Source organism: Pinus tabuliformis, chromosome 4_2 (genome assembly GCF_031772625.1).
Source record: "Pinus tabuliformis cultivar Carrire ecotype Pingquan chromosome 4_2, CPIR1, whole genome shotgun sequence".
NCBI classification, from domain to species: Eukaryota; Viridiplantae; Streptophyta; class Pinopsida; order Pinales; family Pinaceae; genus Pinus; species Pinus tabuliformis.
In genome coordinates, this window is record NC_142304.1 from 1,003,228,271 (window position 1) to 1,003,300,359 (window position 72,089).

At 40.2% G+C, this 72,089-nt stretch overlaps 1 pseudogene; it reads right to left on the reverse strand.

The window, feature by feature from the left end:
* Positions 1-26,238: 26,238 nt before the first annotated feature.
* Positions 26,239-58,970, reverse strand: LOC149173024 (auxin response factor 19 pseudogene; annotated as a pseudogene).
* Positions 58,971-72,089: the final 13,119 nt, after the last annotated feature.

A 72,089-nucleotide genomic window follows, 5' to 3' on the forward strand; every position in this document is an offset into this window, starting at 1 on the left:
CCAAAGATTATAATCTTTCAAACCATGTTTATAACGAATAAAGATGCACCTTTTAGATTTACTATCGAACTTAATTATCATCCAACACTAATGAGGATGATTTATTTTACAAGGTAACATGCAATATCCACCACGTCTGCCTAGAATTCTTATCCTAACTTGACAACACTAAGCATGCTCCTTTATTTTCCCATCAACGTATTTTTCATCCTTTGTGAAACTTCATTCTTTTGACGTTTGTATGGAGTATTATTCTGCCATGATATACCACACTTCTTATAAAACTCTTCAAATTCTTCTCACAAAATTATCCACCATTATCTGTCCTCGACACCTTTATTTTCTTCTCTAATTGATTTTCCACTACAACCTTAAAATCCTTAAATATTTCAAAGACTTCAGATTTACTCCTGGGAAAATATATCCATTTATTCCTTGAGAAGTCATTTATAATGAGACATAGTAGATATATTTACCCATTTATGGGATCAACATATTTAAACACATAATTATGCACTAGGTGTGGTATTACCTCTACTCTTTAAGAAGTAGAGGAGAATCTCACTTGATTTTACTTCACTTATAAACAATATTCACTAAAATAAAAATCTACAGAGAGCTTTGACATATCTTCTACCATACCATTACCATGTAATACTTGAAGGCCATTCTCTGTATTATGTGCTAGTATTTGATGCAGACAACATAGTATTTTCCATAGAGACTATTAGAATTTTTCCTTCTTCTGATGCACTCTTAGGAATAATGAAACTATTGCACCCATCAATAACAATAATTCCTAGCATCTTGTACAAAATTTCAATCTGAATTCCCCTTAGCAATACCATTTCCCCTCAAACCATCCTATAAATATCATTTTCAAACATTGTTTTTACACCTGCACCTACTGAAATAAAAATTTTGGCCAATCCTGAGATGTGTAAAACACCAAGTAGTGTTCTAATCCTTCCACACATGAGCTTCAACTTGAATTTGCCTCTTCCTATGATTCTAGTTGTCTATTCATCTCCTAAGAAAAAATTATCACCATTATATCTTTCATTCTCAGAAAACCACTCCCTATGGGGAGTCATATGAAAGGATGAACTTGATTCAACGATCCATGCCTCATGATATACATATGTACTTGAAGAAGCCAAGTACACATCCCCTCCATCCAAGGAGGTTTTTTCTTTCACGGAAGGAGTATCATCATATCCCTTCCCTTTCTCAATGGTTTTGGATTGATAGTCTTTCTTGCAATGTCCTTATTTTCCACATTTTGAACATACCTTTACAATTTTCCTATAGATTTATATCTCCTACTTAAGGACTTATTTATATTTATATTTTGGGAGCATCCTCTTATAGAAAAGGAGCCTCCAATTTGACTTTACATGTTTTTCTATCTCATTTCCTATGAAATCAAGGATGAGACTATAATATCAAACCTTAAGGTTTATGCATTACTACCTATGGAAACAACTAGATTATCCCATGAATTTGGTATAGAACACAATAAATTGATGCACTTATCTTCATTTGAAATATTAATATTAATAGATAATATATAAATTAACACTATATTGAAGACGTTTAAATACTTATTCATCGATCCTCGATTCTTTATCCATAGATTATACAACTTCTTTTGTTGGAACAATTTTTTCATTAGGGACATAGACTAATACAAAGTCCCAAACTTGTCCCACAACGCCTTTGTTGTAACTTGTCCTGAAACATTCAATAATACTAAATTTGAGAGACACAATCATATTGTACTCTTTTCCTTCTAGTCCATCTTGGTCCAATCTTCTATCCACATTTTCATTGGTTTAGTACCCAAATCCACTGTGATCAACTGATCTTTTTCTACCAACAAATATTCCATCTTGAGATTCCACATCTCAATTTTTTTTCCATTGAATATCTTAATCTCCATATTTGCATTAATCACCATTTCCTTTCACCATAAGAATATTTCACAAATCTCCCACTATAACAGGATCTACCACAGGCCCAAGAAAAACCTGTTAGCCAGAAGGGCATCCCCTTGAAGCCAAAACTACTCTGATACCAAATTTAGGTTTTAACCCTACACAGATAATTTCTACGAATATATTCTCAATATAAAACATTAAATATTCAATAGAACACACACACACATATAAACACACAATTTCCATATAAAGTTTAACTTGGAAACCCAAATCCAAAAAAACTAGACTAATTTTTCTATATCTCTCAATTATTACTTAGTTGTTATACAATATCCTCTTAAAAGAGGGTTTCCTTCTAGGGAAAAAAATCCGAACATAACTTCTACCATGAGATCTATGACGTAATGATGAACGGTCCAAATTTACTATGAAATTACATTATTTTACAAGGAAAATTTTAAAAGTTTCACTTCGAAGGTGTTTCCCTCAAAACCCTCTACCGGGGGGGGGGGGTTCATAAAAGAGTTTCCATCCCCTTATACCCCCCACATTGATAGCTATACGATGGGGTAAGCCCCCTCATTAGGAAATGGGGTCCAGACATGGATAATCATGTAAAAAAGATAACACATACCCAACAATATGTTCTTGTAAAGAGGAAAATTGTGGAAGAGATACTCTGGTGTCATCTACTAACATGCTTAGTAAACAAATATTTTTGTGTCACGTTATGTCCATCGACTGGAATGTGCCATACTAGTGTGCCAAAGGAATTTATTTTGATTTCTACTAGGCTTTTGGTATTCATATAAGGCTACTTTAGATTGGATCTTAGTCATAGCCTTGTGCTGGCCATGTGACTAAGGGCTAAGTCCAAGGCCTCCAAACCTAGGATTTCTATAGAATTCCATGCTAGTGGACTTCATTCCAATTTTTTTTTAGCGTCAAACAAAAGGATCACACCCCAAATTCCATCTTAAGTAAGGTTGGATTGTAGAGAGAATCCTTAGCCTATATCAAAAGCTAAAGAGGGATTATTGAAAAGTTTTGAGGTCTCCCTACCCCTCATTTCATACTAGGGAGAACCTTCTAATTGGTCAACAGTCTACACTAGTGTTCATTATGGTTAATTTAAACCTTCATCCAGCTTCCAACAACTCCAATGTTCCTTTAGTGAACTCTTTCATCTCTTTGATTATATGTTCTAAAAAAGACTCTTCCCCTTCAGTCTCCCTTTCTGAATCAAGGCTTCTATCCATGCCTATACAGATCAATTACAAGACCCTTTGACTACTTTAGCTAGTTTGAAGCTTCTCCAGTTTATGTGATGATAAACTATGAATGCTACCCATGATTAGGACTAGAAACCTTTTAGTCCCATGCTTAATGTGTCATTTACTTCCTATCCATAACATGAAAGGCATGACACATGAATATATTAAAGATTGAATAAGGGGCACATGAGTATTATACAACCATTTGAGTGAGATCTATTGTGTCACGTCATAAATAAACATCATATAGGCTATATTTCCCATTAAGTCGATAAGAACATAATCACAATACATTTAAGCGTTGATCATTTTTTTCGTTAACATAGTTTACATTACATGGATGAAGTCGACAAGGGTGCTTATCTAATCAAGATACTATGTTTTCTACAACTAATGAAGGGTGAGTAATGTTAAAACCCACCATAGGATTAGCTACACTACAATATTTATTTTTGTTGGCCACCCCTCAGCCAAACCAAGAAGCGACGAGGGAAATGTTTCTTGACAATGTAGTATAGAGTCATGAAAGCCATTCTCCTTCATCAAGTTAACTCATCAATTCTTTTAAGTGCACACTAGGCCTAAAGTTCTTAATAGTTGGTATAGGTGGTTTCTCAGCTTCTTTACACAACAAACACCCCAGAAGAAACATCCCCTAGGCTACTAGTGGTGTAAGGATAAAGACAACTCTCCTTCATCCACTCAAAGCTCTATATAGTGTCTTTCAACCTATAGAGCCAAGGTCTATTCTCATTCACAAGGTGTCCACTATGGAGCCTGCACAACACAAGGAAAACCCTTCACTTAGCCAAGAGTTCCTTGACACCTCTATTTGTTTCCTTAGTGCATAACATCAATAATTCCTTAGCAATTCATTTGACCCTTTGGCTTAGGAAAAGGACACACATAATAATTTAACTCACAAATATCCCATGGTCATGATTCATGCACAAGGTTTTCTTCCTGTTTCATACAGGAGCCTCCTCTCATCTCTCTTCTTCTTTCCTTAAAGAATTTCCTTTTCTTCTTTGTTCTTCCTTTCTACTTTTATACTCGCTCTCATTTCATTCTCCATAAGTGTTAGGGATATTGTTTCTCTATTCCCTAGTGCTATGCTCTTCTCTATATCCTCCACAAATGTTTCCTCTCATGTAAGGAAACTTTAGTCTCTCCTTCCTTTTCTTTCATGGGTCGATTTTTCTCAAGCTTCTTCTTTGGTAGGTTTTTTGCCAAGTCTAGTCATGCTGGTCAATGGTATGCTACACATGCCCTTGAGAAGTTTTGGAATCGTTTCTCACTCCTCTCATAATTGCATGTATTTATAACCACACCTTCCCTCCAAACATTTTCTTGGGAAAGGTTGACAATCTTGATCCTTGTGAACATTTGGATTAGCTAATAATCCATTCACAACTATTTGCCTCCAAGCTCCACTTGTTTTCTTCCCTCCTCCTCGTGGCTTTACATGGTTTGTATTATATCAAGGCTTCATTGTTTCATCAACTAGTATTTTCAATTATAATTACATTTTTGTTTTAGTATTTTCCCATTTATATTTATATGCCCATAGAAGGATCAATAACATAGTTAATTACAATTACAATATAACAAATATTATAAAAAAATATTATAAAACAACTTATATTAATTTTTGAATTTTTGTTGCATTTATTATCAAAGAAATATAAATATACTTCTCATATATCCTAGCACATTTTTATTAATATAAATAAACCCATTATTATAAATATTAAAAAAGATCAATTAAAATAGAGTTAATACCCTACATAGAGTCATGAAACATATATTGAAAAAGATACTTTGGGTATAAAAATTTTATAAAATCAGCTTTTACCAAACATTCTTTTGACAAAACCAGACATCACATTTACCATAGAAACATTAATTTTTTTGTCACAGTGAATAATATTTCAAAAAACCAATCAATTATTTTAATTAAAATTGAAAGGTAATCAACTCTACAACTGCGCTACAACATCTTGAGCCCTATCATGTTGCTATTGTTGGTGTCTTCCTCGTTGATTTCCTATGTCTCTGGGCTCGGGAGGGGCCCCTTCCCTTGGCAATGAGGAGACCACCTTCGGTGCTTTGATTTTGATGCTAAAAAACAAACCTAGGTGAAAGGAGAAACAAACGAAATTTTTTAAAAAGGTTGAGAATATTCTATTGGTGTTTCTCTCTCCAAGCTTTTGGAAGACCTCTCTCACTTTCTTTGACATAGTCGTGGTTGGGAAATTCACGGGCATGTGACCCTTGCTTAAGTCCATTAAGCAGTGGTATGATAAGGCCTATAAATCCATGATGAAAGGAAACCTTAGTGTAGTTTTAGTTGGTAACAATTTTTTTGTCTCTCTTTGAGTGCAAGGAGGACAAATATATCGTGTTCGAGAATGGGCCAATTTTTTTTGGCTCAAGGCGAATGTATTTGTATGATTGGTCCTTAGATTTCAATATAGACGAGGATATCCATACTGTTGTGCCTATCTGGTTCAAGCTAAAATATAAACCTAGGCCAAAGGAGCAAAAAAAAAATTTGTTAGAAAGGCCGAGAATATTCTATTGGTTTTTCTCTCTCCAAGATTTTGGAAGACCTCTTTGACGTTCTTTGACAGAGTCGTGGTTGGGAAATTCATGGGGATGTGGCCCTTGCCAAAGTCCATTAAGAAGTGGTCTAATAAGGCCTAGAAATCCATGATGAAAGGAAACCTTAGTGTAGTTTCAGTTGGTAACAATTTTTTTCTCTCTTTGGGTGCAAGGAGGATAGATAAACTGTGTTCGAGAATAGGCCAAATGTTTTTGGCTCAAAGGGAATGCATTTGTATCCCTAGTCCATATATTTCAATCTAGATGAGGATATCCATACTTTTGTGCCTATCTGGTTCAAGCTTCCTCGATTGCCTCTTTCTTGTTGGAGCGGCGAGTTCTAAAAGGCTATTGGAAATGGTGTAGGAATGTATCTAGATCACACAAAATTGGAAGACCAATTGTTTGTGTGTGCCAAAATATTCATAGAAGTGGACCTTGAGAAAGGTCTCTGATCCACATTTAAACAGGGACACAACAAATTATAGATATAACCATAAATACAGAGATGTAATAGAAATAACACTTCATTTCATTAATATAAAAGTACTTAAGTATGCTTACAAAGGGAATGCAAATAAAACTAGATACTGAAGTATGCTTACAAACAGAATGGAAATAAGACTAGCTCCGACGATGGTAGCTTATCTATGAGAAGAGATGTGGTGGCTACATGCCTCTGAACTGAGTTACACTGAGGCTCAAAGGCCTTTTTATTATTGAACAATAAGAGAAAATACTAAACAATCAAAACCCTAACTTGAGGAGATGTAACACCAAGAGTTTATGGGCCCCATTGGGGTTACTTGGGCAGCCAACTTCCCAGGGTCGTAACTTGGTCATATTATCTTTGTTTGATGCATACAATACATCATTGGAAAGATCTCTTCAAGGAATACAATTGTCGACATGATTTCAATTGTAATTATCATTTTTCCCCAAAAAATGTAGTTTAGGGCCTCAAAAAGGTTCCAGAAGTTCAAGACCTAAAAAACTGCCAAAAATAGTAAAATGTGCCACAATTAAGGAAACAAATGAAACTGACTAGGGGGTCTATGTAGAATAGGTGGGTGGATACCAATATCCACCTGGATCATTCCTCCCCCCTTAGGAAGTAATGGTCCCCATTGTGTGTAGAGCCTCCATGAGGTGAGGAAATTTCTATTGAACCTAGTCCCTGGTGAGATGTTCTGCAATCTTTGATGTGTCCAGTAATGGTGGCAAGTATGGTTGAGGGAGGTCCACATTGAACACTCATTGCAAACCAAGGAATGGAGGAATGTTGTGCTCTAAAGCATTGTTTCGCACAACCTTGGTAATGGTGTAAGGACCATATCAAAGTGGTATGAGTTTTCGATGGGCTCTTGTAAGGCGTTCTTTCTGTAAATGCAACCAGACTTTGTTGCCCACCTGAAACTTATGTGGCACCCGATGTTGATCACATTGCTGCTTGTACCTGGCATTTTCCACAATGGAGTGACGATATATCGGCCCGTTGGGTAGAGGTGCTCTGTGAGTAAGATCGAGCGAATGCTTGACTTAGCAGTGCAACAGTACCCCTGTGGGTGAGGAGAAGATGTCCCTGTATTCTTTCATGACCCTATCCACCTGCTTCTGCTACCTTCCCGGGGGCCATGGATGTGGCTACGATCTTTCCCTTACTTTGAGAGTGAACCAAGAAAAAAATAAATTTCCTTGTTTGGAAGATGATCTTACTACATTTCTTGGTAGAGATCATAGAGGTGGCGGTAGGTGGGGCTACCTTTGGTATCATGTATAATGTATTACCCAAATAAATAATCACAAAGTGAGGTCTAGACTCATATACAACATGTTCATCCACAAGGATGGTTGTCCTAATAATACATCACAAACATCGAGAGGAGCAGCATCACACAATACCTCATCTGTGACGGGCTTGATGCTGTAGGGAAGGCGACATTGTTGACCGACTCAAAGATCTCATCCTTTGTGAATCCACCCAATGTTGTATGGTTGTGGGTGTGGTATGGTCAGTAGGCCTAGCCTCCTCACTACCTCTGCTGAAATGAGGTTCTTTTGGCTACCATTGTCAAAAATGAATTGCAGCGGAAAACCCTTCACCCACATTTGTGAGTGGAAAAGATGCTCCCCCTCCTCTAGATCTTCAGGCTCATTCTCTTGGATCTTGGTGCTGGCAACAGTTGCATTAGGCTCTTCATCAATAATCTCCTTCCCTTTATCAATCCTCTTGTCAAGTTCTGACTCAGGGTCGAAACATGCATATGATTCTAAAGCCTTCAACTCAGCCACCTGCAACTGCTTGGTCTAACACTCACTTGTGTTGTGAGTGGGGCTCTTATGGAACTCACAACACTTCCTTGTGTCCTTCTTTGACTTTGTGCTAGTGTTCTTTTCTTGCAGCCTCGACGGGTTTTCTTCGGTAACCCTGCCTTAGCTTTGTCCTTTGTTCTTCGGATTCACAGATCCAAAGTCTCTCTTCTTTTGTTTAAAATTTTGCACGCTCTTGATAGCATATCGATACACCATGAAAAGCGAGGGGATGTCCAAGGACTCCATCTCATCCTGGATGTACTTGTGTAGGCAACCATGGTATTTGAGTACCAAATTCTGCTCTGAATCCTTGATACCCAACTTTGTGTGAAGTGTATGAAAAATTGGTAAACTCCAGCACGCCTTGGTCCTTTCCCTACCGCAGTGTGGTCGACTTTAAGTATTTATCCTCATAGCTTCTAACAGGGTAGTTGTTAATTCTAGGTATGTTCTATGTTAGAGCAATTTATTTAGTTTTCATAGTTAGCAATCACATCAGCATTAAACTAAACTGCAGATAGAACATATACATAAATCGCAAAAGACAAACCAATACAAGAGGACAAAGATGTGGCGCCAGCTAGGGAAAAACCCCAATGTGGGGAAACCCTTGATCAATTCTTCTTTTATGTTCTTCAATAGTTCAGTAGAGACAAAGAGAGAGATAGTACATTTACAACAAAAGTCAACACTTTGAATTTCTATATCTATATGAGATACTTTGAAGACATGTTGCTTCAACTGATTCTCCAAGGTGACTCCTTCACCTATCATAGTGTTGCATCTTGTCCACTTTCTCCACCTCTACCTACTGCACCACGCTGCACTAATCATGACCATGCTATGCACCTCATGTTGCTGCTCCTATCACTGAGCTGCTCCAATCATTGAGTTGTTCTTTATCATGGATCTGTACCCAGTGTTGTATTCACTGCTGATCTGCACTCAATGTCTACTATGTTTGCATTTTATTATGGTTGCGCCTGTCACTTGTTGTTACATCATGTAGTAATAAGTATATCAGCCTTAGCTGCTTGCTATGGCTTGTAGCCTAGCAAAGCAGCTAGGCTATAGTTCCTGATTCCTTCCAGCAGACCTTTGAGCCATTGCTGCCACATGTTATTGTTGTTGTCCCATTGTACCATAGCTTCCACATGTTATTGCAGGTGTCCCATTACTAGCACATTGTAGCTCCTATGTGACAGTGTATAGAATATCCTTATCAATGAAGAGACCTATCCAATCAAACAAATCAAAGCACAAGTTACCATACTTTGAACTTCTATTTATGGGCAGTGTTTTGGTCACTGGTTAGGGATCTCACTGTAGCCTACAAAAATCCAAGTCATGCCCAAAACACACCTTTAATTTGTGCAACCTCCTCTTCTTTTCAAGTTATGTGACCTCATTGTTTGAGGAGGCACCTACAACTCTTTGTTTGATCCTCAAAACAACACCTATAGGTCTGCGGCCTAGTCACAACAGAATAGTCCCTTACTCTGCTTGTTTTAGGAGGAATCCCTGCATTTACTAACCCAGAATAGTCCCTTACTATTGCGACCCTCCAACATGGTGCTTCGGCCCTCCTTCCAACACTTGGTTACCTGAAAACGCCCCTTCAAACTCGCTAGCCTGTTTTCCTAATTGTGGTTAGGGCACCATTCTTAGGACTGTGGCTAGCTTTTGTCTCCTTTTCTTTGTCCCAAGCACAATCTCCTTTACATCAACTGTAGACCAAATGTGAGCCTTCTTCTTGTTGCGTATAGACTTCTCCATGACAGCTTCTAGGGATTCTTCCATAGTTGCGTTTAGATCTAGGGCATCATTCTTACATAGGCCAACGTATACTCTAAGTGTCTCTCCTTCACCAAAACCCAAAGACGTGGAGAGGAGGAGATCACATGAAGAGTATATGAGTGTGTCAAATGACTTCAAGTCCTCTTCTATTTATACTAAAATGTAGAGGTTGAATAGACGTGACTGTTGGGCTTCTAAGCCTACATAAGTTGCTGGTTGACTTGAGAATTTGTCCATAATCAAAACAAATTCATATCTTAATAAATACTTATCGGAATCGGATGATCTTTAGATCAATACTACACCTCTCAATGAGAGGGATCCAAGAAAAATATCAGCTTCCATAAATAAGATGACCGACATGGAGTTTGGCCCTGGTTGCCAATTTTAACACTCCCTCTCAACTAGGGAGAACTCCATCCGTTGATCCATATGTCCAACCGTACTATCTTTGCCATTTGCATTGCTCTGCTCTGCTTTGCTCGGGTCTGCTAAGCTCTACTAAGCTCTGCTCAGCTTTGCTTAGCTCTGCTCAGCTCTACTCAGCTCTGCTCTGTTCTGCTGAACCATGAAGAAGAAGAATAAATTGAGAATGTCTCATACCATCCTCCACTGACCTGAAGTCAGTCTGGAGTGTGTACCACTTTCACTGGTCCCAGACCAGTCCTCTACTGACCCAAAGTAAGTTTCAGAGGGTGTACCACTCTCACTAGTCTCAGACCAGTATCGTTGATCCCAGATCAATGTAGGTCATCCTAGCATAGGGAGTACGATAGATACAATGATGTGTCCATCGGTGCTACTATGGTCCTTATCCTAATTTCTCTACTCATTATTCAGATGAGAGGTACTTCCCATGAGTCCCAGACTGCATGGGTAGGATGCCTCGACAGGAGAACTATTCATACTGTCCGCAGGAGAATGAATCATCCTATCCAGTGGATGCCACAGAGAACTAATGATCCTGGTCTACAGGAGAACGAATCATTCTATTCCACAATCGCCACAGAGAATGAATCATCCTATTCCAAAATTTCCACGGAGAACAAATCATCCTAGCCCACAAGAGAACGAATCATCTTGTTCCATAGTTTCCACGGAGAACGAATCATCTTGGCCCACAGGAGAACTAATCATCCTGTTCATAGCGCACCACCAGGGGAGGGTGAGTCACCCTGTGGTCGTATGTTGCTTTAGTACATACCCCAAGCCCCCATAGCTCCTAGAGCTCAATGTATGCAACATGTAGGACCCTTTTACAAGGGTCTCTCGATGACTCCAAGTCATTCGGGAAAATCACAGATTTGATATTTCCCCCGGGGCTTTGACAAAGTGTAGCGACCTGTACATCATCCCACAATGATGGAGCTTCCTTGATCATTGACTTACGATATCACAGATAAGGTAGTATCTGATGTCTATCTGTTGGAGCAATCATTGAATACAGGATTCCTCAATAATCGAATCTAACCTCTGGTTGTCACAGAGAATCACAGTGGTATTCATCATGTGTACAAACAACTCACTAAAGAGCTTCCTCAACCAAGCAGCTTCATACAAGATCATACTTGTAGTTATGTATTCAGTCTCAGTGGTGCTTATAACAATTGACTTTTGCTTCCTGCTCATCCATGATATCAAAGCAGAATCCAAAGAGAATCAGCACTAAGAAGTGCTCTAGTGTTCCTCCACATTGCCTACCCAGTCAACATTCGAATAATCATGCAGTTTCATATTTCCAGGAGTGTATCTCAATCCATGAGAGATTGTGCCCTGAAGATATCTCAGAAGGTTCTTAGGACCAATCCAATGAGGTTCAACCAAATATGAGCTCACCATGCTAACTACAAAACATATGTCCAGATGGAAGTTCACCAAGAAGATCAACGCGAATGAGTTTATGAAACTCTTAGGCATTTCCCAAATCTAGTCCGACATAATCACCATATAACTTCTGAAATTTAAGATCCTTGAGGTAGTCACAGGCTTGCAGTTCACCATTCCACATTCGGAATCCAACTCCATCTTACTTTTGCAAGTGAGAGGTTCTACAACTGATTGAAATAGGTCATCCTCATAAGGTGCTACTATGAGAGGTCTATCATCCACAACCTTTGGGTAATGGTTTGGATCGGTTTCACTCCTAGTGAATCTCAGCTTCATCTGATAGCTATCAATCCTCTCATACTATGCCCAAGGAGTTTTGCTTCAAGCCATAGAGGGCTTTCTTCCACCTGTATACACGAGATTCCCGATCATGAATCTCAAACTCCTCGGGTTGTTCCAAACCTGTGGACCTACTACATGAGTGGAATGGTCCCCTTGTAATATTTTCCTTTGGTACATCTTAGACATGTACTTTCATGCTCTTTTTGAATTTAGGCATCCCTGTCACCATCTGACTCACATACCTTTAGTGCTATGTGTCAATGGACATGGTCCCTAATGGACTTCCTACAACTTGATACAACCCTAAACTAAAAATCATCTTTGAAAATTCTATTTTCAAACAAGTATCTTTCCATTAATGAGTGCCACCCTGAAACCTTTGATTTCCATTGCTGAAATGGACACCGGGTTCCTCTTGCAATCAGGTACATAAAAAATATTCTGTAAATGAATTGAGTTACCCTCATTCAATTGAGGGATTACATTCCCTACACCCTTTCTGGGATAGGTGGCATCGTCTCCAAGTATAATCCCACGATTATTTCCATCTCTACCAAATTAGAGAGTGCACCCATCTATTCGATGAAGTGCCTTGAAGCACTACAATCAATAAGCAAAATTCCCAAAGAATCTGAAAGAGAGAGCCAATACAAGATAATGCTTCTTTATCTTATCATAAACAACATTTGATTCTTCATACCTGGGGTTCCTTGATGACCTGCATTACCTATCATTCCTTTGATCATTGAAGATGTCCCTGGAATGATTACTATCTTCATCAAGAGATGTGTCTTTTCCATTCAGAAACTCCTTCGCATAATGGCCGAACTTATTGCAACTAAGGCATCCACCTTTCCTTCCACCCTTAGATCCGAACTTCCCAACAAAGTGATCTTTAGTTAGGCCATCAGAAACTTCCATTGTGCCATTCTGATAATATTCTTTGCTTCAACTTCACCCTCGGTGAATTTGAAGAGGGATGAGGAATCCACTGATCCTTTTGTCCTTTCCCAACTGTGGTTGGTGATTGTTCTTTCACTCTTGCTTGGGAATTATCTTCACCTCAGCTCTGATACCATGTTAATTTTAGGTATGTTCTATGCTAGAGCAATTTATTTTATTTTCATAGTTAGTAATCACATCAACATTAAAGTAAACTGCAGATAGAACATAAACGTAAATTGCAGAAGACAAGCCAAGACAAGAGGACACAAGATGTGGCACCAGCCAAGGACAAACCCCAATGTGGGGGAGTCCTTGATCAATTCTTCTTTTATGTTTTTCAATAGTTCAATATAGAAAGAGAGAGAGATAGTACATTTACAACAGAAGTCAACACTTTGACTTTCTATATCTATATGAGATCAGTTGAAGACATGTTGCTTCAACTGATTCTCTAAGGTGACTCATTCACCTATCATAGTGTTGCATCTTGTCCACTTGATCCACCTCTACGTACTGCACCATGTTGCACTAATCATGACCATGCTATGCACTTCATGTTGCTACTCCTGTCATTGATCTGCTCTAATCATTGAGCTATTCTTTATCACAGATATGTACCCAGTGTTGGTACTCATTGCTAGTCTACACTCAATGTCTACTATGTTTGCATTTTGTTATGATTGCACCTGTCACTTGTTGTTACATCATGCAGCAATAAGTATATCAGCCTTAGCTGCTTGCTATGGCTTGCAGCCTAGCAAAGAAGCTAGGTTATAGTTTTTGATTCCTTCCAGCAGACCTTTGAGCCATGGCTGCTGCATGTTATTTCTGTTGTCCCATTGTACCTTAGCTACCACATGTTATTGTAGCTATCCCATTACTAGCACATTGCAGCTCCTATGTGATAGTGTATAGAATCTCCTTATCAATGAAGAGACCTCTCCAATCAAACAAGTCAAAGCACAAGTTACCATACTTTGAACTTCTATTTATGGGCAGTGTTTTGGTCACTAGTTAGGGCTCTCACTATAACCTATAGCAATCCAAGTCATGCCCAAAACACACCTCTAATTTGTGCGACCTCCTCTTCTTTTCAAGTTATGTGACCTCGTTATTTGAGGAGGCACCTACAGCTCTTTGTTTGATCCTCAAAACAACACCTACAGGTCTACGGCCTAGTCACAATAGAACAGTCCCTTACTCAGCTTGTTTTAGGAGGAATCCTTGCATTTACTAACCCAGAATAGTCCCTTACTATTGCAGCCCTCCAACATGGTGCTTCGGCCCCCCTTCCAGCACTTGGTTACCTGAAAACGTCTCTTCAAACTCACTGGCCTATTTTCCTAACTGTGGATAGGGCACCCTTCTTAGGATTGAGGCTAGATTTTGTCTCCTTTTCATTGTCCCAAGCATAGTCTCATTCGCATCAATTGTAGACCGAATGTGAGACTTCTTCTTGCTATGTATAGAATTCTCCATGACAACTTCTAGGGCTTCTTCCATAACTGTGTTTAGATCTAGGGAATCATTCTTACATAGGCCAACATATACTCTTAGTGTCTCTCCTTCACCAAAACCCAAAGACGTGGAGAGGAGGAGATCACATGAAGAGTCCATGAGTGTGTCAAATGACTTCAAGTCCTCTTCTATTTAAAGTAAAACATAGGGTTGAATAGACGTGATTGTTGGGCTTCTGTGCCTAAATAAGTTGCTGGTCGACTTGACAATTTGTCCATAATCAAAATAAATTCATATCTTCATAAATACTTATCAGAATTGGATGATATTTAGATCAGTACTACACCTCTTGATGAGAGGGATCCAGGAAAAATATCAGCTGCCATAAATAAGATGACCCACAGGGAGTTTGGCCCTAGTTGCCAATTTTAATAGTAGTACTGCTCCTTGATGGCATCCCACAATGAATTCCAAGTGGATGCAGCTGAAAATTGTGAGGCTGTAGTTTCATCCTCCTACTTGCAGTAGGTTTCCCACTAGTCCTCAATGTGGGAGATAGCTTTGAGAAGTGCACAAGTGATCTTTTCCCTACTAGAAAAATCATGAAAAGAAAAATATCCTTCTAACAGATTTAACCATTCATCTATGGCATCTGCATCTATTTGGCCCTCAATTATGGCAATGTCAAAGTTTACTTGTACCTTAAAAGGAGTGGAGCCTCCAGAGTGGTTGTTGGATGTGGATGCATCTCCGGTGGGAAACCATTGAAGGATCTAGGAAAAGTTATCCATCATCGTGTTCCTTTATTTCTCGAGTGCCTCCTTGAGCAACATTTTGATAGGATATCCTTCTCCCTCGTCTTTCTTTTCTCCTGCATGGGTGCTCATCAGGGTTTACGAGGCTAATCTTGCAACGGTTCAACTAGATCGAGCCCTAAATCCTTATATCCCAACCTCGTTGGGGACATGAAAAGAAAAATAGAGAAAGAGAAAACCCCTCTGATACCACTAATCCAGATTTAAACATGAACGCAAAAAATTACAGATATAACCATAAATGCAGAGAGGTAGTAGAAATAACACTTCATTTCATTAATAGAAAAATACTGAAGTATGCTTACAAAGAGAATGGAAATAAGACTAACTCTAGGGATGGTAGCTTATCTCTAGGCTATATGCCTCTAAGCTAAGTTAAAATGAGGTTCAAGGGCCTTTCTATTATTGAACAATAAGACAAAATCCTAAACAACCAAAACCCTAACCTGATGAGATGTAACATCAAGAGTTTATGGATCCTATTGGGGTTAATTGGGTAGCCAACTTCCCGAGGTCGTAACTTGGTCATATTATCTCCATTTGATGCGTATGATACCTCGTTGGAAACATCTCTCTGAGGAATAAAGCTATTGACATGATTGCAATTGTAATCATTGTTTTTCCCCAAAAAATGTTGTTTAGTGCCTCAAAACAGCTTCAAAAGTTTAGGACCTGAAAATTTGCCAAAATTAGTAACTGTGCTACAATTGAAAAACATATGAAACTGACTAGGGGGTCTAGTTGGAATAGGTGGGTGGCTATCAATATCGACCTAGATCAGTCTCCCCTCTGAGATTGTTTTGACTGAAGGAGAATGGAAACACATCCAACCTCTTGACTACAAGCAACTTTCGTTTAAGTGTAATAGTTTCCATGAATATGTACACTTTTCCCATGACTGTAAAAAATCTTAGGTTGGAACTGGAGAAGGAACAACCTCTACCCAAGAAAACCAATGGCACACTCAGAAAAGGGGGTAAAATCAAGGGAAAAGAAGAGTCAATAACTCTAAAACTTTAGCTCAGTATGGTGCCTCTTCTTCGACTAACCCATTTAAAAGTCTATCCCTAGAATATAAAAAACAGGAGGAGCCAAATGGTGATATTGAAACACTGAGACATGAGGAAAATATGATTGAAGGAGATGAAAATATGGGGAAAATTGTAGCAAGAAAAGGCTTCATTTGACTTGTGCCTTAGTTAAATGGAGAAAGTCGAATTTCCACTTTAGCAGGATGAGTTATGAGGTAGTTAGCAGGAATGACATGGCTAAATCACTCAATTAAGTCAGTCAATTCGAGTTTGTAGGATATAAATAGAGTTGTGTGCAAGCTGGTGGCCAAGATATGGCTATCTAGAGGTGTTATATTTAGTTAAAGTCGGTTACCTAAGCTCTAGTCTAGAATAGAGTCACTATGAGTTTAATTGAGTAGTTGTAACTGTTGTAAACTCAACTAACTCTCAATTAACTAGTCAATTTACTAAAAATAGCCCTAGTCAAGCATGAAATTCGAATTGCCTGATGAAGTTGGAGGAAAAAGGCATATTATATTCATTATTGTATACTAGTGAGTGTACAGAGTTTACATTGAGCATGTGAGCTAATTATCTTGGGAATTGTGTAGACAAATAGGAGCTTCCCTATTATTTTGGAGCAAGAATTACCCAAGGAAGTAGGAGGAAGCAGGAGGCCTATTTTTCCTAAGTATTTGGAAGAGTAGACTCAAGAGGAGGAGATTAGTATAACAGTGCAGATTGAGCTTCAAAGATTTGAAGTTGTCACTGTAATAGATCATTGTTCTCATCTGATATAATACAAACAAAGGATGGTTTTTTCCTAGTTGGGCTCCTCAGTAAAAAAAATGTGTTCATTGTGATTGAATGATTTCATGTGTTTCTATTGTCAATTTTCCCTCTGTAGAATTTAGAAGAAGAAATGTGTGTCTATTGATTTTAGTATGATTTCATTAGAAGCTGCAAATTTCGAGTTATTTTCGTATGGTATCAAAGTTATTGAAAACTAGATAGAAACTAGGTTCCTGATCATCTACAAAGAAATTCCGAATAGCATATTTTTGGTGCAAATATTTCTCTAGTCTAGGAACAATGTATTTCAATGGATTGAGGCTTGAGTATGCATTGGAGGGAACTTCAAATTTTTGTGCTTGGAAAGATATAATGGAAGTTGTTTTGGATGACAATGGAGTATTGGCATACACACAAATAGATATTCCAAAACCAACAACATTAGATGCACAACTGTGAAAATTCCTTGAAACACATCAACTTGAATTATTTATCCTAATTGATTAACAATTTATTATTTTTCGCATTAATATCGAATTAATCACATTACAATTTATTTACCAAAAATAAATATTGCGGAAGCAAAATAGGAACTAAGAAATTCTAGGACACACACACAAAAATTAACATAGTTATGTTTGGACAAACGTCCCTGGGAAAGCCAAACTTAGGAAAACCAATGTAGCAACTGAGGGTTTATTTTATATGCAATAGTGGATTATGAGTACAATATTTGGAAACTTAACTGGCTATCCAAATGGTAAGATCTGACAAAAAATACTTAGAGAGAATAATTCCCTCCATCCATAAGCAAACCTGCGGCCTTTGAAATCCGGTCGTCAACCTCTGCGTAGTCTGAATTTGCTTCTGACAATCCATGTGGTTGTGCTGGGAATTCTCGCTCAATTTGTGCATATATTATGGGAAACCCCACGCAGAACTAATATGTGACATCAAAAAAAATGCATGACCCTTGCAACTGAGTTGGGCTAGTTGTGACATGGAATACTTCGGTCACTTGTCTTTTGTCTCTCCGAATATAGAAATCTTCCTTTGGATCACTGTCTCTGCCCGTATGACAATTTTCTACTCAATCTCTGGCTTGATCACTCCTACTGACATTCACTAGAGGATCAATCTATCTAGATCACTGAGTATCAATAGTTCATCACACTCTCAAGTGCTCCTCACCTTCAAGTGTTCTCCAAAGTATATTCTCCTCGTGCCCATTGACTTATTCTTATAATCCTCTATTGGAGCACCAACGACCAAGATTAAAACTTAATCAAGGGCTAGGATCATCTTGAATTCAATCCATGTGAGTTTCTAGACTATTCTCACCTTGAATTAATTAATTATGATTAATTAACCAATTTTCCTAAGTTTAGACTTAGGAAACATTAAGAAATAAGTTAATAATCTAATCAAGTCATCTCTAGTTGGAATTTACAGAAACTATTTCTGGGTTTTGGAGGTCTCATGCATTCTATCCTCTCCACCAAATTCATGTATAAAACACATTTGATGCTACAAAAACTAGCACTCCCTCTTAGCAAGGACTATGTTCTAGTGCTACAAACCCTACTACAACACTTTGTCTTTGTATCATCCTTTGTCATGATGCTGATGTCTAGCCATACTTCCCACCAACTACTATGTGACTCCAATGCTACATTTATGCTATTGATGACGTTGCCATATTGTTGCTAACTCTGCATTTGCACTATGACTCCCTCTCATATGTTGTTGTTGCAACCACAACTGAGAAGCATCCAAAATACTAAATCATCTGGGTTCAATATGATGTATATATCTCTTGAGTCCTTATTTCTATTAGCCTTTGCACTATCACTGAAGAATCTGCATTGCCACTAACTGTACATTGAGCCATCTTCTCTACTGTCAACACTGCACTGCACTCAGCATCCAACGACTACTAGTCTTCAACTGTCACTTTCGTACACACTACATTAACTGCCATTGATCCATCCTGTTACTAAATATTGTTTTCCCCCATAGCCAATTAATGATCCATGAGGTAGAGTCCTCAAGGACTCTTCCCACTCTATGTAGCTCTCTGGGGCTAGAACACCAAATCGCCCCACCTCATTCTTGGAGGTATATATGCGAATATAGAAAACTCTTCCTCTAGCCTATAGGAAATATTGTATATTTCCATGGATATTTCCTGCTGGTCCTACTTGACCTTCTTCCTGAGCGGACATTGAGTACTATAGTGGCCAAACTCGCCAAACCTCAAGCAATTCACTGTTGACAGTTCCTTCTTTTTATTCTTATACTCCCCCTATCCCTGAATGGGACCCTTCAATGCTAGGGTCACAATCTCCTCCTCCTTCACACCCTTCGATCTGCTACTACTATTGCCACTGATAGAGATCTTAGGAAAATCTCGCCTCATTTCCTCTTGGTGCAATTTGGCCAGCATCCTGTCCCATATAGGTAGTGTATCTGTGCCAAATATAGTTTGGAAAAAGACTTTTCAATACTTCAAGACATTGTTTAATGCCAACTGTACTAGCTCTGATGGTTGAGGAACTGCCACAACAACTCCAAGATCAACTCAGACCTCCTGAATCCTTGTGAGGAAGGGATTTATGCCTTCCCCATTTTGCATCCTTATCCACCTCATCTCTTCTTCTAGGAACATCTTCCTATGCTCGGAAGTACCCTGATATAGTGTAGAGAGAGCAACCCACATCTCTCTAGATGTACCTTTGTCTTCCACATGTGATACTGTATGATCTCATACTCCATCCAAGATTAACCGCTTCTCCCTCACCATCTCCTTCTTGTACTTTTTGATCCGCATCGTGGGCAACTGGCACCACATTATCTATGCAATCTTGCAGGCCATATTATCTAAAAGGAAGGACATCCTAGACTTCTAGATGAAATAGTTGGAAGCTCCATCCAACCTATCATGTTCTCTAAGCCTTTTTGTGGCCATATATGGATTTGATTTGGAAACTCCCTCTTTCTCCACTTGGCTACTGCTCTGTTACTCACACTCCCTCATGGAATTCTCATATCTACTAGCTTCTACTACCAATCCTTAACTGGGAAAATCATGTTTCTTTGCTAGAAACCCTCTGAGAGAAATCTCCCTCTATATGTGTAATTTCTCTTCCACTCAACGTTGATTCTATTGTTGCAAATCCCTATATTTCCAACCAACGAATCTGTTCAGTAAAAAATATGAGTTGTTGCTTCTCCCTCTGACTATTGGAACCACTATCTCGAGCAACTCGACTTTTTTCAATCCTGTAACTAAAAATCAAATTCCTATCCTAGCAATTTAGCCTCCTTATCTGAGCATTGCACTACCTCTAAGAATTTCATCTTGCATCTCCCTCTGAGTAGTGAAATTATTTATTCCACTTCTAAGCTTCCCAATTTATGACTCACGCTCTGATGCCATGTGAAAATTCCTTGAAACGAAACAACTATAATTAATTTTCCTAACTGATTAACAATTTATTAATTTTCAGATTAATATCAAATGAATCACAGTGCAATTTATTCACCAAAAATAAATATTGCGGAAGGAAAATATTAACTGAGAAATGTTAGCACAGACACACACACACAAAAAATTAACACAATTAGTTTTGGACAAAATTCCCTGTAAAAACCCAACTTTGGAAAATGTAGAAATTTTGAATAATTTAACACATATTCAATAGAGATTATCCTGATCATGTACTATTCCGGAATACATACACAATACATAAGCTCCTCTACGTTGATCATCAATATAGCATCATCAATAACAATAAAACATCAAGAGCATTCACACATTAGCACAGTATGTAACCCGGGGAAAGCATCTCACTAAAAACCCAAACTATCTGTATATTAATGGTTGAGACCATGTAACATTTCAAAGTACAATGCTTATCACAAGCAATCCAATACCAACTCCACCTGTTACACACAATACAGCTAAGATCTGATCTCCAAATCTATTCCACTGCTTGCCTGCCTCCACTGCTCAATACCTTCTCAAGAATGAATGAGAATGGTTTACCAAACTTGTATTTCACCTCCAAAGAATCACGCACACTGTGTTAGACGTGAGCAGAGGCTATAATAATGGGAAAATACATGAGAAAACTCATTGGCATACTCAATCCCTTGATTGTGCAACATCTGATGCACAACTATAGTCACAACTAATAGCAATCTGATTCTCTAACACATGTCCCTGTTGAACTGAAAATGCACTGACATGCAAATGAGTTAACTGATGTATTCTATAGTTGTATTATGAGTTAATAATTAGTTTAACAACTCATAATCAGTCTATTTGAAGTTAGACTAACCACAACTAGTTTAACCAAGTCAAACTGAACACAACTCCATCAACTCCACAATCAACTCCACCAAACTCAACTGATTGATTTCTAACTGAAGTCATGCATGCAACAACTCAACTGACTCATAAGAAAAGCGTACTTCCTTCTGACAGTTGCATGGGCCACATCTGTAGCTCAAACTGAAGTGCTCCAAGAGAATAAGATCAAGTTTATAGTCCAAATATTATTATGAGACAATAATATTTGACTTTTCTATTTTGGACAGCCAGTCTAAAAATAGACTTTGATCACTCCTGCTGTGATCACTCCTGCTGTGGTCACTCATACTGTGATCACTCCTGATGTGGTCACTCCTGCTGTGATCATCCCTGTTGTGGTCACTCCTACTGTGATCATCCATGCTAGGATCCAAAAATAGAACTTGCGCCATAATTTCCTTGCGGGCCCACTTAGTGAAGGCGACTATTTTCACTAAGATCCATCATCTTGTTGCAATCTCAACACTCCCTCTCGATAAGATATGGATTATCATCAACCCCTATCCTGCCTCGGTGGTACTCGAATTTTCTCCTGGTGAGATCCTTCGTCAGAATATCAGCATCCTGATCCTCCGTTGGAATGTATGAAAGCAACATGATCCTCCATTGCACACAATCTCTGATATGATGGTACCTGATGTCCTTGGTGCCATATACTCGGCCTCTTGAGCTCCCTGCCCAATCTGCATCCTCCTGTCTATACCAAGATCCATGTCCCGATGTGCCTCTCAAGTAGCGCAATACATGCTTGCCCGCCTTCCAGAATAGGTTGGTAGGCTTAACCATAGCTTGTGAAAGCTGGTTAACTGCATAGCATATATCGGGTCATGTATTGACCAAATACATCAGCAACCCCACCAACTGTCGATAAACAGTGGCATCCACTTCTTCTCCCAAAGTGGCATCCTCCTTCCTCCAACCTCCAAGAAGAGGAGTATCAACAGGCTTGCAACCATGCATGTTGAACTTCTCCAGTATCTCTCGAGCATACTTGCCCTGAGAAACAAACAGTCCACCACTACACTGCCATATTTCCAATCCTAGGAAATAGTGAAGGAGGCCTAAATCCTTCATCTCAAACTCTGTAGCAAGATCCTTCTTGCATGACAGTATCAACAGCTCATCACCTGTTAGAATCAAATCATCAACATACAGTACAATGATAAGCAACTTACCCTCCACCACAATCTGGTATAGGTTAGGATCCGCCTCACTCTTGGAGAATCCAAGTCCTGTGAAATAGCTGTCTATCCGTGTGTACCAAGAACGTGGTGCTTTCTTCAACCCATACAACGCTCTCTTGAGCCTGCACACATGCGACTCGCTGCTGAATACCTCAAAGCCTTCGAGTTGCTCAATGTACACCTCCTCCTCACTGACTCCATTGAGGAACGCAGTCTTCACATCCATATGATGAATGTGCCATCCCATCTGCGCTGAGAGAACAAGAATTGTCCGTATGGAAGAATACCTTGCGACAGGTGAAACGGTCTCCTCATAATCGATCCCCTCTATCTGTGAAAAGCCTCGGGCAACAAATCTTGCCTTGTACTTCTCCACACTCTTGTCAGCTACCTGCTTAACTTGTAGATCCATCTCGAACCCACCACTGATTTCCCTTCCGGTCTAGGAACAATCTCCCATGCACTGTTTCTGACAATAGAATCATACTCTTCCACCATGGCATCTACCCATGCGGGATCCTCCATAGCTTCCTAGAAAGAGGATGGCTCAGTCACAACACACTTGCTCGTAAGAGCCATGTATCTAGTGTACCGATCAGGTGACTGTCTCTGCCTGCGTTGGGTTGTAGGTGGTCCTAAAACTTTCTCTGCATCTTGAGCTAGTCGCTCAGCTTCTGTCAAGCGGTTTCGCCCTCTGATGATTGGTGCTGCATGATTGGTCTCTTCCACTCCATGAACCTCATCCTGTGCCTGATCCACGTCCTGAAGCTCATCCTTAGGAACTAATAGCTCCTCATCTGCATGCAAGTGTAGCTCCCTCTCAAGCAAACACTTCATGGCTTTCTCCTCCTGAAATTTTATATCCCATCGCACAATAGTTTTACCACTGTCTGGAAAATACACACGATAGTTGTGGGGCGTATTAGTTGGTGGGCCCCAGTATTGTAGCAATAATGCTACAACTCCTGGGGCTTCCTATCTCTAATTTTATCAACCCGGTAGTTCGTACAAACATGGAAGCGACGGTGCTGTATGCACAAGTACTAGCTCTTGTCGCAGCTGTCGCTTGGTCAGCTGGCACAAGTCCGCTAGGGCTCAAGCCAACTTCTATATGCTCTCAGAAGAAGCTTTCTAAATGATGGACAAAGTCTATCTCAGAGGAAATCAATCTACTTTGCAAAAATGAACTGAAAGCCAACCAAAACATGAAACCCTAGTAAACCCTAATCTGACTAGTTTGACCTCTATGATGCAATAGTGAAAGTGCAAATGTCTAAAAATGATGCCATTACTTCTAGTGATGTGAAATGCATGAACTCAAGCTACTTCTATGAAAAAGAACATTGTTTTTGTATTTTTGCTTAAGTGGATGGAGTGATTATGTCTTTGTTTCTTATTAGGGTTTGGCTGTGCAGAGGTGGTGCGAAGGGAGAGAAAGCTTGGGAAAGGTCAGGAGGGCTAGGAGAGGTCCCAGGGGATCCCTAGCATCAGTCCACAGAAGTCCACAACGTTCAGGTGCTCGGCAACCGAGTTTGCAGGCTTCTACAGGATGTCTGCAGGGGATCCTACAGGAAACTCAGAGATTTCTACAGGATGTTCTGAAAAGAGGATTTTGGAGAATGGATGGAGGGAAAAAGGTGGAGGAACGAGTATGGAGGTGAAATAGGGGTGTGAAGAGGTCTAGGACTTGGAGGTTGGAGTTGAGGAGAAGGTGTAGATGGTGAGATTTGTTCAAGGAGGGATGAAACGATGTTGTACAAGAAGATGAGAATCATGGCAAAGTAAACGAATGAGGTAAATGTAAGGTAAGGGTTCTGAGTGAAGGATGAAACAGGTAGGTTGGATGGAGTATGTGTAGGTAAGGAAGGGTAATAGGTACTCTGCAAGTGGTTTTCCAAACTGAACAAAAAAGACATGCAAGAAAACAAAGATCTAGTTATGCTACCCTAATATGATCTAGCTAACAGTAACAAGAATGGACATCAGCTTTATTTGCAAGGAAACCATGTACAACACGTGAGCAAGAACAGTCCAAAAGATCTAAATGCATGAAAAACTCCTACCAATCGATTATAACCATAAAAAGCTACTTTAACCATCAAAAACAACCACAATAACAAAGCAAGATCTAAAGAGCAGATTTCATTTTAAGAACGCAGCAAACACATAAAGATAAACAAGGGACGTACTGAGCGCTTGAGATGGGCCCAACCCCAAGAGCTACAGCCTTCCAAGAGAGATTTAGAGCTGGTGCAAAGCTGGATTCATCTTTATTAATCAAAAATGAAGAGTTACATCAAAACTGTCCACAAGGAGAACTTGAAAATGAGCTGACAGCAAAACTAATCTATGGCCTAAAAATCGAATTACAAAATGACTACAACAAGACTATGAAATGACTAACTACCAGCTACAAAATGACTAACCACTAGCTACACAAAATGACTACCAACTAGCTAACCAAAATGAGGCCCCAAGCCTTCTTATTTATACAATTTGAGGACCCAACAGTCCTCCTAAAAGTTAGGGACTTGGCTGCCCAAGACTTGTAGTTAACAGCAGTCCTACTTGACTTGCTTGGCTGCCCTTGTGCTCATTGATTTGGTGGCCTTTGAACTCCAAGTTGATGGTGGAGAATTCGAGGTAAGGGCCCATAAATGAGGGGGACACCTTCCTACAAATCCTCTAGATGTTCTCCCACGAATTTGGCTGCCAAGTGCTCATTAAGACCTTCATTTTTGTCTCCAAGTTGACCAAAAAGGCTACACAAAGCACCCATTAGACTTGTTGGCATAATGACTAACCAAATTCACTCTATTAACATAAAAATAATCAAAAACATGCAATAAACAAATGAGAATGGTGGACTAAGCCAAATTAGGAGGTTGAATGAGCCCCAAATAATTGTACATTTTTGGGGCTCATCATCACCCCCCTACTGAAAGTGTTGCTCATCCTCTGAGCAACCAATCTCTCTCCTCGTCTTTGATGGCCCTGATGGCCTCCTTGTCATGCCAAGCTTCTAAAGTGATGTCCTCTTCTCTGTCATGAAACCATCTTATTTGCTTCTTCCCGCTACTTGCTCCTTTTCCTAAAGAATTCTCAGCTTGGGTATGATTGTGCAAGTATATTCAATCTGATGGCGGAAACGGTGGTGAAAGGAGATGAAACCAGTGGAGGATGGAAGAAAAGAGTGGTTGCATGCCTCCTCAACAGACTTCAAGCTTCAAATCCCTCTCCATAATTGATTCTGGCCTGCCAAAAGGCTTCTACAGGATGTTTTTGGTAAAAATACAGAACTTCCTGTAGAAAGTCCTGTAGCTTCATGTAGAAGGTTGAACCGTGACTAAATTGTGCCCGAACCTTGAAAGAAATGAGTGTTCATGGAGGGGATGGATGTGCTTAGGGTGGCCAACACAGGTGCTGCCTCCTTAGCTAAAATCTCGGCCGATTTCTTCTTTTGCTGCCCTCTTTTCAAACTTCCTGTAGAAACAGTTCGCTGGCTTCTTGTAGAAACAGTCCTGTAGTGGCTTTTTTTGTCTTCCTGTAGAAACAGTATTCACTGTTTTGGCCTGCTTGGCTGAGGGTGCCTTCTTCTTGAACTGTGTTGTTGCTCCACTTGTTGTGAAGGATTTTGCTGTTGCATATGAAGATGGTGTTGATCCAGCTGTTGTGATGGCACCTGCTGCTGCTGTTGCTGATTGGAAAGGTGGTGTTGCTGTTGTGGCCACTTAATTTGAGGTTGATACAATTCTGACTGTTGGGACTGTGGAATACTGAATTGTAACTGATGTGACTGCAATGCCTGTTGGGCTGAATTCAAAGGCTTGGTTATGTCACTGCTCCCCAGTTTTTGTAAGGTAGCAGCAGCCATAGGACGATAGTAATCTGGCTGGATGGCTGAGTTTATTATATCAGGTCTCTGATGCATGTTCATCCATTGGAGTAAACCAACACCAGGCATTGTAGGATTTTGAGAATTAACAATACCAGTCTCCTCCCCAAACCACAGTGAAGATCTCTTGATGGCACTCTCTATTTCTGATTCTTCACCCAGCATTCCTGGCTGCCGTGGGCGCTTGGTCCTGAAGAAAGGCGGAGGACAAATGAAAAATGGAGTGGCAACAGGCTCAATCTCCCAGATAGAAACTCGATTCTGCCTTTCACCAGCAGTTGATTCATCCCACCCAACCTGGATATTACGCCACTGTGAGTTTGGCCATTTCATAGAATCAAGATCACTGATCCCTGTAATGGTACCCATATATCTGCGCACGCCTGATTCCTCAGTTTCAAACATCATCCTGAACCGCATGCCAAGTGAAACCTGGGTGCCATAGATTGCTTTGTTGTACTTAGACAGAGGAATGACAAACTCTGAAGGGCTTGCCCTTGGATTGTAGAAAACGGCAAATGGGCTATGGTTTGAAGCAACATGCGCTGCTACAGCAAGAACGCCAATATGCATGCTGTCACTAGACAGGACAGATGACGACATAGTTGCTTGTTGCCGATTTGCACGCCTTATACCCAGAAGTAGTTGTGATTTTTCATCCCTTATAAAAAGGACAGAGTCACCAGCAAAAAGTCTCTTCGCACTCACAAATACACCCCCTCCTGTTGTTAGAAGATGCCTCTTTGGCTGACCACGATAGAGATGTCTGAATGTCCATGCATGGTTATGCAAATCTCTGGCCACAAGTTCTTGAGCTGGTAGTTGCATCGTATAATCTAGTGGTTTCTTTCTGCAGGGTTGTTTTCTGCCTTTCCTGTAGACGACATCCTGTAGAAACGCCTGTAGAGTGCGACAGGCGGGAATTTTTTAAGGACTTGAAGAGATCTCGAGAATAAAAGGCAGAAATCTTGTAGAGCACCATCGATTAACTGATCTGGAAATGGTGGACATGCGCTTCAGTTGACTGCAGTTAAACAGAGGGTGGTGAGAGTCAGCCAAGCATCATTTAATTTCAACGTGATTTTTGGTGAGGGAGTGAAGTGGCCAAGTGCACGTTGGCCCCATGCAACTGTTGTCTCCACTGCAGTTTTTAACTAGTTGTTCTCTGCTGTTAATCTCATCCATCAAGCACGCTGAAGTCTAACTGTCCATCACTACCCGTTTTCAATTTCCTTCCTGAGATGGCTGAGCGCACGTGTCTCATTCACCCACCAAGTGTTGTTGAACTGGATGAGGGTGGCCAGTTAGCTGGCCACCAATTTGTCTAAATCCAACCATCTCATTGTTCATGCAGTTCTCGAATTACATTCATGCAACACAGGAATTAGTTTAGTCACGTACCTGCAAGTCGACTGGCTGCTGTGAAGCTTTTTGCTGCTGCATGCTTGGATTCCTTGGTTGCATGAGGGCGTGGCTGATGATTTTTGATTGCTTTTCCTTGTGCAGGTGTCCTCTGGCTGGATCTGAGCTGCATGCAATCGTTTCCACGTTCAACTCTTCCCGTTCAAGCTGCTACTGCTGCATGGTCACAAAACCAGAACTTCTTTTTGCCATTTCTCCCAAACGGTAGATCGGTTTGGTCTGAAACTCGATGAGCATGTACCTACCATCATTATGCATCTCCCATAGCAAATTCGTGATCAATGGATGCACGGATTTCGAGAAAAATGGAAAATGGCTGAAGATTTCTGAGGTCGATTTCTCGTAAACCGTGCATCGGAATCGGCTGAAACTGCTTGGGTAGGTTACTATCACCCATGTGCATCTCCCCATGAAACAGGTTTTGAAACAGATGCACGGTCATGGAGAAAATGAAAAAATGGCTGATGGTGATGGAGGTTCATTTCTTGGAAACCGTGCACCGGAATTACATGAAACTGCTCAGGCATGTTGTCATCAACCTTGGGCAATTCCCCAGAAAACGGTTTGTCAAATGGATGCATGGTTTTCAAGTTATGGAAAAAACAAATTCTGCTCTATAGATTTTTGCTTCAAGGCACTTTGCATGTGTTTGCATGGGATGACAAAATGAATTTTGGTTGTGATGAAGGTATAGAGATGATGGAGGAGGAGTTGGAAGACTGCATGAGGACTTCTGAACACTTGAGGAAGCTACCATGTTTCCCAAACCACTTTTTGAAATGCATGCCTAGTTTCCCACAATTTCTACAGGAAGTTCCTATAGAAGCACAATGAGAAGCACAAGGAGGTGGAAAAATGATGGATGAAGGCAAGGGATGGACACACAAGTGCTTGTAGGCCTAATCAACAGATTCCCACCATCAGATTCACTTTTGAAATTCGATTTGGCTCGTCCAAAGGTTCTACAGGATGTTTCCTGTAGAAATACAGAGCTTCCTGTAGAAGGCACAAGAAAGAGTCCTTTGACCTTGATTTGAGTGCTTCTCCTGTCATGAAACGTCCTTCTTTAACCTGCAATGTCACTGCTGCAACATGAAATTATTCAATGGAGATTAGCTTTTATTTTTCTTTTTCTTTTTCTCTTTTTTGAAAAACAACTAGGGCGCCTCATGGAGGTTTTCACCCTAATTGCCTACCTTGGGCGCCTCCAAGGGAGGTTTTCACCCAAAGATCTTATTCTCTTTTCTCTTTTTTTCCAACCCATTGATCGCCTCATGGAGGTTTTCAATCAATGAGCCAATCTAAGGCGCCTCCGAGGAGGTTTTCACCTTAGATTTCTATTTTCCTCTTTTTTCATTTTTTTTTCATTTTTTTTTCTCTTTTTTTTTTTTTCTCTACCCTACCCTACTTGAAAAAAACAATCATTTTCAAGTATAAGAATACTTCCAATGGAGCCATGTGCACATCAAGATTAGACAAAATGATGTGAAGGCTCGAAATACATGCTTTGACAACTATCCAAATTTCAGAGACAAAATGATCTGACTTTGAAAGTACAAAACTAGCTGAGGAAGAGAGTACTGCTGCAACTTAGTAACTGTCTGGAACCATGTCTCAATATAGCTTTGATATCCTTGGTCCTTTTGCTGATCTGGATCATTCTTCATGTCACCTTCTACCATGATTTTCTCATCTTCCTCTTTTTGCTGATCTTTCTCTTGAATACATGGAAGATCTGGTGGTAACCATGAGGAGGCTTTCTTGATCTCTGATTCTGATCTCTTCTCTTCATCAAGTGCAGCCCATGGTTCTTTGATCTCCTCTTTTGAATCTTATTTTGGTGGAGGTGATCCTTCAATGATTTCAAGATGATCTCTCTTTTGCAATGCTTTTCCTGAGCTATGGTGAAGATCATTGAGCTCAAAAGGAGTCATTTGCACATGTTGTGTCTCAGCCTTGCAATTAGGTTGAGCTACTCCATTGTATGGCTTTTGAAATGGTACGGGTAGATGAGTGGAGGTGTGAGTTTGAGATGGAGATGGATGGCATTGTGGTTGGGTAGGCATTTGGGGTTGCCTTGGTGGAGGAGGAGACGATGGTTGTGGATGAGCAGGTGGTGGAGGAAAATGAGCGGGATGAGAGTTGTACTGGGGCCTCCACTCCTGATAAGGTGCATTCCACTGAGGTTGTGGCTGAGCATAAGAGTGAAACGAATGAGCAGCTGGTTGGGCATAATATGGATCTATGAAGGAACAAGGAGGATATGACCAAGGAGGAGGTGTAGACCAGGAAGGATGAGTAGGGGGACCCCAAGAAGGCATGAAAGTGGCTTGATAGGGGTCATAATAGGTCTTGGGTGTCCCTTGCAGTTCCTGCTAGTAAGATCTAGGTTCATGCAGCCAACTTTGGTTCATGTAATAGAGTGATTCAGTGGCTCCCTTGGCTCTTTGATATGCAGCTTTGATTCTGGGTAAGGAAGGGCACTGATTTGTAGGATGGTATTCTTCACAGATGAAACACACTTCTAGGGAGTGCATTGGACATTCGTTCCTAGGATGCTTTCTAGCGCACCTAGGACAAAAAATGGCCAAAGCCCTCTTGGCTTCTTCTTGCTTCTTTTGGATCCGTAAGGTATCCAGTTGCATGGCAAGAAACTGCCTCATATCACTCTTGAAATCTTTGATCTGATTTTCAAATTCATCTTTGGACAAGATGTTGCTCCCAACATCTCTGCTTGTAGCCATTTGCTCCAGAGGAATGTTTTCTTCTTCTTCTTCCCTAGAGGTTCTTCAGATATGTCTTGATGTCCACCCAGGGGTTCTTCAATCACAACCATCGAAGAAGAGAGAAGGCTGTGTGAAGCAGTGGGGGTGTTTTGCAATCATTTTTCTAACTTATCTCTACTCCTACAAGGCATGAAATGAAATCTTTTTGGTTGATTTTTGCTTTTTTCTACTTCTGCTTGCAAAACTGAAATAGATTGAATTGCAACTAACTATCTTGCTAAAATGAAAATGCGGAATTGAAATGAAAGCAGGAAAGGACTAATCTATTTTGCTCAAATGAAATTGCAGGAATGGAAATGCTAGTCTACGCTTGCAGAATTGAAATGCGAATCTACGCTTGCAGAATTGAAATGCTAATCTACGCTTGCGGAATTGAAATTGCGGAATTGAAATGCTAATCTATGAAAGCAAGAAATGCTAATCTACTTTTGCATAAATGAAATTGCATAATGGAAATGAAATAAACTACTTAGCAGAAGGTTGTAGTAGAAAATAGAAGAATAGCAACAATCACCAATACTCTGCCGCTTCCTCGGCAACGGCGCCAAAAATATGGTGGGCCCCAGTATTGTAGCAATAATGCTACAACTCCTGGGGCTTCCTATCTCTAATTTTATCAACCCGGTAGTTCGTACAAACTTGGAAGCGACGGTGCTGTATGCACAAGTACTAGCTCTTGTCGCAGTTGTCGCTTGGTCAGCTGGCACAAGTTCGCTAGGGCTCAAGCCAACTTCTATATGCTCTCAGAAGAAGCTTTCTAAATGATGGATGAAGGCTATCTCAGAGGAAATCAATCTACTTTGCAAAAATGAACTGAAAGCCAACCAAAACATGAAACCCTAGTAAACCCTAATCTGACTAGTTTGACCTCTATGATGCAATAGTGAAAGTGCAAATGTCTAAAAACGATGCCATTACTTCTATTGATGTGAAATGCATGAACTCAAGCTACTTCTATGAAAAAGAACATTTTTTTTGTATTTTTGCTTAAGTGGATGGAGTGATTATGTCTTTGTTTCTTATTAGGGTTTGGCTGTGCAGAGGTGGTGCGAAGGGAGAGAAAGCTTGGGAAAGGTCAGGAGGGCTAGGAGAGGTCCCAGGGGATCCCTAGCATCAGTCCACAGAAGTCCACAACGTTCAGGTGCTCGGCAACCGAGTTTGCAGGCTTCTACAGGATGTCTGCAGGGGATCCTACAGGAAACTCAGAGATTTCTACAGGATGTTCTGAAAAGAGGATTTTGGAGAATGGATGGAGGGAAAAAGGTGGAGGAACGAGTATGGAGGTGAAATAGGGGTGTGAAGAGGTCTAGGACTTGGAGGTTGGAGTTGAGGAGAAGGTGTAGATGGTGAGATTTGTTCAAGGAGGGATGAAACGATGTTGTACAAGAAGATGAGAATCATGGCAAAGTAAACGAATGAGGTAAATGTAAGGTAAGGGTTCTGAGTGAAGGATGAAACAGGTAGGTTGGATGGAGTATGTGTAGGTAAGGAAGGGTAATAGGTACTCTGCAAGTGGTTTTCCAAACTGAACAAAAAAGACATGCAAGAAAACAAAGATCTAGTTATGCTACCCTAATATGATCTAGCTAACAGTAACAAGAATGGACAGCAGCTTTATTTGCAAGGAAACCATGTACAACACGTGAGCAAGAACAGTCCAAAAGATCTAAATGCATGACAAACTCCTACCAATCGATTCTAACCATAAAAAGCTACTTGAACCATCAAAAACAACCACAATAACAAAGCAAGATCTAAAGAGCAGATTTCATTTTAAGAACGCAGCAAACACATAAAGATAAACAAGGGACGTACTGAGCGCTTGAGATGGGCCCAACCCCAAGAGCTACAGCCTTCCAAGAGAGATTTAGAGCTGGTGCAAAGCTGGATTCATCTTTATTAATCAAAAATGAAGAGTTACATCAAAACTGTCCACAAGGAGAACTTGAAAATGAGCTGACAGCAAAACTAATCTATGGCCTAAAAATCGAATTACAAAATGACTACAACAAGACTATGAAATGACTAACTACCAGCTACAAAATGACTAACCACTAGCTACACAAAATGACTACCAACTAGCTAACCAAAATGAGGCCCCAAGCCTTCTTATTTATACAATTTGAGGACCCAACAGTCCTCCTAAAAGTTAGGGACTTGGCTGCCCAAGACTTGTAGTTAACAGCAGTCCTACTTGACTTGCTTGGCTGCCCTTGTGCTCATTGATTTGGTGGCCTTTGAACTCCGAGCTGATGGTGGAGAATTCAAGGTAAGGGCCCGTAAATGAGGGGGACACCTTCCTACAAATCCTCTAGATGTTCTCCCACGAATTTGGCTGCCAAGTGCTCATTAAGACCTTCATTTTTGTCTCCAAGTTGACCAAAAAGGCTACACAAAGCACCCATTAGACTTGTTGGCATAATGACTAACCAAATTCACTCTATTAACATAAAAATAATCAAAAACATGCAATAAGCAAATGAGAATGGTGGACTAAGCCAAATTAGGAGGTTGAATGAGCCCCAAATAATTGTACATTTTTGGGGCTCATCATCAGTGTACCCCGCAAATATCCCAACCTCTGCGGTCGGCTCCAACTTCTTCCTAGCATCCTTCGTCACATGCATGTAAACGTTAGCACCAAAAATCCTCAAATGAGAAAGATTAGGCTTCTTACCAGAATAAGCCTCATCGAGTGTACTCATGCCAAGTATCTTATGAAGACAACGGTTCTGCACATAAACTGTTGTATTGCATGCTTCCGCCCACAAGTGAAGGGGTAGGCCCTGATCATGCAACATTGCCCATGCAGCACCCACAATCATTATGTTCTTCCGCTCAGCTACCCTATTCTACTGTGGGTTATGGGGAGCTATGAGCTCTCTACGAATCCCTTCTGCCTTGTAGAAATCCTTGAACTCGTCCGAGATGTATTCACCACCATTATCACTCCTAAGAGCCTTCACCTTCTTCCTTGACTCCTTCTCGACCAGTGCTTTGAATTCACAGAACTTTGAATATATCTCGCTCTTCTTCTGCATGAAGAAGATCCAGCACTTACGAGAGAAATCATCAAAAAAAATCACATAATACCTTTGTTTTGCTTTCGAAACAACTGAGAAAGGTCCACACACGTCTGTGTGAATTCTCTCAAGGATCGTCGTGGTGCGACTATCCTTCTCGTGAAAGGTGGCTTTCACAAACTTCCCCAAAGTACAACCCTTGCACTGATCTAACTGCGCAAGTGTGCCTTTAGGAAGCCCTGTAGTGATCTGCTGCAGTATCTTCAAGGCTCCATGGTGAAGGTGACCCAATCTCCTGTGCCACAGCTTGCCATCATCCCAGCTCACCAATCCTTCTGCCTTGCCCGCCATTGCTACACATCCATCTACATGCAACTGATAAAGGTTCCTCACTCGAACCCCTATCTTTCGGGTCTCACCAGTTGTCTTGCTGCGCAGGAAAGCCTTTCCCTCACTGAAAACAACATCATACCCCTTGTCTTCTAACATTGCCACTGAGATAAGATTCTTCTTCAATCCTGGAACATGCATGACTTCCTTCAATACGAAGGGTTTACCAGACTCCCTCTCAAAGGAAATGGTACCGATACCAGTCGCACTGTATCTACCATCATCGCCCATCTCGATGTGCATTCCAAGATCTTTGTCCTCCAGATCAGAGAACAAATCTCTATCTCCCGTCATGTGAAAAGACGCACCACTGTCCAAGAACCACATTGATCCCATCACACTTGAAACCAAGCATGCGATCAATGAAAAATCAATCTCAAACTGTGAGGCTAGAGCCTCTCCTGCTGAAGATCCAACAGCCTGCTTGTTCTTCTTCTTCTGCGGACAATTAGTGGCATAGTGTCTGTGCTGGTGATAGTGAAAACACTTCACCTTGGACATATCCTGCGTCTTGCCTTTCGCACCAGACTGAGAAGCTTTCTTGCTCTTCCCTTTCTTTTCTTTGGCAGCCAAAGCATAATTATCTTCATCAGCTCCCTTTGACGAAGATCCGTCCCTGGTACTCCCCCTGATCTCCTCCTACACAAGATCTGACCATAGTCTTTCCCATCATGGCAATTTCTCCCGACCATTGACAGAGTCCTGATAGGAATGCCAACTCTTCGGAAGACCAAGGAGAGCCAAGCTCACCAAGTCCTCATCATCGACAGTAACCCCCACACTTCCCATCTCATCTCGACACTGAGTGAACTTCGTGAGATACTTGGGCATACTGTCACCCTTCTCGCATTTGATGTTTCTGAGTTTATCTTTGAGCGCCAGCTTCCTCTGATCGCTCTTGCTTTGGAATAATTCTGTTAATGATTTCCACATCAAATATGGAGTAACCTTTACATGGAGGCTGGACACAATGTGATCCTTCACGCCCTCCAACAGAATCCTTCGACATTTTGTGGTCTTCTTTTGCTAAGCATCAACTTGAGTAGCATCAGTAGGCTTTGGGATATCCATATCTACGAACTCCTTTAGCCCATTATCATCCAATACTGCCTCCATCCTGTCCTTACATGCAATATATTTTGAGCTGCCCTCAAGAGCATACTCCAATCACAATCCGTTGAAAGACATTGTTGCGCTGTCACCAAGAAAACACTGCTGCAAATTCGAATTCCACCAACAACCAACTCAACCTCCTCGGATCTAAGATTCATGAGAACAATATTTCTCGTGCAGAGATTGACTGTATGGGCATTCACCAGATATCTCACCTTCCAAAGGAAGGATGAATCCAGAGGCTACCTGGCCCGATTACAGACTCTGCCTGAAGAAATAGAATGTAAACACTTCCTGAATAGTAGATCTGATGATCAACAACTCTGATACCATGTAGAAATTTTGAATAATTTAACACATATTCAACAGAGATTATCCTGATCATGTACTATTGCGGAATAAATACACAATACATAAGCTCCTCTATGTTGATCATCAATATAGCAGCATCAATAACAATACAACATCAATAGCATTCACACATTAACACAATATGTAACCCGGGGAAAGCATCTCGCTAAAAACCCCAACTATCCATATATTAATGATTGATACCATGTAACATTACAAAGTACAATGCTTATCACAAGCAATCCAGTACCAACTCCACTTGTTACACACAATACAGCTAAGATCTGATCTCCAAATCTATTCCACTGCTTGCCTGCCTCCACTGCTCAATACCTGTTCAAGAATGAATGAGAATGGTTTACCAAACACGTATTTCACCTCCAAAGAATCAATCACACTGTGGTAGATGTGAGCAGAGGCTATAATACTGGGCAAATACATGAGCAAACTCATTGGCATACTCAATCCCTTGATTGTGCAAGATATGATACACAACTATAGTCACAACTGATAGCAATCTGATTCTCTAACACCTGTCCCTGTTGAACTGAACATGCACTGACATGAAACTAAGTTAACTGATGTATTCTATAGTTGTATTATTATTTAATAATTAGTTTAACAACTCATCATTAGTCTATTTGCAGTTAGACTAACTACAACTAGTTTAACCAACTCAAACTGAACACAACTCCATCAACTCCACAATCAACTCCACCAAACTCAACTGATTGAGTTCTAACTGAAGTCATGCATGCAACAACTCAATTGACTCATAAGAAAAGCATACTTCCTTCTGACAACTGCATGGGCCACATCTGTAGCTCAAACTGAAGTGCTCCAAGAGAATAAGATCAAGTTTATAGTCCAAATATTATTATGAGACAATAATATTTGACTTTTCTATTTTGGACAGGCAATCTAAAAATAGAATTTGATCACTCCTGCTGTGATCACTCCTACTGTGGTCACTCATACTGTGATCACTCATGCTGTGGTCACTCCTGCTGTGATCATCCCTACTGTGGTCACTCCTGCTGTGATCATCCCTGTGGGGATCCAAAAATAGAACTTGCGCCATAATTTGCCTGCGGGCCCACTTAGTGAAGGCGAATCTTTTCACTAAGCTCCATCATCTTGTTGCAATCTCAACAGAAAACAAGTGTAGCAACTGACGGTTTATTTATTATGTAGCAGTGAATTTTGAGTACAATCTTTGGAAGCCTATCTGGCTATCCAAATGGAAAGATATGATAGAAAATACTTAGAGAGAATAATTCTCCCCCTGTACAAGCAAACCCATGACCTCTAAAATATGGTTGTCAATAGTTGTGTATGACGAATCTTCTTTTGACGATCTCTGCGATTGTGTTGGGAACTCCCGCAAGATTCGCGTGTCTATTTTGGTGAAACTCATGCAACCCTAATATGCAACGTCAAAAAAATATGCGTTACCCCCTCGGCTGATCAGGGCTACTTTCCATGTGAAATTTTTCAGTCGCTCGCCTTCTGTCTCTCTAGATTTGGAAATATTCCTCTGGATAACTGTATTTTTCCATAAACACTTTTCTATTTGATGTATAATTTGATCACTCCTGTTGACCTGCATTAGAGGATCAATCTATCTAGATCACTGAGTATCTGCAATTAGTGACACTCTCAAGTGATCCTCACCTTCAAGTGTTCTCCAAAGTGTATTTTGCAAGTTCCTATCAACTTCTTCTTATAATCCTTTGTTGGAGCACCAATGACAAAGATTAAAACTTAATCAAGGGATAAGATCATCTTAAAGTCGATCTGTGTGAATTTATAAACTATTCTCACCTTGAATTAATTAATGTGGATTAATTAACCATTTTCCCTAAGTTTAGACTTAGGAAACATTAAAAAATAGCTTAATAATCTAATTAAGTCATTTGTAGGTGGAATTTCCAGAAACAATTTCTAGGTTTTACAGATCCGATGCATTCTAGCCTCTCCACCAAATTTTGTGGCTGGAATACATTTGATGCTACGAAAACTAACAACAATACTTGGATTAGTGGAATAAAGATATATCTAAATCCAGGAGGATTATCCTAGAGGGACTCAGAGACCATGTGGTTTCGAATTTGCATGGTAAGGAGACTACTTATGCAATGTAGAAGACCCTCACATACCTATTCCAAAGTACAAATAATGCCAAGAAGTTGGAATTGAAATATAACGTTAGGAACATTCGAATGAATAAAAGTGAAACTATTGGTCAATAACTATCCAAATTCACTCAGGCCAGAGATGAACTTAGAGGAGATGGAAAGAATGTGCTATCATTTGAACTTGTGAGCTTAGTACTCCTTTCTCTTATGAAATCCTAACACAACCATCAGGATTCAGTTAGTGGAAGAGACAAGTTCCCATATTGGGAAAGACTTTGGTTTGACTTGGTGTAGGATGAGATTAGAAGAAACTCTAGAGATTGTGTCCCATCTAGAATTGACGAGGAAGAAATTTTTTCCTTATATGGAAAAGGAAATAAATCCAAAGGAAATAAGGCCCAAGCAAGGTAGAATCCAACCAAAACCATGACAAGAAGAAATACCCGAGTAAAATTAAATGCTTTCATTGCCATGAGTATGGTACTATGCAACCAAGTGTCCACAGAAGAAATCCTATAAGAAGCCTATAGGAGGAGCAGGAGGAGATTCTCTCACATCACGATTTGAGTTATATTTCACCCTCATTGCATGCACAGAAAGTGCTATATGATGAGGTTCATCAATAAGTATATTATATGGGTCACAATGCCATCCTCCAACTTATTAAATTATCTTTTTCTCACATTTATCTACAAATTTTGTTATATTATGCTTAATATGAGGGGTAAAGATGTGCTACTATGTCATGTGGCCTAATGTGTGTTAAATGAAGGAATTGGAGCAATTTTGAGATGATTTGAGTGAAGGAACTCGAAGTATACAAGCAAGAGAGATTCTAGGAGATGGTCTACCTCCTTAATTCCTCAAATTAGTCGAAGATCCCTTGCTCTATCTCATCAACTCAGTGTCACTGGTAGCCAAGCAAGACGAGTTCATTGGCAACCGAGCCAGTGAAAGTCAAATATGAGTTAGATTCACCTATTCTCGATTTAGAGAGGAAAATATCCCTATTTTCTAGGGATATGTTGGTAGCTCCACTTTTGTATAAATAAACAAGTTGAGGGACTCATTAGGATTCAAATTTTTATTGTAGTCAAGAGGCCATTAAACTGAAGCACATTTGACTGTTATTTTTATGATGTATTTGACACTTTTTGAATTTTAATAAGAAATTATGTTTGGTTACAACACTAAGTTGACTCATAGGGTTGAAGCTCTTGGGTTGGGGCCCAACCCTAGTAACAAAAGTTCCTCTCTTGTATTTATATTCTTTCTATAGAATGTTGATTAGTTGTTGCAATTTATTCATGTTTCTTTTAGCTTAGAAGATTGATTAAGTTGTTTCTTATTCATGCTTCCATTAGCTTAGAGGATAACTTAGTTGTTGTAGTTCAATAGAGTAAAATACATCAAAAACATTGTGACAATGACCCCTATCTAATCTCCCTCATGGGATCATGATTAGAGGACCCCACTCTCATAGCCCAAAAACAGGGTTTGATTTCTTGTTCATTGCATATATCAAGTTTACCCTTAGTTAGGTAGCTGTTTATGATTTCTTGGAACGATTTGTAGTTGTTATTTTTCTTCTCATGATTGGTGTAGCTTAGAAGGTAGTTCATTTCATAGATCAAGTTCTTACCAGTAGTTAGATACGTTTTTCCAAATTCAATTCATCTTTTCCACATTGACATGTAATAACTTGCAAATGAAAAGGGCAACAAGTGCATATGTGATTGTAGGGTTGTTGATATGCAGGAAAGGGCCCCTTTCACCAACTCCATTTAGGTCTTCTCCACCTTCTGTTGATGCATGCCCATCAATGTTCCAAACCTCTATTTTCAAGTCACCGTGAGCAAAACATCTAAGACAAAATATGACCTTCTTGAAGTACTAGACTTGGCTAAGAGTGATGATAATCTCCCCCACAATTTCCACAACTTTCATACACCCTTCCAACACTTCATCTCACCATTCTTACCCTCCAAACCCTCTAAGCCAACTTCTTGTAGCATCTCAAGACATCTTATAGCAGTACAGGACATCATGAAGCAACATCCTATATCTCACCTGTAGTAGCCTATTTTGACCCTATTTTGACCTACAGTGATAGCCTAGCCTAGCTTAGGAGTAGTTTAACCCTTTGGCTTTGAATCCATGACCAGAAGTGCCACCTAGACCAGTCCTTCCACTCCTTTTTCCTTCCTGCAATATCTAATAGCATTCGTTCTTTCATTTCTACATTTATCAATTAGAATTTCGTTTACTTTCCAAGTGTGAATTAGAAAGTCAATGCATGGATTCTTGAATTGTGAAAGGATAGAATAATCTTCCATTTTCAAGAAACCCTGATAACTAGATGATTGATTTCAAGTTAGCATAGTTTCTGTTCTGCAAATTACCATAAATTTCTGTCATTCCATAGCCTTTACAAGTTGGCATCTTTCATTTCCCGAGTTAAAAAGCATTTAATTTCTCTGCATTAGGAATAACCTTTACATTCTACTATCAGTGGTTAGACTCCTCTTAGTTCAGTAGAGGAATGATCTAGAACCCTAATGATCAAGTCACCGAGTTGAGGGTGGCATGAGTAGGATGATGCATCTACTGTGTATATAGCATTTTCATCTCTAAGTTTTTATGAAACCCTGGGTGATAAAGTAAATTTGGTAGCTTTGGGAGTTGCAGCATTCTTGCTGCAATATTGAGGCTCATCCTTTTTGGCACTGTTGTCGGGGAGCTGTCTAGGTAGATGTAATTTCTAATTTTCTTTCTATTTTTCATTTAGTAGATAGATGTTATTCTTGATTTCCTTTCTGTTTTGCAGTTGATTTTGAAAAACACATAAAAAGAGAAAAATTTCTTCCATACCTCGTAGGAGTAGAGACACTTTAGGGAAATTCTTTCCAAATACCCCCACACCATCAAACAGACAACCTTCACTCTTCTTCAGTGACTATCAGGTTCCCTCTCTGACTGCAAGGGAGTTAGAGGACCCCTTAGGTGAACAAATCGAGATCTTTGAAGAGCCTATTGGGGAATAATAAGAAGAAACCATTCCACATACCCGCACCATGGCTGAAAACATAAATTAGGGTGCTTTTCCCATGAGAGAGACTAATGGAGATGCTAGGTTGAAAAATATAAGTCCTTTTACCCTTCCTCACTTACATGGATTAATCTTAGAGGACCCTTATACCTTTCTGTTTGAGTTTTCTGTTATCTGTAGAACATATGGTTATACCTTTAAGAAAGAAAAGTTGAAGTTGCTCCCATCCACCCTTAAGGATGTAACCTTGTGCTAGCTCATGGGTCTAACTGGGGATATCATCACTACCTAGGCTCAAATGAAACAATCCTTTAACAATAAGTACAAGGAATAATGTAGGTCCAAAGACACCAAAGAGGAAATATTTAGAATGAATCATGGACCATATGAATCCTTGGAGGACTATGAGGAAAGGTTCCAGCTCATTTGTAAAAGGACCAGATGCACCCTTGATCCTGAATCACTCAAGTTAGTCTTTCTTAGAGGAATCAGGGAGGACATACTGAAAATTGTAAACATGCTACCTGGAGGGGACATTTATTAGATACCCTATGAAAACATAAGGACAATATTCAAAAACCATTCTAGGGCTGCTAGGAATAAGGGTAGGTCTAGTCAAGATTTGGCTAGTTCCTCTTCCTCCACCACATTTATCAAGAATGAAATTGGAAACATGTTGGAGGAATTTAAAAAGAGAAATGTTTCACATCTTTTCTCTGCAAATGGACACCATGCATATCAAGAGGAAACAAGAGGAAGCAGAGAGAACCTTAGCTATCTTTTTCCTTAAATTCACTGGAAGGTACCCCAGAAATGAATGTCAGTTAAATATTATAGAGGTCTACTCAGTCTTTGCATCCTTCTTTGCCTATATTGAAAGTTGTATACCAAGGGGTAGAAGGTGGGGTTGAAAAACTCTTTTACATCAATCAAAGGAGACCTCCAAGACCTTAGCCATATTAGTAGGGCATGCAATGTGTATCCTATTCCTATTATCATCCAAATCAGAATGCATCCCTACCCCCTTTATATTCTCTAACTCATCCTTCATGTTCTACACCTTCTCCTTGGTCTTATGCACCTCAGTATCCTCCCCAACCTAACAATCAACCATTTCAGCCATATGCTTCTACCCATCCTTGGTGGAATACCCCATCACAAGGTTGGAGGCCTTAATTCAACCAACCACTTGCTTTACTACCTCCACCTCCATATCAACCATAACTAATTCATCCTTCTCCACCTAAGCAACCTCATATTCCTTCTCAACCAAATCTGAACCTGAACAACAAGTAGGCACAACAAGTCTATTGCGTAGAGGCATCTTACCCCACCTGTGTTGTGGAGATTCAAGAAATCAACCTCGGGTCTAGAAGAATACTCCAAAATAACTAACCTCCATCTCCACTTGAGGATATTGAAGAGGAAAAGGAGAGAGTGTTCCTAAATCCAATCCACCTCAGTTTCCTAAAAGACAGATCCATCCTAACCAACACACCCGAGAAGAGACTGAACTTCTGGGAGAATTGGAAAACTTGTGTGTTAAAATCCCACCCCTCCAATCTATCAAGGATGTTCCCATATACAATAATCTTATAAAAGATAATTGCTTTAAAAATCTTGAGGAGAAATAAAGACACCCCTACCATCAATGTCATTTGTCAATTGTCTGATCTAATGCTGGGGAAAGTGATATGCTCGAAGTATCTAGACCTTGGAAGTCTGTGGTAGATGTTCATTGTAACACCCCTCCTCCCAAGTCCACCCAAGAAACCAACTAGACGGGAAAGCATGTGATGAGAGAGGTCACTAAGGGATTCAATATCCGAGGTGACGTTAAGGAAATGGAGTAAATAGAGCATATCAACCAACCCATCCACATCAGTAAAACACCCTCAGGAGACAGGTCAACCACTCAGACAACCTGTCCCTGACTCCCACTGATGATTTAAGCCCCTTTAACCGAGATTCACTCTCATGCTATAGGAAAGACAATGACCAAAAAGTAAAAGTTGCTCTCATAGGCCTATGTGCCAGTGATTGTGGACTTTTCTCAGCATACCTGTGCTAGCCACCCCAAGATTTGAGCCACTTTTCTTGCCCAGAATCCTGACCTCTGCCCAAAACTTGCTACAACCTTCAGAATCCATCAAAGACATGATAACAATGCTGATAAATCAAAAATCAACCTCAGGACTAGGCCTGAGCATCCCCAACCGGGATTGAAATTCTATCAAAAACTTTTCATCAATGCAACCTACAGGTCTAGGATATAATACAAAAAATAAATGACTGAAAGAACTTATTAAATATAACCAAAAGGATCACCCCCTTATCCATTGGACTATTATATCATCAATTAGATCTTTCATCCATCCATTTAACAATTACAAGTAAATGCATGAAATGACCATGACATGAACCCGTCTTTAACCATGTTTATAATGATCATTAAACCATATACATATCAGAGATATGAAAACCATTAAATCCATATATAAACAAGTGCAAAAGTAAGAGGACTTAGATTTTATTAATCATAGGAAAATCTAACCACATTCGGCACTTCCACGTACCATCTGACCATAGACATCACTGAACCAAATCTCTCTTTCAACCATTCACCCCCGTTCCATATTCCAATAATGAATGTGGGATCTCATAGAACAACCATGGGAATCTAGAGGTTAAACCACCTCCACCCTCACCAAACCATGATCACACCAAAACAGTGGTCCGATCACAACCGAACTGAACCTGGAATTCCAACTCAAACTCCATCACTATCCATGAGGAATTTTTTGTCTCCTTGTCTCTCAAGCTTTATTGCAATCCAATCCCGAATCAGTAGGCCCTAAAGTAGGACCAGTCTCTTAGGATTTACTACAATCCAAACCTATATCACTATGCCCTAAACCGAGACTTCTTCATCAGTCATCACCATGTATCCTACAAAACCGGTCATGGGGTTCCTAGGCCTTTGGGAATGAACCTTGAGACCACCTCTACCCCAAATTCTGAAATCCATTCAGCAAACCAAAGCTCAAGACCAAAATAAACATCCCAACACCATGGCATCCAAAAAAATTCAAGGCTAGGTTGAAAACCACTATCATAACCTGGAAAACCATGCCACCGAAAGCACGAGAACCATACACCAACATGCAAAGCCATGCATGTCCAAACTAGCAAGGAAATCACACATGCAAAAGGATACCTATAGGCATTCCCGCTGATGATACTTGAATCCTGCTTTCCTTCCTTGATCCTTGCTTTCCTTCCTTTCCTTTTGCTTTCTTTTCCTTCCTTGATCCAAGGCTAGAGTGCTTTAAGAAAACTCTAAGTGACCAAGGGTGAGGGAGAGAGAGAATAATGAGAGAGCTCCAAAATTGAACTGAAAAAAGGTTACACTGACAAAGCTTGAGCCAAAAGCCTACAAACTGATCCTCAAAAGCCTTTTTATGAATGAGGCCTCTATTTTCTTCATTTTCCATTATTTTCCTTTAATTTTCTCCTCACATGCAACCCATGACCTTTCACCTTTTCTACCGATTTCCTTTATTTTCATTAATAAATGTTCCAAAATGCCTTTTTTAACCTTTTAATTCCTTTTCCTTAGCCTTTGCCAATTTCCTTAGCCAAAACACACATCTAGTGATGCCCACTAGGATATCTTTGTCCAACATTAAACTTGGAATATGTGTCCCTTACTCGTGGTCTTATTTTTTCCTTTATTAACTTTTATTACATGAAATTTTCACCAGGGTTGTTATAGAAACCCCCCCCCTTGGGGAACACCATCCTCGGCATTAAACGACACCAAGACCTCAGCAAAACCACTGAAATTCAAACATACTGCCCATGGAGATTTATAACTTAACTCATTGTAGTATTTACAATGAAATATCTGCTCAAAGAAAAACATCATGAAAAAATGACCAGATAACAACCATACCACACATTGGAGATTTATAACACAACTCATTACAGTATTTACAATAACCACATATACACATATGCACATTCTAAGTAAGGAGTAAATCCAAGAGGGCAGTTAGTTCCTTCCCACGATCCCACTTCCTGTGCCACCCACCACCCAAGCAAGCAAGCGCTTCCTTCCAAGATCTGCAAGCAAGCTAATCTCATTAGAAATAAAAACACCACTCAAGAATTAAAACCAGATCTATAAAGGTATTGCTATTAGGAGGGGAATGGTAGAATGATGAGTGCTTAGTGTAGCTGAAATGAATGATGATTTGATCCAACCCGGCTTTCTTTGTTCTTCCTCCTATCTCAACGAGAAAATTAGAGGATCTGATTCTTATTCCAATCAACAAAGGAATCCAAAGGATCACACCTCCACCCTCAAAAGTAGTACCAAGATTCACTTCCTTCCCAGGAAGTCGATAATCCACTGCCACAGTCAAAGATGCATCTAATGTCAAATGCTACAATCCTACGCCACTTTTCCTCTTAGTGAATAGTTACCGGCTCATTATTCCAAGGTGAACTCCCAGTGTGCATCTGATTCCATCTAGCTATGCTCATGACGAAAACAAATATATCCTCGACCTTCCCTTCTTTGCTACATAGTTGCTCGGGTAATCTGGTCACTGCTTTCATGCAGCACTCACCTTCCAAGTTCCCCGACATCCCCTATCCTAGGTGATCCATCCCTTGGCAAGGCTTCCTCACATCAAAAGATAAAACAACCAAGGCATATACCTACCTCAAAACCATCATATCGGTCATAGAATGTTCATGGAAATCAAGGGACACTATTAGGTACCAGTGTTCCACAATTTCCCTGCTTTTGAAGTGCTTTACCAACATACTATTGCATGTTCCAATTCCTTTCACTACTACTGCTATATCTTTTAGTCAATTTCAACCATCCAACTAGGCATTTTCATGCTTTTTGTATGAAGCACATAACTTTCATTAGATTCAAATAAATCAAAATAACCTCAAATCATACCTCATTGGTAGTTTGTCAATAAGGTACACTTGCAATCTTGTTCGCTTCCTGTCACAAGTCAAACTAACTGTTTGATCAAAACATCATGTATAAACATATCAGATCTGGTTAGCTCAAAACACAACCATCATAGATGAACATCATAAATCACATGTAACCATCATAAACCATAATCATAGATCACATATAATCATCATATACCATAGTAATAAAACACATGCATAATAAAAATGAAATAAAATGTTGATACTTATCCTTTCATTAATCCTTAGCTTCTACCTTTGTCTTTATTCTATACGCACTCTGGATCAGTTGCCACACCCGACAAACACCCAATTCCTTCTCCTTAACCATGTGCACATACACATAGTGTGGATCATACATATACAACTACACACATCATACAACACCATGCAATACATGCATCTACACTAGTACCATATGTATCACATGTACACAGTACCACTTGTACACTACAACCACCTACACAATGTGTGTGCAACATCACATGTACACAACACCACCTACACAATGTGTACACAACTTCACATGTACACTGCACCGTTGTACAACTTGTACACAATACCACATGTACACTGTACCATATGCATGAAATGTACATAACATAACATGCACAACATGTACACAGCACCACATGCACACAACACCACATGTACAACATGTACACGACACCATCTTATCACAACACCACTTGTATAATCATGTACACAACACCATATGTTCATAGCACCATATGTACAACATGCATAGAACACCATACGTACATAGCACTGCATATCCAACATGTACATAGCATCATCTGTACACAACACTACATATCCAACATGTGCACAACACCATATGCACACAACACCACATATACATCATGTACATAACATCATATCTACACAACACTACATATCCAACATGTGCACGTGCTATGTATACACAACACCGCATGCGCACAATATCAAAAATGCAACATGTACAACATATATAACATATGCACCAAAATATTACCTCACATCTGAAGGCATATTGTCTTTACCAAGAAACCTTTCTTCCAGTGTCTTATCCATGCTTGTCCCAACATGTTGCAAGCCACATTGCTTTAATTTTTATATTGTATCCCTCGATATAACCTATCCATAACATAGACATAATATAATCACATGTATCAACTCATAACCATATGATACTAACCTTGTATATTTATCATGATCACTCTTATCAATTGATTCCTCATAAGACAAGGAACCTCTTCGTGCCATTCGCCTAGGTAAGCAATCATTCCTCCACAAGGATGATTCCTAATGACCCTGTCAAATGATGAAATAGATACATACATATATAATCATTAGCATAAATAAATCATCATTTTTTCAGACAACGACATACATACATACAAGTATACATATATAAAAATCAACATAATCATGATCATAACATAATTACTAGATAGAATAAGGTGTAGGTTAAGAGAACTTCCTTATTTATGCACATCATGCACAACATTGAGAACAATCATTAACAACATATCCAAGACATCTGATGCCTTAGATTCATTTAATTTACCCTTTCTAGTTACCTTTCACATGCTTTTACTGCCATTGTCCATTTATCACTATGGACCAACCAGTCCAACCGATTATCATAGTCTTACCTTCCATTGTGCTTACTCATGCATAGAGCTTCATCTGATTCTTACACTACCTGTTGGGTACCACACAACTCTCCCTGAGCTGCATTAAATTTCCTCTTTCCCAAACAATTCGCAAGATGCAAAACATAACAAGCAATACTAAGAAACAACCAAGAATAAAACCATGAAAACCAATAACAACACAACACCACGATAAACTAGCATAGATATGAACCAAACAAACGCAAAATTGAAAATAAATTGCAACAATCGCAAAATACCAAAAACACAAGACTAACCACAGACGCCATGACTTAATCCCCATGGTTTCCAAGGGAATCTTAACCAAGGCCTTCTTCAAAGTTTCATGGAAATTTCTTTTCCAAGCAATCCCTTGCATCATACCACTATAAATACATAACTGTCAGTGCAGAAATAAATCTAACAACACACCAAATACCTTACCTTGTTCTGTTAAGCACATTGCCTTGTAGCTAAACCCATCCACACCCTCTCTCAAGGGACTCCAATTCCTTGACATATCCACCTCTAACTAGGGACTAGCTAACATATATGTCAAGTACATGTTCATGAATCGAACACGTATCCACATAATGTCAGACAATATTAAGGTCAGAAATACTTCCTATATGTGAAAGACTCATTCATTGAATTAGGGTTTCCAAACATAGCTAAAGGAATTCTTTCCCAATTCTTTTCCTTTACCGTTTCACCTTGCTGCAATAGAGGCTTACTATGTGCTACCACATCACCCAACTGTTAGTTATATAACCACATCAACTATTACCTTGTCATACTAATACCAAGCATGTTTCCTGTAACTACTCACACATGTTAGTCTCACGTTCTAAAGATCAATGCACTCATATCTAACAAATTGAAATCAACCCTTACCAAGACTAACAATCATGTCATAATCCATAGTCAACTCATAGTCCTTAGAAACAATGCTACAACTATCACCTACTATACTCAGGTACATATCAATTTTCTCAACATATATGTGTTAGTACAATCATCTTAAAAATAATCAATTGAACACATACTCATATTATGCAATTCATCAAGCATTCAACCAACTTGCAACATACCATGTTAAATAAATTAACTAAAGAACATAATCAAACAGTCAAGCACCAAATATATGACATAAGAAAACTTGTACCTTACTGTGTCTTAGGGGAGGCTATCTTGTATGCACAATCAAGGTAGTTAGCATGATATAACTTCTCAACACATCATATTAAACATAAATAAGATCATTCTATCCATAAAAACCACTAACTAACATGTTCACATACTAATGCATAAACAATTGTCATTTATGCATATCAAACACAATTGTATGATTGATCTAGATTAGTACAACACAATACAACACAATAAGTCGACTTATACCTGAATGTCATAACCTTAACCATCTGCATAGGATGATACAACTTAGTGTGATAAATATAACATCAAGGTATAAATGCTATAACCCTAATCATCAAGCTAATTATCATTTAACAGCAACACATTAACCTATAATATACTTCATCAATAACATAAAACATATGTTAGGTCCCTATACTACTAGTGTAACCCCTTATTGTTATTAGTTCAACTCACTTATTATATTGCTGTGCCCATGTAGTTCCCATATTGTTATTATTATGCCCCATAGAAGCCCATTATTGTTATTATTCTTCCCTTACATTATTATTGTTATGTCAACTCTGATTATATTATGAAACCTTAGACTCCTATATATAGAAAGGAGGTCGTGTCATTTGTATCATCCAAGAATTGTTCATTTGTGCAATGTAAAGGAGGTTTCCCCCTCGCAGACGCTGAATTCTAAGGTGTTTATCTTTCTTTTCTATCTTTTAGTGAGTTGGTTTCATAACATTTGGTATCAGATCCAAGATTTAGAGCAATTTCTTCTCAAATGGGTTTTTTCTTAGCTTCTAAAACTTTGTAGCAAAATAGTTATAGTGAAAATTCCACGATGACCTGTTTGGAGCAGCAAAACTAGGTCTGAATTTCAGATCTTGTCTCACTATATTTTCAGAGATATAATCTGAGACATTTAGGGTTTCTGTAGGCTCTCGAATTACATCCTAAACAAGTGACCTTGGGAAAATTGTCATAACTTTCTCTCTAAGCATCAAATTGAAATTTCGTAAGAAGTTGCAAAAAGAAGATGGACTGTAGTTTCCTGTGTGTTGGTTTCAGGTCCTAAGATTACAATAGTAGTATAGGTACCTAACAACATAGTCGTCAAGTTATCTAATATAAAGAAACAATAGCAATGCATATAACTATAGATTACTATCATTCATGACCATCCGAGACATGTGAATATACTACACTAATAAACTAAAATCTATCATGAGTGTAACCATAGCATCAAAAGACATGTACATAAACCTAATGTATATAAACCTAATGCATATAATAGTCCTTGACTTACATATCTGCATCTCTTGTTCTATCTCAGCCAACACATTAACATCATAACATACCAATATCACCCTGATGGCCTAAATTTCATACCATGACTTCACAAGGCATGTTTGACCTACTATCCAGGAATAATTATAACCAAGGCCATAAATGCATGAAAACTACATATAGATATATAACACCTGAGTGCCAAATCATATACACATCATTCTAGCTTGGGTCTAGTCAACAATGCAAGCCCATATCAACAATACATGCTATGACCTCATGCATGACAACAACCATTACTCCATTGTACACATTGCCGCATGCAACCATCAACATGCATAAGCAATGTCTAATCAACTACACATACACATGAACACATGTAGTCGATCATAAGTGATCAATTCTTGTAACCAACCTACGAGACTGATGCATGTAATCAAACAACCAAGAATGCAACCTAACATACAAGGATGTAATCAGGCTGCATATAATCATGTAACCATTCATATACTTCTGACGATGCATCCCACAAAATCAACATCAATTTCCTCATGACACCCTTACTACAACCATGATCAACATGACACAATGCAACAAGCACATGGAATGCAAGTGTAAGAGACACACATGAAACTGGCATGCATGCATAATAAACAACTTCACCCAAGGAGTGCGTAACCACACTCTGATACCACTTTGTAACACCCCCTCCCAAGTCCACCACAACAACCAGCCAGCCAGGAAAACATATGATGGGAAAGGTTACTAAGGGATTCAATCTCCTAGGTGACCTTAATGAAATGGAATTGATTGAACATATCAAACAACCCATCCACATTAGAAAAACACCCTTCGGATACATGTCATCCACTTGGACATCCTGTCTCTGAGTCCCATTGATTATGTAATCCCTTTTAACCGAGAGTGCTCTCACGCTATAGGAAAGACAGTGACCAGGAACTCAAAGTCTCTGTCATAAGCCTCTGTGCCAGTGAATGTGGAATTTTCTCAGCATACCTGTGCCAACGACCCCAAGATTTGAGCCACTTTTCTAGACCAAAATCCTGGACTCTGCCTAGAACTTGCTAAAACCTTCAAAATCCATAAAAGACACGATAACAATGCTGATAAATCAAAAATCAACCTCAGGACTAGGCTTGAGCATCCCCAATCAGGACTGAAATTATATCAAATACTTGGCATCAATGCAACCTATAGGTCTAGGATACATGACAAAGCATAACTGACTAAAAGAACATAGGAAACATAACTAGAAGGATCACCCCCTTCTCCATTGAACTACTATATCATTAATTAGGTCTTGCATCCATCCATTTAACAATTACAAGTAAATGCATGAAATAACCATGACATGAACCAATCATTAAGCATGATTATAACCGACATTAAACCATATAAATATCAGAGATGTGAAAGCCATTAAATCCACATATAAACAAGTAAAAAATTAAGAGAACTTAGATTTTATTAATCATAGGAAATCCAACTAGGTTCGGGACTTCCACGTACCACTTGGCCATAGACATGGCTGAACCAAATCTCTCTTTGACCCAATCACCCCCCTGCCATATTCCAAGCATGAATGTGGGATCTCATAGAACAACCAATCCAAGAACAACTAAGGGAATCCAGAGGTTAAACCACCTCCACCCTCACCAAACCATGATCTCACCAAAACTGGTGCTCTGATCACAACCGAACTAAACTTGGAATTCCATCTAGAATCCATCACTATCCTTGAGGAATTTTCATCTCCTTGTATCTCAGGCTTTACTGCAATCCAATCTCGGATCAATAGGCCTTAAACTGACACCAATCTCTCAAGCTTTACCATAATCCAAACCTAGATCACTAGGCCCTAAACTGAGACTTCTCCCTCAGTCTTTTCCATGTATATTGCCAAAACCAGTCAAGGGATTCCTAGGCCTTTGGGAATGATCATTGAGACCACCTCCACCCCGGATTCTAAAATCCATATGGAAAACCAAAGCTCAAAACCGAAATAAACATCCCAACATCATGGCATCCAAAAAAAGGTAAAGCTAGGCTAAAAACCAATGTCATAACACAGAAAAACCATGCCACCAACAACAAGAGAACCATACACCAACATGCAAATCCAAGCATGTCCAAACCAACTAGGAAATCATACATGAAAATGGTTACCTGCAAGTATTCCTATTGAAGCTACTTGAATCCTCCTTTCCTTCCATGATCCTTTCTTTGCTTCCTTTCCTTCTTCTTACTTTCCCTTCCTTGATCTAAGGCTAGAGTTCTCTAAGAAAACTTTGAGTGACCAAGAGTGAGAGAGAGAGAGAGAGAGAATAATGAGAGAGATTCAAACTTGAACTCACAAAAGGTTACACTAACCAAGCTTGAGGCAAGAGCCTGCAAACTGATCCTCAGAAGCCTTTTTATGAATGAGGCCTCTCTTTTCTTCATTTTCCATTATTTTCCTTCAATTTCCTCCTCACATGCATCATGTGACCTTTCACCTTAATTTTCTCCTAATTTCCTTTATTTTCATAAATAAATGTGCCAAAAATGCCATTTTTCCCTTTTAATGCCTTAGCCTTAGCCTTTTCCAATTTCCTTAGCCAAAACACACATCCATTGATTCCCACTAGGATATTGTTGCCCAACATTTAGATTGGAATACATATCCCTTACCCGTGGTCTTATGTTTCCCCTTTTAACTTTTATTACATGACGTTTTCATGAGGGGTGTTACATGCACATTGATGGAATCATTGTCCCTCACACCTTGATTGATCTTGGGGCTACCAACAATGTGACTACTAAGAAAAACATTCTCAAACAAAATATCCAATGATCTTTGAGAAAGACCTCAACAGTGTTGCAAGTTGCAGATAGGTCCACAATGGATCTTGAGGGAGTTGTTGAGGATGTAATGGTCTCTATTGGTTCCTGGTAGTATCTTGTTGACTTCCTAGTTCTCCAACCCAAGATCAAATTCAATGGAAATCTTATCATCCTTGGAAGACCATGGCTAGGCACTGTTGATGCTTACATAAGTTGCAGAGCTGGGAACATGACCAAAAAGAATGGACATTTTCCCAAATAATTGGTATTGTACCCTCCTTATCAACGATCCCTAGATCATGACTTACCTCTATGGTTGGAAGAGTAGGAGGAATATGACGTGTATCATACCACATCCCATCCAATTTGTATCCTAGATACTATTATAGGAGGGGGGAAACCTGATGAAGATTACCTCATTGACGAAATCCTCCAAACCATCCCCCCCAACACCATGCCTCTTGACGAGCTTGTGAAGGAATCTGAGGGTAATCCTTGGATTACGTTATGCCTAGTGAACCCAAGTCCTACTTGTTATAGCTCCAAATCTCACTCTTATGGTTTGTGATGCTGCACTTATGGCCTAGGGCAACCCCTCCTTCCAGACCTGGTCCAAAAATTTAAAAAACAGTGTTTTATTCCCTGTACGCGACTTTGCCCTGTGTTAAACGCGTGTACATGCGGGTCTGTCATACCCAACCCGCGTGTATCTATTAAAACACTTAAAAAAATATAATTTCCTCTTTTTCGGGCGGTGATCGCGGGTTTACCTGCTGGATCACCTGTTAGTGCCCGTGGCCCAACTGTTCCCAACCAACTCCTAACTAAAAAACTACTTTGGAGAGGGTATAAAAAGACATCAAAGGGAAGGCCAAGGGGAGAGAAAGGAGAGCAAGATTATTATGCTGAGATTTTTCCCTTAGACCAGGTCTGAAGTCCTTGGTGCATTCTGCACTTCCCCCATTTTGCATAGGAAACCCTTGTTTCCATGTGTATTGGTGATCATTCATCCTTGACATCATCATTGAGTAAGACTTGGAAGGAGCTCTTGTTGAAGGCTGGAGGCTGGAACGAATCCGGGAGGAAGCTTGCTTGGAGCCTGCTGAAGGTGTTCAGGTGATATCTTTCCGATATATGTACTTTATTTGCCTTTATATATAAAGAAACACGTCTTTGTTCCTGAATAATCTTTCTTTATGCTTATGAGATTCTTGTGTTGAATTCTTATGAAAGTGGTTACTTAAAGATTTTTTTTATAACTAACTTTATAGCATGAAGATGATTTATACATAAACTTCTATACATGTACTGTTGTGTTCTTTGATTTGTTTGTCTTGCAGGTCAGAGAAAGAAGAAGGGAACTCCAAGAAGGGTTTGCACCCTAACGGTCTTCTCGGACGTAGGACCTTAGGTATGTACCCTAAACATTAGAATTTGCTTAAAAGTAAAAAAGATGGCTGTGTGTGTGTGTTTCTTTGTATAAGCAATTTTCAGTCTGGTAGAGTCTCAGCCCAAAGGACTCTAGGAGTACTTTCCCTTCAACCACTACTCATGTCAAAGTGGTATAATTTGGTCCATCTAAAACCTTCAAGATCAACCCCTCTCTCTTAGCCAACCAAGAAGAGAAGTTGTGCAACATGCTGAGAGAGCACTTAGATGCCTTTTCCCAGAGCCATAAAGAAATGAAGGGAGTTCATCCTTTTTTGTGTACTCATCAAATCTACACCAAGGAAAGATGTAAACCAATGCACCGACCTCAAAGGATAATGAACCCAACCCTCAAAGACATAGTCAAGGAAGAGTTGTAGAAGTTGTTGGATGCAGGGTTCATTTACCCCATCTCAGATAGTGAGTGGGTGTCCCTTCTAGTTTCTGTCCCGAATAAGAATGGAAATTGGAGGATCTATGTGGATTAAAGAGAGATAAAAAAATTCACTACGAAAGGCCATTTACCTTTACCTTTCATTGATCAAGCCTTGGATGGTCTTGTAGGGAAGAAGTTCTTCTCTTTCCTGGATGGATTCGGTCATTACAGTCAAATCCAGATTAGCCTAGAGGACCAAGGTAAAACTACATTCACTTTTCCTTAGGGAACATTTTCTTATAGGTTCCTTCCTTTTGGATTATGTAATTTCCATGCCACTTTTAAAAGGGCAGTTCTGACCATATTTTTTGAGCTATTCCATGAATATGTAGAGATCTACATGGACAATTTGACACCCTATGGGTGTGACTTCCTTTAGGCTCTCTCTAACCTAGGGAGAGTCCTAAATAAGTGCATTGAAATGAACCTCTTTCTTAGTCCTGATAAGTGTGAATTCTTGATGAATTTAGGGACTATCCTTAGCCATTCAATATCTCAATAGGGAATACAAGTGGACCCAAACAAAATTTCCATCATAAAAAAGGTCCCTACTCCTCAAAAGCAGAGGGGCGTTAAGAGCTTCTTGGGCTTAGCTAGATATTATAGGAGGTTTATCAAAGACTTCAACAATGTAGCCTCACCATTGTTTCAATTTCTGACCAAGGACTCTAAATTTTATTGGTTAATTAGCTGCCAAGAGGCCCTAGAGATCCTGAAGGACAAATTGAGTACTATACCCATACTTAGAAGCCCAAATTGGACTCTTCCTTTCTGCATCCATGCTGATGCATCTGAAAAAGGTATAGGAGCAGCTCTAGGATAGATAGATGACAAGTTTCCTTATGCCATTTACTTCATTAGCAAAAATATGTCTAAGGATGAATTGAATTACATTGTAACTGAGAAGGAACTCCTAGTTGTTTTCCACTCTCTAAACAAGTTTAGACACTACATCACTGGATATTAACCCTTTGTGCATGCTAACCATGTAGCTATCAAGTAATTAATTAACAAGCCTGATGTGAATGATAGAATTATTAGATGGTTGCTTCTATTACAACATTTTGATTTAACTATCATAGATAAGCCAGGTAAAGAAAATGTAGTTGCATATTTTTTTATCTAGACTTCCCTTGCCTGTAGGTGAGGAAGGAATGGTTGATGACCAACTTCTAGATGAGCACCTATTTTCTATTTTAGTTCTGTCTCCATGGTTTAATGACATAGCCAACTACCTAGTTGTTGTAGAGTTCCCTCCATATTTGTCCTCCAGGGAGAAGAGCAGAATTGTAAGGAAGAGTTCCCCTTTCACTTGGATTGGGGGAAATCTCTTCAAGCTAGGACCAGATCAAATATTGAGGAAATGTGTCAGGGAATAGGAAGTCTTTGACATCCTCTTAGCCTGTCACGATGGCCCTTGTGGAGGTCACCTTTTTGCCAAAAGGACAACTTTCAAGGTTCTACAAGATGTCTACTATTGGCCCACCCTCCACCAAGATACAAGAAGATACACCAGTTGATGTGATTAGTTCCAGAGGATGGAGAAACCTACTCCCAAGGATGAAATTCCCTTGCAACCTTAGGTGGATTTAGATCCATTTGACAAGTGGGCCATGTATTTCATTGGGCCAATTGATCCACCATCAAGGCGGAAAAAGTACATCATTGTATGCACTAATTATTTGATAAAGTGGGATGAGACAAAGGTTGTCAAGGTAGAAACAAAGGAGAAAGTGGTTGAGTTCTTAAGGGAGAATGTGTTCTACAAATTTGGGTACCCCGGAGAGCTAGTCATCGATCCGAAAGCTCAATTTACATCACATCTGATCGGGAATTGTTGGCTTAGTGGGTCCTGACCTAGGTTTAGAGTTACTTCTACACTACTGGACCTTTTGACATCAATCCACAGAGCGTGGATTGAAGTCTTACTTGAAGCAGTATCGGGGGATGCTAGAACCAAGTTTCTGCACCCAAAGATGAACATTATGTCATTATATGCCCTAAACCTACCTTTGCGTAGATCGATAAGCCTTTAGGGCTTATCGATATAACTACCCGTAATCAACTTCTATACCTCCGTGAACATGCACGTTGTCTTTCATGGACCTTGAATATGTGAATCAACTACTTATGTGCGTCAAAGATTACTCTTAACCCAGTAATTACTCAAATCAACTTAAGTGTTAATAACTTCCGCATACATAAGATAATCTTCGCGTAAATAGTTAACAGTAGTTGCGTTCACGTAACTATATCAATCATGTAAATTCGCACATTAATACACCAATATATCATAAAACCATTATAACAAGAGGCACATTCATATAAACATAAATAAACAGACAAAACACAGGAATTGCTGGAATAATCTATTTATTAATGCTTCGTTTCTGCTTACAGACTCAAGAACTCCCTATGCATTCAGCTGCAGGGGTCCACACACTCAGCTGCAGACTCTACTCTATGCCTCTACGCACACAACTACAGAGCCTCTCTTCTACTCTAAGATTTCTTCGCTCTTTCTCTTACCGAACCATTACATTCATCTTCATCATCGATATCTCTCTTAGACATCTTAAGGGACACCTATTTATACAATCTCATGGTTTGCGGACCATGGATAGATCTTCAAAAGCTGACTCAACTTACATAAAACAATGGTAAAACCCTTTATGACACTTTACTATATACGCGCTCTGCGACCACAACTTGTGGAGCCTTTACATTTTATACAACAAAACTTGGTTTTTCTGCCCCAAAACTTGACCCTAGGGGACCCTATCCCAACAGGCCCCTAACACAAAGATCGTGGTTGGCCCTCGAGTCACTCTACTAGCACGGAGATCTTACTATGGAGACCTCCCAACCCCACTTGTGCCACTTCTACTTCATTCACGCTCTGGGTGGCTACTCGTTGATCTTCTCCACCAGCTGCTTTGTTTCCAGCCTTGCACTTCCTTCCTTGAGTTTTTTCTACGTGCTCTATAGGCTTGCCAACTTCTCCTAAATGTTGGCATAAATAATGTAGGCCTCATCCAGGCAAGGCCCCAATCTAGCCTTCAAGACTGCCTCTTTCCTCTGCGCTGCTTCCACCTGTTCAATAAACTTCTTCGCCTCCTGTAGCTTGGGCAATCGTTGTGCTATAGCAATGGTGCACACCATCGCTCTCGCTTCATCATATTGCTGCTACAATTGACAGGCTTATGTGTTTAACCTTTGCAGTTTAGGATCTTCCTGCAGAGCCATGAATACCTCCATGGATTGCTCGAAGAGCATAGTGCAATCCACCACTGCGACATCCACTGTTGCGACTCCATCCTACACAACAACTTCGCGTTGTTCTCTGATCTCTGGCAGAGTTGAAGGCTGTGACTTCAACACTAACTCTGTGATTTTTAGGTTCAGTTCAAAATGAACCTTAGCCACTTATGTTTTGGCATCGCGCACACCTACAACCAACTTCTCATTTGAAAATTATATATTACAGAGCAATGGAACACAAAATGTATTGCAGAAATATAAAAACAGAAAACAAATAAAAAAAAGAGAGACATAGATATATGTGATTCACCCAATTTGGGCTATGTCCATAGAGAAACAACCAGTCCTTCCTTTTATATTATCTACAAACTGAAGAGATACAACCTATAGTAGATTCACTATAATTCCCTCTTCTCTCTCTCTGAATCTCCTCTCTCTTTCTCACTCAGAATACATATCTACATAAACACAATACGATTTCCTCATATATAGAAAGGGGTTGCCTTCTAGGGAGAAAAACACTAAATTAAAGATAACTTCTTTCATCAGATCTCTACCTAATGAACAACCTAGATGGACTACGAAATTACAACATTTTACAAGGCAATTTTACGGGCGCTTTGCACCACATTACAAAATAGGGTCCAATGTGGCAATACCTCTAAATAAAGAAGATAACCAAGCTCCACACCCAATAATTCATAATCTTTGCCTCCAATGATGCCTCCTCTAGGATATGTAGTTCAGGTACTATTCTGCATGCTTTGGCCACCACGGCTTCAAGCTGGTCGTTCTGTGCCTGAAATTTCTTTTGTGCCTCCAGCGCTGCTAATTTCTCGATGAACATCTGTTCATTGTTAACTCTGTACTCACTTATCAGGCTTAGTGTGTGCTTCTCCTGGGCCTTAACCTCTGCTATCACACCTTCTTGCAGTGTGTGAAGAAAATTGTTGTGGAGCACGGCCAAGTTGAGGCCAATATTCTTAAAAGAGCTGACAATAGCCTTGTCAACAGCCACCTCCGCACTCAAAGCTTGATCAGGCAGCGCGAATGCCTGGAGATCCAATGATCGAACCATCTTTACTGTTTGAGTGGTCCTCAGTGCCAAACTAGTTGATGCAGCATTTCTCTATCCTGCACCTACATGGATTCTAGTCATCTGGATCTGTAGCTCAAGTAGATCCTTCTGGATGATGCTCAATTCCTACTTTTGGTTCTGCTCAAACTGTTGTAGAAGTTTTGTGGTAGTATCCCGCACCTTGTCTCTAATTTCATCCAGGTCGTCATCCGTCAAAGTAATTGGATCCAACGACAGATTGGTGGATTTTTTCTTCTTCCATGGTCCTTCCTTTTCCTACTCCCTATACCACTTCATGCAGAAGGGAGTGTTCTACTCCTTTTGATCACCACCGCCCTGTTATAACTGATCTTCCTCCTCCATTTGGGGCTAAGGTGACTTCTCACTCCACTCAAAGCAGTGATCTTCTTGCTCTGCTTGTTCCTTCACAGTGCACTCAGCTTCTACCTAGGCCTTCTCCTCGGCCTCTTTCCTTCTTTTCTTAGCCAACTGCTTAACCTTCTGCTTGGCCGTGTTCTTCTTTATCTTCTCCACGGACTAGCTAGTCCCTGTAGCAAGATTGGAAGGAGAATGCCAATATGTTGTCCAACGTTTGATGAACTCTTCAATAGTGTCATTTGTAGTAAGGTAGGGTAGGTCAAACCACTTCTACTCTGGATCCTTTCGCGCATGGATGTATACATGGGGGAAGTCTGCTTTGAACTCCATGTACCCTAAAAGTTGCTCAAAAACAGTTGGTGACAACCGCGGCTTGTAGTTGATGACTGTGCGAATGCTTGCCTCCATCAGTATGAAAAATACTTTTCTCTCTGTGACCTACATAGCTTCTTTCATGGCCCGGAGAGATGAAAATTTCATAGCTTCTGGAAAATCCTTGTCTATTGGAGGGAACTCACTGTCCTCTAGCAAATCCCAAGCAACCAACACAATTGAGAGAAATGTTGGGTTGTGTTATATTCTTTCCATGTAGTTAATAGGGGGTTTGAAGGTGATCCAGGTGGATGTTGGTGTCCACCCACCTTCCCATTTGGACCCCCACAACTGTCTCTTTCAGTCTTTTTAGTTTCCTAAATTGTAGCACAGTTTACTATTTTTAGCAGTTTTTTGGGTCCTGAACTTCCGGAGCCATTTTGAGGCCCTAAACGACGTTTTTTTGGGATTCTGGGGCAACATGGGTCCATGTTGCCTCCCAAAGTGGTAGTACTCGGATAGATCTTTCTAACGAGCTATCGTACGCGTCAAACGGAGATCGTATGCCAAAGTTACGACGCCGGGAAATTGATGTACCAATTTACCCAAACGGGGCCCACAATTTGGCGTTTCATCTTCTATGGTTAGGTTTCGGGATGTGAAGGGTTTTCCATTGTTTCTCAACAATAAATAGGCCTTTGAGCCTCATTGTAATACAATTCGGAACAGTTCAGAGGCATGTAGCCGCACATCTCTTCTCAGAGATAAGCTACCATCGCCCTAGCTGGTTTATTTCCATTTCTGGTTGTAAGCATATTTCAGTATTTTCCATTAATGAAATGAAGCATTATTTCCGCTGCATATCTGTGTTTATGGTTATTGCATCTCTGTATTTATGGTTATCTCTGTAATCTATTGCGTTCCTGTTTAAATCCGGATCAGTGGTATCAAAGCGGTCTGCTTTTTCTCTGTTTTTCTTTGCATGTCCCCAACGAAGTCGGGATATAAGGAGTTAGGGCTTGAACTGGTCGAACCTTTGCAAGACCAACCTCGCAAATCCCGACGGCCTCCCATGGCGGATGAGAAGAAAGACGAGGGGGCAGGAGATCCTATCAAAATCTTGCTCGAAGAAGCGCTCGAGCGGCAAAGGAACGCGATGATGGATAGCTTTGCACAGATCCTTCAACGGCTACCCAGAGGCGACGCATCGGCTTCCAACAGCGACTCTGGAAACGCCACACCATTTAAGGTACAAGTTAATTTTGAAATCCCCATCTTCGAGGGTCAAATAGACGCAGATGCCGTAGATAAATGGTTAAATCTGCTAGATGGGTATTTTTCTGTTCACAAATTTTCAAGTCGGGAAAAGATTGTTTTCGCTCTTCTCAAAGCAACCCCGCACGTCAAGGACTGGTGGGAAACCTACTGCGAGCAGAAGGATGAAAGTACAGGCTCACTATTTTCAGCCGCACCCACTTGGAATGACTTCCGGGATGCCATCAAGGAGCAGTACTACCCTGTCGGAAGTTATGAGGACAAATACATCAAATGGACCACATTATGGCAGGGACGAGACCAAGATGTGTCGGAGTTCACAAACATTTTTCATACCCTTCGCACACAGTTGGGTATCAAAGATTCTGAGCTGCATCTGGTACTCAAATACCGTGGCTGCCTGCACAAGTACATCCAAGAAGAGATGGTGTTCTTGAACATCTCCTCACTTGGCACAGCATACCGATACGCTGTCAAAATCGAGCAAAAGTTCAAACAGAAGAAGCGAGACTTTGGATCTGCAAATCCGAAGCCCAAAGGACAAAGCCAAGGCGGGGCAGCCCAAGACAACCCGTCGAAGTCGCAAGAAAAGAACAACACCACGAAGCCGAAGAAGGACATAGGAAAGTGGTGTGAGTTCCACAAGAGTCCCACTCATAATACAAGTGAGTGTCGGACCAAGCAGTCGTTGGTGGCCGAGTTGAAGGCTTCCGAATCAGATGCATGTTCCAACCCTGAGCCAGAACCCGACAAGGGGAATGGAAAAGGGAAGCAGATGATTGATGCAGATCCCAGTGCCACTGTTGCCATTGCCAAGATCCAGAAAGATGAGCCCACAGATCCAGAAGAGGGGGAGCGTCTTTTCCACTCACAGATGTGGGTGAAGGGTTCGCCGCTACAATTCATTGTCGACAGTGGCAGCCAAAAGAACCTCATTTCAGCAGAGGTCGTGAAGCGGTTGGGCCTACCGACTACACCACACCCGCAGCCGTACAGTATCGGGTGGCTTCATGAAGGACGAGATTTGAAAGTTCGCCAGCAGTGCCGCCTTCCCTACAGCATCAAGCCCTTCACAGACGAGGTATTGTGTGATGTTACACCTCTGGATGTTTGTGATGTATTATTAGGCCAACCATACTTGTGGAGGCGACATGCTGTGTATGAGTCAAGGCCTCGTGCTGTCATTATTTCTTTGAATAATTCATTATACAGGATACCAGAGGTAGGCCCACCTACTGCCACATCCTTGATCACTACCAAGAAAGGTAGCAAGCTCATATCACAGACTAGGAAATTCATCTGTCTGGTTCACTCCCAAAGTAAGGGGAAGATCGTTGCTACATCCATGACCCCTGCAAAGGGTTCCTCCACGCAGCAGCAAAAGCAAAGGGATACGGTCATGACAAAACACAGGAACAACTTCTCCTCACCCACATGGGTACCACACAAGTTTCAGGTGGGCAACAAAGTCTGGTTGCATCTGCAGAGAGAACGCCTTACGAGAACCCATCAGAAGCTCAGACCACTCCGACATGGTCCTTACAGCAGTACCAAGGCTGTGGGGAACAATGCTTTGGAGCACATCATTCCTCCATTCCTTTGCCTGCACCAAGTGTTCAATATGGACCATCGTCGACCATGCTTCCCACCATTACTGGGCACATCAAAGATTGCAGGACAAGTTCAGCAGATGGAGGAACTCAACGCAATGGGGACCATTGCTTCCTAAGGGGGGAGGAATGATCCAGGTGGATGTTGGTGGCCACCCACCTTCCCATTTGGACCCCCACAACTGTCTCTTTCAGTCTTTTCAGTTTCCTAAATTGTAGCACAGTTTACTATTTTTAGCAGTTTTTCGGGTCCTGAACTTCCGAAGCCGTTTTGAGGCCCTAAACGACGTTTTTTTGGGATTCTGGGGCAACATGGGTCCATGGACCGTTGTTGCCTCCCAAAGTGGTAGTACTCGGATAGATCTTTCTAACGAGCTATCGTACGCGTCAAACGGAGATCGTATGCCAAAGTTACGACGCCGGGAAATTGATGTACCAATTTACCTAAACGGGGCCCACAATTTGGCGTTTCATCTTCTAGGGTTAGGTTTCGGGATGTGAAGGGTTTTCCATTGTTTCTCAACAATAAATAGGCCTTTGAGCCTCATTGTAATACAGTTCGGAACAGTTCAGAGGCATGTAGCCGCACATCTCTTCTCAGAGATAAGCTACCATCGCCCTAGCTGGTTTATTTCCATTTCTGGTTGTAAGCATATTTCAGTATTTTCCATTCATGAAATGAAGCATTATTTCCATTGCATATCTGCGTTTATGGTTATTGCATCTATGCATTTATGGTTATCTCTGTAATCTATTGCGTTCCTGTTTAAATCCGGATCAGAAGGGCACTCGTAACCCCACTTTATGGGGTCTTGGGCGGTGCCTCGGAAAATTTGGTTTTGGACCCTATGTTAGGTTGGGTGGACCCACCTATGGTTTTGTGCATGATTTTCGCACATGTTTTTTGGATGCGATGGTTTTTCAGTCCATGGTATTGCACGTGATGGTTTGCGGTCCATGGTATTGGACGTGATGGTTTTCGGTCCATGGTATTGGATGCTTCGGCATGTATAAATATGTATTGTAACATTGAAAGGAACATAGTGAAAAATTAAGCTAGTAGTCCCAGTTTTTGGATCCAGGGGAAAATCTCTGTGTATATGTGTTTTATGTGTTTTGCTCTGGCATTATTTATTTTTTGTGTTTTAGAATTCGTATGCAGGTAATTTCTATACGGGGTTAAAACCTACATTTGGTATCAGAGCAGTTTTGTCTTCAAGGGGACGTCGTTGTTGCTGAGGGGTTTCGCTCGGGCCTGTGGTAGACCCTGTTCAGTGGGACATTTGCGAGATAGATTCTGGTGGTGAAAGAAGATGGTGAGCAGTGGAAAGATAGAGATCAAGAAATTTAATGGTCAGAGTTTTGAGTTGTGGAAACTCAAGATGGAGGATCTGTTGGTGGATAAAGATTAGTGGATCGTGGTAGATCTAGGTACTAAACCAACGGGAGTGTCCGATGAAGAATGGAAGAAGTTGGATAAGAAGGCAAAGAGAAAAATACGATTGTGTGTCTTAGATTTAGTATTGCTGAATGTATCAGGGGAAGCAACAGCAAAGGCTTTGTGGGACAAGTTAGGGACTTTGTACCAATCTAAGTCTCTGGTGAATAAACTGTTCCTGCAAAAAAAGTTGTATAACCTGAGGATGAAAGATGGAGACTTGGTGACAAAGCATTTGAATGCATTTAATATTGTGGTAAGTCAATTAGCATCTGTTGATATTAAAATTTCAGATGAAGATAAGTCCATCATTTTGTTGTGTTCTCTACCAGATTAGTGGGATAGTCTGGTTATTGCAATAGGTAACAATGCAATTGCCTTGCATTTTGATGAAATAGTCTCATCCTTGCTGACGAAGGAGATGAGATAGAAAAATATGGAGAGCCAAAATGGTGATGCCTTGTCTGTACGAGGGCAGACCCAGAACAGAAACAAAAATAAGTCATCGAGTGGGAGATCTAAATCTCTAGGAAAACCTGTAAAAGTGGTATGATGGAAATGTGGAAATGAAGGGCACTACAAAGGGGACTGTAAATCTAAAGCTCCTGACAAAGGAAAGGGATCTGATGAGGCTCCTTTTGTAGAGGCAAAAACCACCTCAGATGAAGGTGGGGATGTGTACTTGGCTTCTTCAAGTACACATGTAGATCATGAGGCATGGTTGATTGACTCAGGTGCATCCTTTCACTTCACTCCCCATAGAGAGTGGTTTTGTGAGTATGAGAAATATGATGGTGGTGATGTCTTCTAAGGGGATGGCAGGAAGGCTAGAATCATTGGTCGTGGAAAAGTAAAGTTGAAGCTGCAAGGTGGAAGGGTTAGAACACTTCCGGGTGTTCTGCATATTCCTGCATTAGCTAAAAATATGATTTCTATTAGTAAGCTGGATGATGCATGTGTAAAAACAATGTTCGAGAAGGATACCTGCAAGATGGTTCGGGGAGCACTGGTATTGATGTGGAGATTTTAGATTGGAACTCTGTACAAGGTGCAAGGTAGCACTGTTATTGATGGGTGCAATAGTTTTATGGTTCCTGAAAGTGGAGTAGAAAATCTAGTGGTCTTTGGAGATAAGACCATGTTGTGGCATCAAAGGCTTCGACATATTGGAGAAAAGGGACTTCAGATACTTAATGGTAAAGGTATGGTAGAAGGTATGAGTAATAGCTCTCTCGATTTTGATTTTTGTGAAAATGGTGTAGATGGGAAGCAGAATCCGGTGTGTTTCCCCTCTGGTAGTAAGAGGGAAAAACAGATATTAGAACTTGCGCGCAGTGATGTGTTTAGACTTGTGAAGGTTCCATCACTGGATAAGTCTGTGTACTATGTATCATTTATAGATGACTTCTCAAGGAATACATGGATATATTTCCTTAATAAGAAATCTGAAGTCTTTGACAGGTTTAAAGAATTTAAGGCTCTGGTGGAAAACCAGATAGAGAAGAAGATAAAGGTGTTGAGGACAGATAATGGTGGAGAGTTTTGCAATAAGGAATTTGAAGAATTCTGTAAGAAGTGTGGTATAGCACGGCAAAAGACTACTCCATATACACCTTAACAAAATGGAGTTGTCGAAAGAATGAATAAGATGTTGATGGAAAGGGAAAGAAGCATGCTCAGTGGTGCCGAGTTAGGACAAGAATTCTGGGTAGAGGCGGTGGATATTGCATGTTACCTGGTCAACAGGTCACCTTCATCAGCGTTGGAGGATAAGACTCCTCAAGAGGTATGGACTGGTAAGAAACCCTCTCTTTCACATTTGAGGGTATTTGGATGTGATGCATATGTACATGTTCTAAAGGAGAAATGAGCCAAGTTGGATAGTAAATCTGAAAAGTGCTTCTTTATTGGGTATAAGGATAGTTTAAAGGCTTATAAGCTTTGGAACCCAGTAACAAGGAAGGTTGTGTACAACTGAGATGTGGTGTTTAGAGAGGTGAAAGATGTTATTAAACATGAAGTCCAACCACAGGAACCTGAGAAGATAGAGTTTGAGCTAAAGGAGGAAGAATCAGACTCTACAACAGTCGCAGAATCAGAAGATGAAGAGCCACAAATTCCTGCTGTGAGAAGATCAGTTCGAGAAAGAAGGCAGCTAGAAAGGTATAGTCCATCTGCTTTCTGTTCAAATTTTGCTTTGTCTATTACTGATGATGATCCCAAAAATGTGAAGGAAGTAGTGGATTCAGAGGATGGAAAACTCTGGAAAGAGGCCATGGTTGATGAAATGGCATCTTTGCACAAAAATGAGGCTTGCGATCTAGTGGAGTTGCTGACTGGAAGGAAACCCATTGACAGCAAATGGGTGTTCAAAAAGAAGACAAACGCAGAAGGAAAAGTGGATAAATAAAAAGCTCGGTTGGTAGCAAAAGGTTATTTCCAGGTGCTGGGAATTGATTTTGGTGATATTTTTTCTCCTGTTTCCAAGGTAACTTCTATTAGATTACTTTTATCTATTGTTGCTGCTTTTGATTTTGAGGTAGAACAGATGGATGTGAAGACAACATTTCTTCATGGGGATCTGGAAGAGGAGATCTACACGAAGCAACCTGAAAGCTTTGTGATGAAGGGTAAGAAAGAACTGGTATGTAAGTTAAAGAAATCTCTGTATGGGTTAAAACAGTCACCAAGGATGTGGTATCAGAAATTTGATACATTTATACGGGGACTTGGCTTCACCAGAAGAAAAGCAGATCACTGTGTGTATTTTAAATTAATTGGTGACTGTGTTATTTATCTGGTCTTGTATGTGGATGATATGTTGCTGGTTGGAAATGACAAAGAAATTATCCAGGATTTGAAGACCCAATTGTCCTCCAAATTCGACATGAAAGATCTTGGTGCTGCAAACTATATTTTGGGAATGGAAATTAAAAGAGATCAGGCAAAGAGGAAGCTCTGGTTAAACAAGAGGAAGTATGTCGAGACAATACTGCAGAGGTTTAATATGCAGAATAGTAAACTGGTGAAGGTTCCTATTCCTGTAGGTGTGAGGTTATTTGCTGAACGGTGTCCCAAGACACAAGAAGAGGAAGATGACATGTCCCATGTTCCATATGCAAGTGCAGTCGGTAGCCTGATGTATGCAAAGGTCTATACTAGTCCAGACATTGCACATGCAGTGGGAGTATTGAGCAGGTTTATGTCAAAACCAAGAAAGGAGCATTGGACAACAGTGAAGCAGGTTTTTAGGTATTTGCGTGGCACTAGTGATTATGGTCTGTGCTATCAAGGAAGACCAGGATTGGATATAGTTTTAGATATTTGTGGCTTTGCTGATGCAGACTGGGCTAGAGATCTGGATCAGAGAAGATCTACAAGTGGGTATGTGTTTAACCTATTTGGAGGAGCAGTGAGTTGGATGAGTAAGAAACAATTTGTAGTGGCACTATCAACTACAGAGGTAGAATACATGGTAGCCATTCATGCAAGCAAGGAAGTAGCTTGGTTGCAGAGATTGTGTTCAAGTATGGGGTTAGTACAGGAAGCTATAAGGATAGACTATGATAGCCAAAGTGCAATTTTCTTGGCAAAGAACCCTGCATATCATTCAAAGACAAAGCACATTGATGTTCAGTATCGCTTTGTGAGGGACATGCTAGAAGAAAAAAAGGTGTTGCTAGTAAAGGTGGACACTTTGAAGAATACTACAGATGCATTTAAAATTTCTGTGAGCTCTGAGAAGTTCTCTTGGTGTAGAGAGACAATGGGCATTTCAGGGCTCGGAAAATGACTAAGCTCTCTTGTGGCCCCCTATGGAAAGAAAACAACAAGTGGGAGAATGTTGGGTTGTGTTATATTCTTTCCATGTAGTTAATAGGGGGTTTGAAGGGCACCTGTAACCCCACTTTATGAGGTTCAGGGCAGCGCCCCGAAAAATTTTGGTTTTGGACCCTATGTTAGGTTGGGCGGACCCACCTATGGTTTTATACATGATTTTCGCACATGTTTTTTGGACGCAATGGTTTTTCGGTCATGGTATCAAATGCGATGGTTTTCAGTCCATGGTATTGGATGCAATGGTTTTCGGTCCATGGTATTGGATGCTTCTACATGTATAAATATGTATTGTAACATTGAAAGGAACATAATGAAAAATCAAGCTGCTAGTCCCGATTTTTGGATCCAGGGGAAAAGCTCTATGTATATGTGTTTTATGTGTTCTGCTCTCACATTATTTATTTTCTATGTTTCAGAATTCAAATGCAGGCAATTTCTATACGGGGTTAAAACCTACAAGAAACAACCACGAATAATGGAAGGTTTTACTCTCGTCTTGTGCTTCTTTGGAATTCTTGAGGAACTAACTACACAGGTAGCATGCCCAATTGAACTGTACGCTCTCTGCGCATTGTGCTACAAACAAAACCACTTATACTGACACCTCATTTGCGTGACACTTTCTCATAACCTTTCCAACCAAATCTGTGTGGAAACCTTCACCATGGGGTTAATAATTTAGGTTATCGAGTACCCGCATGGATTTTTGACAAGTTTGAACTTATCCTTCATCTTCTCAATGAGGTCGTGCTCGCTTGTCTTTCTGCCAAACACCTTGGTCAGATTTATCCCTGAGTGTGGCAATTGCGTGATCTAATGGATCAACATATCGGTGATGGGGATCAACATGTTAAACTACAAGCACCAGTCATGCACTAGGCATAGAAACTACTTAATGATGATCAGGTTTATATTTGAGCGATGGTAGTGGGGCACTCACAATAGGTTCAGTAACCCTGACTTGTTTACTCTGTGAATCCATTACACAGGCTCCAACATGGTGATATGAGACTCTTTGTAGAAGACCCTTTTCATGTAGGTGTCTGTAGCCAGGTGGGGGAACTGCTCGCAGTCCACCAAATCCCAATATTCTAGCTTCAAGTGTGGGATCTAAGCTAATCACAGACCTTCAAAGGTGATGTTCTCTGGTAACATGGGTGTGTTGAGGAGGAACTATCCTACATCTAGGTCCTTAGGGACCTTCACTTTTCCCTTACACAGAGGAATATACTCTAACAACTTAGAGATGGGATCCACCCCCTCAATGTCTATATCCTCTGTGCCCTCCTCAACCTCTAGATCCACCACTTTCCTTTCTCTTTTGTGCTCAGCTTTTCTTTCCTCTGAGCCTGGGTAGAGGCATGCTTCATTAGTGACTTGCGCACTGGCACAAACTTTTTTTTTTTTTATCTTTCTTCAGCTTAGGGACCTCTCTCACTAGTGTAGGATTTAGCCTAGGTGACCTTGGTGCCATAGGCAATGCTGCTAGAACCTCCACACTCACAACTTCTAGAACGGCTCCCTCAGAAGCGACATCTCCACCAATACTCATGGTTTCCACGGGGCTTGGTCCTAGCATCTTTTCCAGGATGAATGTATGATTTACCTCTGATAACTTGGCAAATGTAGGGCTCCTGAATAAATCCTCGAAATACGAGCGATTCATAGGCAATTGACAGCACAAAACAAAAAATATAAAAATGCAAAGTGTTTTTTTCTAAACGGCCACACACAATTTATAGGTGAATTCAAATTCAAATTCAACTGTTCCCCCAAAAACCCATCCATAAATTCTAGATTGGCAATGAATTTCCAAAGGTTTTTCTCTTAAATTAATCTTTAAATGCCTTAAATTCCGCCCCCCGCTCCTCTTAACCATCTCCTGATAGTCAAATCATGAATAGTGGATGTAACGGTAACTTTCTAGCTGCACTACGTAGTCTCTCCCCCTATAGCGCAACTCCCTTCATGCTTATTCTAATACTATGACGCCATCCTATTTCGTGTAGACCCCTTGTCGTGTAGCTCTACAAACTAGGCAATGTAGTTTATAGTCCCTCACCTCCTTGCAGCTTCCTGGAGTGCTAAGACTATGCTACTGTCATGTAGTCATTGGACCAGATCCCTAGTGTATGGCTTCAATCAACTTCCATTTACCTTTCCCGAAAATGGATCTCTATTCAATTTCACGAGCTGAACTTCTCCACCATCCGTAATCTCTTTAATAACATATGGCCCCAGCCAATGCATCTGAAATTTTTCTAGAAACTTATCAAGCTTATTGTCATATGATAAAACTAAAAAATTTACCTTGAAGGTGCCTAGTTTTATGTGCCAATCGTGCCATGCCTTTTTGCGTTCCTTCTAAACACGCTGATGGAATCGAGCCAAAAATATATCTTCTTCGAGCTTTGTTAGCTGTGCGACCCTCTCTTCTAAGGCTCTATAGTCCACGATTCTTGTAAAAGCCGCTATGCGAAGACTAGTCATAATGTACTCCATAGCCATTATAGCCTTTACACCATAGACTAATCTGAATGGTGTTTGACTAGTAAGCTTCTTTGCTAGGAATGGAATCCCCCCACAGCACGTTTTGGGGCTCAAAGCCCAAGTTTTGGTCAAATATGTTGTAAAACTCAGCGAATTGCGGGTGCGGAGCGCGAAGTATAGGTTGAGTCATAGGGTTGTCTGCCCTAAGTTTTGTAATGTGATGTAATGTCATGTCTATTGTATAAATAATGTGAGGCTCTAAGTTGAAAAGATAGTGAAGAAGGAGATAGATGGATACGAATGTTTTGAGCATAGAGTAAGAGTTTTATTCGGTCGTAGTAATAGGAAGAGGCTCTGCAGCTGAGTGCGCAAAGGCCTAGTAGAGTCCACAACTAAGTGCGCGGATCCCTATAGCTGAGTGCACAGGGCGGTGTCGAGTCTGTAACCTTGAACGAAGAATAATAAAGAGAAGTTGATTCCAATTTCTGTGCATCTGCTCGTATAATGCATTTTATACATTTATGTTGTTTTGTTTATCGCGCGTACTTGTATGAATGCTGGATATACTGTTAATTATCACTAGATTTACATAGATAAGTTAAAGTAACTGGATAATAATAGGTTAATAGTAAGGAACTTGGGTAATAATACGGATTGCACCCCGAGTAGGGCTGCGTGAAGGCAACATTATAGGTTGCGTGGAACTAAAAGATGCGCATAGCGATGTGCATGCAGGGTCAAACCATTGACTGCCAGAGCTCATCAAACATCCCCAGGGTACGGAAACTTGGTTCTAGCACCCTCCCATACTACTTCGGGTGAGACCTCAGTCCGCGCTATGTGGACTGTTGCCGAAAGGGCCAGTAGCACCGATATTTGTTTGGCTAAATCACCTTTGAAACTGGGTCAGGCCCATACAAGCCAAAATTCTTACGTGTACAATATTCTGCACTATCACCTTCCCTACATAGTGACCTCTCGCAGCTCCTCCATGAGCTTTAGCAAGGATACTATTTCATTCAAAATCAGGCACATAACATCACAATATTTCATCTGATCCCATCTTATAGAAATGGTCTGCAATAACTGAAAAGTTCACTGATGAGCCTCATCAACGGGTAATTATATGGGCTTTAATTCACCTCCTATCTAGTCAAATCAACTCTTCTCACAATTTATTACATGTTTTGATTATATTTTATTTAATGAGATGAGTTAAAGTGAGATATTATGCCTAGTGGACTAATATGAATTGAACGCAGCTTTGGAAGAGAAAATCAAGGAATTTTGGAAAGAATAAGGTTTGAAACTCGAATGGGACAAGGGAGAGAGATTTTAGGAGGTAAATCCTCCTCATTTACTTCCCCATTCGAATATTCCTCCATTAATCACACCAGCTCAGAGTGCAATCAGTGAAGTCATGAAGATCAAAAGGAAGCCGAGCAAGTGATAAACAAAGAGTTAGTTCATCTCAAGTTTGGGAGCCAAGCCTCCTTAAATTGAAGGAAGCCATTGGGGACTTCATTTGTATAAGTAGAGAGGCCTAGAAACTCATTAGTATTGGAATTTTTGGTGTAAAAACACTAGTTATTTTCGAGCTCCAGACATGTGGAAGACATTGATGTGATTTTCTATTTTGATAATCAAAATAAGCTTTTTCTTGATCCAACACTGAGTTAACTCAGAGGTATGAAGCTCTTGGGTAAGGGCCCAACCCTACAAACAAAGGTTCGTCTTCTTGTATCTGTATGCTTGGCTTAGTTTCATAGATTCATG